Source organism: Manacus vitellinus, unplaced genomic scaffold (assembly GCF_001715985.3).
Source record: "Manacus vitellinus isolate BGI_N305 unplaced genomic scaffold, ASM171598v3 scaffold_63_pilon, whole genome shotgun sequence".
Lineage (NCBI taxonomy): Eukaryota > Metazoa > Chordata > Aves > Passeriformes > Pipridae > Manacus > Manacus vitellinus.
In genome coordinates this window covers 2553714-2614695 of record NW_021940711.1, presented here as the reverse complement: position 1 = coordinate 2614695, position 60982 = coordinate 2553714, and the positions used below count along the sequence as shown (strand labels likewise).

The 60982-nt window shown below is 38.2% G+C and overlaps 1 protein-coding gene across 2 annotated transcripts; it reads left to right on the top strand.

Annotated features, from left to right (window-relative positions):
• Positions 1-342: 342 nt before the first annotated feature.
• On the top strand, positions 343-57407 carry PRMT3 (protein arginine methyltransferase 3). Of its 2 annotated transcripts, XM_029963812.1 has the most exons (14): positions 343-423; positions 1735-1784; positions 2920-3022; positions 4647-4800; positions 6688-6829; positions 9857-9922; positions 15085-15206; positions 18545-18644; positions 27120-27198; positions 32255-32442; positions 36171-36257; positions 47797-47847; positions 48045-48132; positions 57008-57407. In XM_029963812.1, exons 4-14 carry the CDS (start codon positions 4796-4798, stop codon positions 57115-57117), a joined length of 1038 nt encoding a protein of 345 aa, XP_029819672.1. In that variant the 5' UTR covers positions 343-423; positions 1735-1784; positions 2920-3022; positions 4647-4795; the 3' UTR covers positions 57118-57407. The 2 variants fall into 2 exon arrangements, with proteins under 2 accessions (XP_029819672.1, XP_029819673.1); XM_029963813.1 differs by lacking the exons at positions 343-423; positions 1735-1784; positions 4647-4800 and having other exon boundaries at positions 2918-3022.
• The last annotated feature ends 3575 nt before the right edge of the window (positions 57408-60982 follow it).

The following is a 60982-nucleotide window of genomic DNA, read 5'->3' as shown; positions in this document are numbered from 1 at the left end:
TGGATGCAGCAGATCCAGCCGGCCCACCCACCTCCTGTATGTGGTTCTTAGATTTCAGCTTTAACAGAGTCTCTGCTTTCTAGGAATTTTTGAAAGTTCACAGGGTTTGTGGCTTTGTCAAACAAAATTTTTATATTTGTTGTCTTTTGTTTCAAAATGTTTGGCAAACAAGGTAAAAGTTTCTTTGTGAGGCATATGAATAAGGAGTTACCTGTGCATCCCTTCTCAAAGGCAGATAATGTGTTCTGAATGTATTGCCTAGTAGGTCAGAACAGAGCATATGGAACTCAGAACTTCTAAATGTGTTGTTATTACATACTTAATAATTTGTTATTTACAGGTGGTTCAGTTCTGCTGAAGCTGTGTTCTCTCACTGCAAAACAGAGCATGAGTTTAATGTTAGTGATGTGATCCAGAAACATGGTAAGTTTTTTTCATGACTTGTCATTTCCTTTTGTGTATGAGTGCCTCATTTAAAATAAATTGCAAGCATTGGTTTATTTCTAATGGATTTCATGGTTGCAGCTGAAACTTCCAAGATTGAACAAGATAAGCTATGTGGAAAAATGCTTATACTTTATGCTGGCTGCTTCCTGTGTGCTTTATCTACTCATAATGCTCCTGACTAGTGACAAAAGTAAGATTGATCTCTGCTGGCCTGTGCTGGTGTGCTGAATCCTCCCTGCCTACGTGAGCCAGCCCACTATGTGGTTTACCTGATCTTGGGAACTCCTGCCTGTCTAGTGATGCTGTTGTTGGGCTCAGTAGCTAAGCAGACACCAAGGATGTACCCACCCATAGGGCAGGTGCTGGATTGTGCTGCTCATGTCTTTTGAGCAGCTGTTTGCAGTCTTGGCTTATGTTCCCTCAAAGGATCACAGGAGGGCAAACCCTCCAATGTCTATTTAACTCTTTCTAGGAGAAGTTTGACTTTCACTTGAAGCTGTGTTTAGGCCAAGGTGATGACTGAAGGAAAGTACGTGTAGGAGGATGTATGTGAAGTAGGGAGGGCTTTGAAAGAGGTAAGTGCTGAGCTACTGAGCCTAAAATATGTATTTTAGTGCATATAGAGGAAGAGTGGAAAGCAGGAGAAGGGAAACAGTGTTGGAGAAATGCTGTTTTAAGAGTGTTCACTGAAAAGGAGTGTGTGAGATAAGAGGATGGGAACTACATGAAGCATTTAGAAATCTGCCTGTGAAGTTGTAAGATCTGGTCTGTTTTCTGTCTAAAATCCAAGGTAAAGTATTCTGTCTTTGGTCTTGTTGGTGAGAGTACATATTTATACTTAAGCCACTGTTGTTTCTGCCTAGGTGGCAATTTTAAATCAATGTTGGTAAGTATTCTTAATGACTATAATCAATGTGATTTCTGTTAAGCAGAAAGCTAAAAATGAACAACAGCATAAAATATCAGCAGGGTAGCTAGTGGCTGTCCTGAAGTGCTTGCTTGCCAGATGAATGAAATCCCTGTTCATAATCCCCAATTGGATGTGTTCCATTCTTAATTTGTGGCAAATGTATTTGTCCTGAGGGTGAGAATTTCCTGGTTTAATCCTAAGGAGAAGAAAAACATAGATGGCAGGCTTAAGATAGGAAGACTGCACTAGATAGTGATGTACACCCCAAGGGGAAACTGGCCACTTGAACAAGCAATTAGTATTCATTTAATTGTAAAGTATGTGTGCTTTTCTGTAATGCAAACTCTCTCCCTTTTTTCTTTTTTTTCCCCTCTCAGGACTCAATTTTTATGGATACATTAAACTAATAAACTTCATCAGATTAAAGGTAGGTGTGCCACATACTACTTCTGTAATCTGTGTCTGGAGAATACAGTATCAAGGCACTGTGCTTTCAGTTTGCCCTTTTTTAATAACTGCATGAGATTTTGTATTGTAATTCTAGAAATAAGAAATCACAGGAATTATAATAGCTGTTGATTGGTTTATTTAGATATGAAGTTGTTTTAATTTAAATTGTATTTAACTTATGTGATTTTTATTGTTTTCAGAAGAGGGTGTTAGACTTGCAAAAAGCCTCCATGCTGTGTAGTATCATCTTGTTTTGTTAATTTGTCTTGGCCTTTGCTGTCTTGCTTCAGAAATGGCTTCACTTGTCAATAACTGAAGTTTCTCAGTCCTTGCCTGTGTGTTGGTGTAAAAGAGTGTTTCCTGAGGGTGTGAGCTGGCCAGACCCCTACTTAGTAAGGACAACGCCTGATCCCTCAGGCTACAGAGCTTTAATCTCTGCTAAATGATGCCAGAATCAGGAAAGCTAATGGGAGCCTACAATTTTAAGATAGGCCTGGGTGTATTTTGTGTGTTTTGTGACTTTGAAGCATGTTCCTTGGTTGTTCCCTAGAAGTTTAGGTTTAAGCTTAATACCATCTTACCTCATTAAGCACTTTTTAACTTAAATCCTCAAATCTTAAATCCTCAAATAGTTACTTAATGCATAACTGTCTATGCAGAGTAAACACAGAAAGGCAAAAATTGAAGTCCAGAATCTGACCTTTCCTTTCCTGACAAAGTATTAACTGGCTGGATGCAAGTAGGAGAGAATGCAGCGTTTCTGACATTAGTCCCTGCAGCAGTGTTCATGTAAAAACACCTGACAGGATTAGCATCTGGGATTTATTGATTAGCCCTCTTGGAAGCTAAGAGGCTGACACAGCCAAACACCTGAGTAAACTTGGCTCCCGATAGCAGTGTAATCCTGCAAGTATCCTTCAGTCAGTGCTTTACTTGAATTCCTTGGTGCTGTAGCTGCCTGGGCTTTCTCAGCCTTTGCTACAAAGTTCCTTCAGTAATACCCTGTATATTTGAATGTGTGAAAGAACAGGTCTTGGCCTTTTTTTCTTGAATCAGGCTGAAGGGCTGGTGTTTTCAAAGAAACTTAGCTTACACGCTCTTCCCCTGTCTAGAAACCAACAGGAGCATATTTGAGTTCTCTCAGCAGCCCACTGCCTTGGAAAGGAGAGGAATATCTGAAACCAGAACTAGAAGATGATCTCCTCCTTCAGTTTGGTAAATACTGTTTCAATATGACTGCACTGCATTGTAGGGTAAATGTGGTATTGTCAGAGTTCATGCCACTGTTATTCAGTTGATTTACATACATGAGAAAGTCCACATAGTAGCTGAAGTCATGACAGTAAGTTACACTCTGATATTTTTACTGCATGTTGTGCATTTGTTTTTACTGACTGAGATTTCCATAGCCCTTTTTTATTACCTGTATTTGCTTATTGTAGCAAATTCTCATAGCAGAGATGCTCTGTATAGTATTTATGCTGGTCAAAGAGACACTCCACCTGACATTCATTGGGAGATTTGTGAAGCTTTTAAAGCTTCACAATATTTAGATATTTAAATAGATGATATTTAAAATCTGATGCATTCATTCAAAAATGTGTGCTACAAGTAATTTGCCTTGTTGAAAACATCTTTTATACAGGTTCTACTTTGGAGCAACCTACAAAAGTTCTAATTCTTTAGTAGTTCTGGGGATCAGAGCAAGCAGCCTTAGTTTCTCTCTCATGACAGTTCGTCAGATGTTCTTGAGAGAATTCGGTTTGACTTTTGAAATTATTTTTGCTACCCGTGATCCTCTCACTCTCTTATACCTGCACATCTTTCAGCTAAACCATAAGGTGCTTAGGGCTTGTGGATTTTTTTGTTCTCTCTACACTCTGGAATGCAGTTTTGCCCCTTTCTAAGTGAACCCTGTTGCATGGCAGCAGGGATAGTGCCTGCTAGAGGACATGAGTTGGTTGCTTCAGAGTTCACATTTCCCTGGATCAGCCCCTGCCTAATGTGTGCTCTTTGCCCAAGTTATAGACTTTTGAGGTGCTTTGATGTGCCAGTTGCAGTTGCTTAAGGGTTATGGGCGTGAGCTGAACTTCTGAAATATTAAATGCTTTCTTTCAGTCCCATGGCTCAAACAGTCTTCCATGATTAAAAAGAACAGATACATGGTTTTTTTAGTCTTTTGCTCAGTCAGCTGGCAGTAACTTCCTACTATATCCAAAACCACAGTAGCATCATTTTTTTTTCTCCACTGACACCTGTTGAAATCAGCTGAATTTAGCAAGAGGTGAATGGGACCTAGTGCTGAGTCTGCGTTGTAGTTGAAAAGCAGTGTTTCATCTAGATTCACTCTGTTTATGCTCTTCTGTTTTGTGTGTTTGTAAGCTTTATAAAAGCCCAAGGAATTGGTTTGAAAATTAAGAGTTACTCTCTAATTACTAAGACATTTTAAATTTATATAATTTCTTACCTTTTCCCATTACCGTTAACAGCACTTTCAGCCTCAGAATAACATAACTGGAAAAAAGCAGGATAGAACTGTAATTAACTTAATTATACTCTAAACCAAATGTCTCTTCTATGGTTAATCAAACACTGGTATTTAAAGAAGCCTGAATTTTGGATTTATTTGCTTTATTAACTTAGAGCATGCTTCTAGCATATTTGCTTTTTCTGAGTAGTGTTGTGTTCTGCAGTTAGTCCTGTTAAATTCAATCATGTCTTGTAAAACAGCCCACTTTTACAAATCATCCAAAGACAGAAATAGCATTTTATGTTAATGATTTGCTGTGAAGTGACACATGACTGGTAGGTGAGTTTTTGTCCCTCTTCATTTCGTCAGATATAGAAGATCTTTGTGAACCTGCAAACGTTGTGCCCTGTAATGGTTTAAATGATACCACAGTGCTCCTTGAACAGTTAAAACACACAGAACACAGAGCAAGAGCCGCAGAAGCAGCCTTGGCTAGAGCACAGGAGGATCTTCAGAAAATGAAGTAAGTGTTTGAACTGAAGTTTTGGGGTGTTCTTATTTGGTGTGTTTTAGGTGAGAAGACAGTAGAAATTCAAAGATGTTGTAGAGTGTAACCTCCTGACTTGTGTTGGGACTGCAGGTTTGACTTGTGCGTTGTAGAGGGTCAGTAAATGTCTTTTAGGTGGTTAGTAAAAAATGCACAAAACTTGCGCAGCTTGAAAAACCAGAGTATGCTTGGGAAAGCTAAGCAAGCACATGGCTCAGAAACATGTACTTTGCTTCAGACCACTTAGTTTTTGAGACACTTTTCTGTTAGTCCTTTAGATAAGAATGTAAACACTGAGGGTGTACACAGTGGAGCAGAGACTGACAAATTAAATACAGGACTCCAAACGTTGTCAGAGTTGGCTCCAAACAATGATTGTTAGTGGTAGAGTCCACTTGCAGTTTGGAGAAACTCTCAGTGAAATTAAGAAATCAACTTTTTTCAGCTACTTTTCAGTCTTGGATGTGGGTTCTGTTAGTGAAAATATTCAGTTCATCACAGTCAGGAATCAGGACATCCCTGTAGCTGTACACTTGACTTCTAAATCTTGAGGTCTGCAAAATACGGATTGATGATGCTTATGGATAAAATGGGACATGCAGGATCAAATCCTGTACAAACATGTCATTTCAAGATTACACTGGTTGGGCACCGAAGAACTGAAGTTGTATTTAGGAGACCTTGGAAAAATAATTCATGTTCATTTGCAAGGAAGTTAATCAGCAAAAGACTTGTTTTGTAAAATACATTTGAGGGCTTGTACATTTTGATATTACACACTTGGTGTTATAAGTAACTAAGTAGACCAAAATAAATTCATGTATTTAGATCTTCTCAGCTGTGAACAATTCTTTATTTCAAAAATAAGGAGGTTTGTCTTCAGTTGGGTTTACCTTTTGCAAATTGTACTTCTTAGCACACAGGTCTTCTCTGGTGTCTCTGGGTATATTATGCGCTAATTGATCATAAACAGTAAGAATGAAACAAATTTGGCACTGTGCTTTGAAAACTTAGCCTTTTTTTTCTTTATGTCTTCTTGTCTTCCTCCTGTTCCATTCGTTTTCATTTAAAACAAAAACCCTACTTCAGGTCATCAGTAGCAATTTCTTTTGAGCTCTAAGCTCACCACCCTCTTGGTCAAAAATTTCTTCCTAATATCTGATTTATGTCTACTGTCTTTCAGCTTAAAGCCATTCCCCCTTGTTCTGTCACTCCATGTCCTTGTCCAAAGTCCCTCTCCAGATTTCTTGTAGCCCCTTCAGGTGCTGAAGGGTCACCCTGGAACCTTCTGTTCTCCAGGCTGCACAATCCCAATTCTCTCAGCTTTTCCTCATGTGTTTTAGGAATGCAAGACCACGGAGGAGGAAAAATAAGCAGCATGAAATTAAAGTAACAAATTCAATGTTAAGCTCTGTTTTGTTTTCACCCAAATGCTCAGTTTTAAAATACTTCCTTCTGCCTCCCAGCAGTCACACAGTGTTGTGTGGGCTGTAGTTCTTGTGCTCTTTCAGTTGAGTCCATATCTGCACTGCACAGCCTGAAACACCCCAAGCACCGTGGTGCTGGCTTTGGTGCCAGCGAGCAAAATATAGATAATCCTTCCTTAAAAATAGAAACTAAATCTCAGGATTTCACTGTGAACAATTGCTCGCTGTAAGCAGAAAGCAGGGATTGCAGTGGTGCAGCAGCCCTGAGGAGCCTGCAGAGGGAGGATGTGCACACCTAAAGCCAGGCCCATTGTTGGCAAAGCCCTGAGCAGCCTGGATTCCTTCTCTCTTCCAAGCCCTTTCTGCCCCACCCTCCCCCCCTCGCTTTCATGGTCCCATAAACATGTCTCAAGGGTATATTTCAAATTGATTACAGACGATTTGCCCAGGATTTTGTGATGAACACAGATGTCAGGAGCAGCTCATCATCCAGCGCCATTGCAGACCTTCAGGAGGATGAGGATGGTGTTTACTTCAGCTCCTATGGGCATTATGGGATACACGAAGAGATGCTAAAGGTTAGAAAATCACCTCACCTGCATCTTAGTAGGACTAAAGAGAAGAGAGAAAGAAGTGGGCTCTGTGCCCATAAATATACTGCAGAGCAGCTGCATTTTTAACCCTTCCTATCCAGGATAGTTTTTTCCCCAAGAATTGGGCTGAGAGATCTTTTTCCAGTTTTACTTCCTTTGTATAGATTCTGTTTACAGGAGGCATTAGGAATATGAAATCATGTACCAGTATGCTTGATATTACAGTAACACAGCCTGACATTGCCAAAAGCAGCTTTTTTCTGCATGCTTAAAAGACAGAGGATAAAACATAGAACAGACAGTGAATATTTTTCTTTAGTTTTAAATTTTCCTAACAATTGAAATTTGTTAGGCAAGACCATTTCTCAAATATTGTGGTTTCCTATTGCACTAGGTAAACAGAAATTGGTACTTGTGCTTGGTTCAATGTATTATAGCATGACATTGAACAGCTGAAAAAACAAGTGTGCTCCTTTTATATGATAAAGATAAAATTAATGCATAAAACTTTTCAAAGGCAAGCCTATTTTAACTTCAAAATAAAAAACACAAAGCCCAATAGCTTCTAATTGACATGTAAATGAGAATCTCTCAATGCTTCCTTTCAGAGAAGATATCATTATTATGAAAGTTATAAACAGTTTTATAATTTTAAGCCAGAATTAAAGAAAATTCCTTTTGTAAAGGTAGAATAGAGAGTTGCGAAGTCACTTTGTCCCTGCAGCTAGCACAGGAAGTTTTCAGCTTTCTAAATCATTTAGTGGGCCCAATGTAGAAATGCATGTGAATCTGTGGTAAGAATAGTATAAGCATGAGATTAATATTAAGGGGAGGGGATTTTACAGAAGCACAGACATGGCTGCAGAAGTAGAAGGATGTTTTCCAAAATGCATAGTCTATAGAAATATAACTGAAGTCTTGAAAGAAAGATAGAAATGATGGGTTTTTGGTTTTGCAGTGGTGTAAAGCTGACATTTGAGATGTTATAGGCTATAGGACGAGTAAAGTTTATAATAAATCTACATCTCTGCACAAGGAGATTGGTACAAAATTGTATTTTATTGATTTCAGGGTACATTTCTCAGAAAGCTTTTAGGAAGACTTTTGAGTTTCCAAAGCATACAACACCAGTTATTTTTCATTGTGTGTACATTGAAATTTTTCCTGTATGGTAGGCATTCACTTGGATTTTTTCTTTTCTTTTCATGTTTACCTTATTTACATAAATGTAGTGACTTGGTACATGACAATTTTTAGGAAAGGAGTTTTGCTGTCTGAATTGTAAATCTGTTTCTGACATTGTTCAGTCTTAAACTTTTTTTTTCTTTATGCCTGGTAGTGGTAGGATGAAGTTTCAGTTTGGGTTGGGTTTTTTTTTTCCTGCAAACACTTCAGAGGTGGGAGGAAGAATGTTGTTACTTCACACTGGCCAAGTGGCAAGTGTTTTCCTTGCTCTGCCGTTTTGCTCAAGAATTCCTCGACTGTCATCTTAATAAATGTTCTTACCATTTTACTTATAAACAAAACCAAAAAGCATCACGTGCAAATGTGGAGTGAGAGAGCAGGACTGATGGACAGAGACACCTGAAGTGACTGACTGGAGGCAGCAACTCGAATTGTATTGATTCAGTTGGGGCCGTGCTGAGGCAGTGTGAGTGGGCAGGATGTGAGGCTGAAAGATTTCCAGCTGACTGCTTTCTCAATTCATGCTGAACATTCCAGTTTTGGTTATTTATTTTTAAACTTTTTTGGTCGTTTCAGCAAAATCCTGTGATATGCTGCAGTAGAGGTGAAGCTCTAAAAATAGGTGCTCTGAATATAACATCACAGTAAACTAATATGGTTTTCAAGGATCACAGTTTCTTTTATTCATTACTTATGTATAATTTTAAAGTGGAATTTTCTAAAATCAACCCTGTTTCTTTGGGTTGTGTGTGATAATACCTCTACATTTAAAACTGGATTTTAGAATTTTCGAGCCTCAGAATAATTCCGTCTCCAGATTTTTTATTGACAAAGCCTTTGTTCTCAGTCACTGGTTTTGGTCTTAATTTTCTATCAAAATAGACTTAGTTCCTTCTCACTGTAGAAAATTTCTTTTGTTTCTCTGCTGTTTCTAAAAAATTCTTACCTTACCATAGTATAAAAATATTAGATTTAATAAAAGCACTTGGATTTTATCCTTCAACATTATTTGCACTAGATAAAAAATAGCTGAAAATTTTTTTCTACTTTACTGTAACACTTGAACTGCAACAGCAATTCCAAAACCTATACTTGGCTGTCGGTTTGTGTACCTGCTGATACATCAATGTAAGACAATCAGTGTTTTAATAGATTATCTTGCTGGTAAACTGAGCCATATTGCTACCTTTGATATACTAGGATACTATAAATGTTTCATTCTATGCCTGAAAACATTCCAGCTTCTCCAGCCCTGTTGTATTACAGTCAAATATATTTACTATATTGACTTTTATGGAATGGACTGTACAGCTTTATTTGCTAGCTAGGTTTGCAAATTTGCAGTTTGTTCAGAAATAGAACAGGTTAATTTGATGCATAACGTTTGGGTTTTTTTTAAAGAAATCTCTTGTGTCACAGGAGAGTCAGAGAATAAAGTGATACAAAATGTTTTATGAACTTGTGATTTGAATGTTTCAAATTGTAGAGGAAGTTATGTAAAGTTGGTGCAGTATTGCCATTCTGCTGTTCCTGGGAAGTGATGAAGAGGTATTAAGAACTTTGAAACACTCAAAATGAAATGCAGCAGGTCAGGAAACCATGAGCTAATTTCTTATTTTTCATCCAGCTGAGGCAACTGACTTCATTTGCAAAGACAGTAAATTTTGAAGTAATATTACATGGCCAGTGTCATGATTGCAGAGCCCTTGTAAGTACAGTATACACAGAACATCTTTAGGTCAGGTTAAAAAGAAGTTTTTCAGTATTTTTGAATGACACGCTGTACCTAAGTGAAAAAAATGAACACTTTTTGCTTTTAAATAACAGGATAAAGTACGTACAGAAAGCTATCGTGACTTCATCTATCAAAACCCACATATCTTCAAGGACAAGGTAGGTAAAACAGCTCAGAAAATACAGTCATTTCTGTGGTTAATTTTTTCTCAAATGGTAGAAAACCTTCAGGTTGGCTACTTTGTAGCTCTGAGAATGGAGAATGGCACTGTGACAGGATTTGATTTAATGTACTGTGGCTTTATTAGGTGGTGGAAAGCTATTCAGCTGCTGGAGGGTGCACAGTGCTGATAAGAGCAGTGGTGATGGCTGTTGTCACTGTGCTGTGTGCCACGTTGGGATGCTCATTAATTATGTCGGCGGGGTGAAGCTGAGCCTTTCTTGTCCGGTGTATTAGGTGCAATCTCTCTGAGGGCCTCTTTACCAGAATTAAGTGAATTTCTATGTATGCCTGATACAATAAAAACGTCCTGGAAGCCCTGTGTTATTAGAGCTGGAAAAGAATTCATGTGTAACTGATTTTTGAATTAGTGTTGTTCAGTGTCTCCAGAGCAGATTGTTATTAAAGGGCTTAGAACGAGGCACTGATGTTTCACTTGCAGTGAGGAGGATTGTGCTGATATGACCTTACAGTGGTTGTGACCCCTGTACAGTTATGATACTCTTCTTGTCCCTTGTCTTTCTGCTGGCTGATTACTTTGCTGTGTTTTGAGTTCATAGAGCCATGGAATGATTTGGGTTGGAAGGGACCTTAAAGGTCGTCGAGTTCCAACCCCCCTGCCATGGGCAGGGACACCTTTCACTAGAGCAGCTTGCTCAGAGCTCCATCCAGCCTGGCCTCGGACACTTCCCAGCTTCTCTGGGAAACCTGTCCCAGGGCGTCACCACCCTCACAGTGAGGGATTTTTTCCTAATATCTAGTCTAAACCTACTGTCTTCCTGTTTAAATCTATTCCCCCTTGTCCTGTCGCTACATGCTCTTGTAACTAGTCTCCATCTTTCTTGTAGGCTCCCTTCAGGTACTAGAAGGCTGCAATTAGGGCATCCCTAAGCCTTCTCTTTTCCAGGCTGAACAGTCCCAATTCTCTCAGCCTTTCTTTGTAGGAGAGGTGAGAGAGAGAGTTTTGCCCTGGCAGGAGGTGTTTCAAGGTTGATAGTGGCTATTTTTTGTATCTTACTTCAGTTTTCAGTTGGAAACTACAGCAGAAAAAATTAGGAAATAGTTTTCTTCCTTTTCTAGTCTCAGTTCATGTCACAAGCCTGTTTCTGTTAAACATTTCTAAACTCTTTAGTTACAATGAAAGAATAAGGGAAAGTGTTGTAGAATTATACTGCCAGCTACTTAAATGATGCAGGTGACTGCATAGGTGGGCAGCTCATACAGCAAAGCAGAAAAATCAATAAAGGAAAGAAAACTTTCCTGGGAGAAATTTAGTTTCACAGGTGCCCCTGAAATTGATAACTGCAGGTTTTCACAGGGCAAGACTGATATGAAGTTACATGAAATGTGTGTCCTTGTGGAACAGTAATTTTTCTGAATTGGTTTTATTTCTCCTCTACTGTATGAACACACTGGAAACATTCAAAACAAACCATGGATTAACTGTTAGAGTCAATGGTGCTTCAGCCCCCAAAGTACACACATTTGCTCAAGAAACAACTGAGAGAATGTGTGTGCTTACTCTGTAGCTGTGAAACCATTCAACTTCTCTGAAGAAAACCTTCTCAGTTATCACAACATCTAGAACTGATTTCTGAACATGTTTTTTACAACATTTTTTTGATCAAGATTACCTCAAATTCATAGTGAATCCAAACCCATCATTGTGTGTTGAGATTGAATTGAAAGGCAGATTCTCAAATGCTTTGAGTTCCCAATAACCCCCATCCATGTGACCAGTGCCCTGTTTGACTTCTGTGTCTGACCAAACATTGATGTAGCTTTCACATGCTACACAGTTATGGAGAACATAGGGGATTTTTTTCAGAGTTCTAGACTTCTGCTGAAGAAAATACGAAGATATTTTGCTTAAATTAATATATCATATAATGCTCTCAGAACCATATTAATGAATGAAACTTCCAACTTAAAGAAAAAGGCTGTTTTCCCTTAAAGTTTCTTTACAGTTTTTTTTTTTTTAAAGTGGGTAAAATTCTGGTACTCTATTTCCTAGAATTCCCATATTTTATTTCTCCCTGCAAAATACATGGCAGTGCTTTTTATTGTTTCTAAAAGGACACTTGTGAGGTAGTTTGGGAGGAGCTTGTTCAAAGAGCTGAATTTCTTGTACTCACTTTTGATGCAAATCTGCTGTATCCTAAAGAGGTGTGGTTGCATGGTGACAGATTGGAACAGAATATCTAGGTTTGTTTATTAGGCATACTTTATTCAGAACTCAGCTTTCAAAATAAATTATTAAAACTTGTATGAATCCTGCTTGCTGCCTTTATTTTCAACCTGTCAAATGTCTTTGAGATGAGAATAGGACAATTTAGATTACCTAGCAGGAGTAGTTAAGGTACTCAGTAAAAGGAAATGTGGTCCATTTTACAGTGAGAGTATTTTTGGGTAGAGAAAATAGCTTAGTAAAGCACTGTTGCCATGCTTAGTTTTTGTGGTAGAATAGAAGTCTGAGGCAAGATCGATGCCATATTCAGGGAATAAAATGAGATTTTTAAAACATTGTTCCTACTAAGAGTTCATCGATGGAATTGATTTAATTGGCCAAATCACCTGGCCTCCTGTTTTTCTGAATTAGAAGTAATTTTTTCTGTTATTTAAAGTAGAATATCACTTTTGATTACACTGCAGAGAAGGAGGTGGTGCTGCAGTGTATTATTGTATAGTCAAAGCGCCAGTCCAGATGCTCCAGGTCCTTGGTGAGAGGCCATATGTGATCACCACAAGAATATGTGAGCTGTAGACCCTTGTCCTTGGGCTAATTGGTGATCATTCTGCTTGTCTTTCTGTTCCTCAGATGTATTCCAGCTTGTATACTTTCTCTCTGGTGCCTTTTTCTCCACCCCCATCCCCTGCCTAAGGCTAGATGAGTTCCATCTGCGTTCTTTAAGTGACCAGGGCAGATGTCCAAAGTGGTGTCTGTTTTGATTTTTTTCCAATTTGTGGTGATTGCTCTCTTTCATGCAACTGTACATCAAGATCATTCTTTCACAGGGGTTTAATTTTGGCTGTGACTTCCAGCTTTCATGGCTCAGTGATTTTGTTAACTACCATGGGTAGAGTGTTAAAATAGGTGATGTTGGGGGGTGTGAGGTTTCAGCAGCTGCAAGAATATTGATTTTTATTTTCTATTCCTGTCTCCAGCAGATTCAGCCTAGGGAGTTCTGTAGCCATAACATATTCATATGTAACTTGAGGGCTGTAGAGTTGACTCCTTTGAAATGTAGCTGCAAAGAGCTGAGAGTGGAACAAATAACTCTATCCACAACTTCCCTGGCCAACCTCTACAGAAGGGGCTGTAAAAAATTCATCACACTAACATTTTTTAGTGTGATTCCAGGTAGTAGGTCACTCTACCAAGACAGGTGGCAGTCAATTCTTCAGTCATTGCTTCCCAGAACACCACAGCAGAAGCTCACTTACTCTGTACTGCTATGGATAAACAGCTGGTTTTATTCATGCTGGCATCAGGATTGTTGTTCTGTATCCATGTATAGGATTGTAGACAAGAGAAGGCAGGCAGACCTAAGGTGCAGTGCATTCCAGGGTTTACTTGGATGCTATTTGCAGGTGAGATGTAAAAGTGCACATGCAAAGCTTTGTTGTGCTGAAGCAAGAAGGCTCAGTAGCTCATGAGCTGAAAAATGTTTCAGTAGGATGCATTATTACCTTGAAATATTTTGTAAAATGGGGTTATAATTCTCAAAGGAGGGATTGATTCTTGAGGAAATTGATGCCTTCTCTGGAAAAAAAATTAATGTCACAAAAGCTGTGAAGACGAGTTTCACAGCACTGGATGCTCTGAAGAGGAGAGATGGTGAAAGAAGTTTTCCTTTCTAATAAATTGTTGCTATGACTAATAATTCTAACTCAGTGTTCTGGTTGACTTAGAAGTGTTGAGGAAGTTGTACTTACTCTCATGTTAGGGTCTCATATGGGAAAGGAAGTCTCTCTTCTGGTTCTGTTAATGCTTAAATGCTTTACATGGTAGGAGTGGCTATACCTAGTGTTTAGGAAACTTGTTTTGATTTTCAGACTTCAGAAAGTTTTGGGGTTTAGTGCTGAGAGTTTTTTAACACCATTAGTAAAGCTTAGCTATATTAAGTAGAATTCTAACAATAAGACCTCTGATGATATGACCAATGCAATAAAATGCACCTTCATCACCTCCAGAGGTGCCTTTCAGCTTCAGCGATTCTGTGAAAACATCAAACCTGAAACTCAGCTTAAAAATCTACTACAACACATTCATCAGTTTTTAAGTGTTGAAAAGTTTGCAGCAGGTAGGAGAAATACACTATTCTGATAGCAAGGCCTGAACAAGGCTGCTTGGTAAAATCTCTCTTTATGAGGTTTAACATTGCAGGCAGCTCATCTCTACTTAGTAATAAGTTTGGTACTCTTTTGTTAGTTGCTTTGCATTTTTTCAGTCTTTTCAGTCTTCTACAGTAGCTAATATGTGATATACCAAACCCCAGGCATTTTCATGAATCTTGTTGCTGAGCTGAGTGTACTTTTTCAGGTGTGGTGATGAAGTTTACTCTTCTTTCATGAAACCTTACTGGATTTTTTTGGTCTTATTTTGATTATAAACAGTGCTAGACAGAAAATATTTCCAGGTGTTAAAACTGTGCCAGTGACCATTTTGAAATTAGTCATCTTGAGCCATAGCTGTTTTGGGGCACTGTGACCATTTCTGGCAGAGAATTCCTAAATAAAGCTTCTGAATAGACTCTTAATGAAAACCACAGTTAGAATATGTTTTTTTAGTACCAGTGCTAAGTTCAATTATTAGTGATTCCTTTTTCTCCTCTTCATGTAACATTTTAGTTGCCCAAATAATTGCTTGTGGTTGTTAATCTGCAGCTCATCTGCTTCAATTCTCAATCTGGAAAAGGTGGTAGAGGGTGTGGATTTAGAACTGCAGTTTGACTTAAGTATCTCTACATGTGACAGTAAAACTTGATGCTACCATTTGTTCCTTCTGTTGGAATATGTTTTCTCACTGACATGGAAATAAGTGTGGAAAAGTCATAGCAAGGAAAATAAGATGATTTTACTTCTGTTTTATGACTTTCAGGTGGTTTTGGATGTTGGCTGTGGAACTGGAATACTCTCCATGTTTGCTGCCAAAGCAGGTGCGAAGAAAGTGATTGGAGTTGACCAATCTGAAATCATCTATCAGGCCATGGACATCATTAGGTGGGAAAAGTTCCAAGAAAAGTAGGGTAAATGTTATTGTAAAAAGTTATTAAAATGCTTTTGCTAGTTAATGATCACCTATCACAGTGTGTGTTTTATTGAAGCCCTTCTTTGCCCAAAGAAATAGCACAGATTTTGGCGTTTTATAAAGTTGTTTGCCCCCTTGGTAGGGGTAATTAAAACAGACCTTCTTCCTAATGGTACCATGGGGCCAGTGCTGCCTAGCTGCACAGGCTCCAACTGAATACTGCCTGTCCATTTGCCATTCTTACATTTTTAATGTTGCTACTGATAAAACTGTAAGTTTTTAGACAACACTGGAGACCAAGAAGGTGTGAGAAACTTTACCTGGCTGCACTACTTGGAGTTAAAGAAAGTTCATATTTAGATAAACTCAGTGAAAGTTATTCAAGAGTGTGTGTATGTATAGTTGTTTAATTTTCTGTTTCTGTATAGGAATTTTAAATAATTTCTAGAATTTCTACAATTTGTCTGTGTTATAGAAAATAAGAGCCCTACCCTATCAGCTGCTCATCCCTAATTCAGCATTATCCACAGACTTGGTAGGGGTGCATTCTGCCCCATTATGTCACTACATTAATTAGTGTTAATTAGTATCAGAACTAACACTGAACCCTGAGGGACACCTCTGGTACCTGGCTATCAGTTAGGATTTGTACTCTTCCTCTCACCTCTTGAACTTCATAGTACAGACAGCTTTCTGCCCATCTCGGGGTTCATTTATCTGCTCCACATGTCACTAATTTACCTGTGGAGGATATTAAGGAAGATTGTGAGCATATATAGAAATGAAACAGTGACATCTGAAGACTTAAAAAGGGTTTCCTAGCATGAGGTGGGAGAAATGTAGGTGTAGATGTGTGCTGTAGATAGCCAAGGCATGTAGGTTTTTCATTTAGGTTGATTTTGTATGAACAACTGTGAAAAAGAAAGTCCAGGTAGATGCTGAAGAATTTGGGAGTGACAGGTTTTTTTTTAATACAAGCTTGAGTTGTACAGAAGTAACATTGTCTAGGCTGAATTTGTTAGGTACCACTTCACACATTGGTGGTGCAGCACTGCACACTTGGATCCTATAAAGTGATTCTATTAATTAAATATCTGTTTGGGGAAAGTACCATGTTAAGCATGTAAGTGGGTCTTCGACTAAAATGCTTTTCTAGCATGAAAAGAGAATTCCTTAAAGAGAATTTTTCCCAGGAGTCTCTGACATCTTCAAAATGGTTACAAATGTGAAATAGGGTTTTATTTCTGGTGTACTAGATTACAAATTTAGGATTGTTCGTATCTTTCAACGGGTGCTCCGAGTCCTTTGAATGTTGTTTATACTTGAGGGAGAATAGAAGTACCAGTCAAAATGTATTACCTGTGGTGAGGAAAAGGGCAGACCTTTAAGAAAAACAATGAATCAAAACTCTTAAACTCTTAAGTGATGCATTGCCGCTTGAAGTACACAGCAAGTCATCAGTGAGGCTGCACATTTGTAGGTACCTTCTGCTATAGAGTTCTGTTCACGTAAAAGTCTCCAGTTTGCTTCAAAACAATTTATGTTTGTCTGGTTAAACCTACTTTTCCTAAGGGAATAAAGCTGACAAACTTGCACTGGAGTAACAAATATTTATTGGAATACTAAACAACTTTGTGTAGCTTAAAAATTACTATTGCAGTGTGCTTCCACTTGTGATTCAAGTGTGTGCCTGAGAGCTTTTGTCTCTCCCAAAACTTAAGTTAATTTGTAGCATGCTAATTACTGGAAAAAGTGCAACCCATGTGTGTAAGTAAACTGGAATAAGTAGCCTGACAAGCCTTAAACTGCCTTTTAACTAAATGATTGCCTTTTCTTGCTATGAATAGTGTCTGTAAAATTTCTAGTGCAGTGGATGACTTGATTTTTGTCATCCATCACTGCTATGATAGAATAGAAAGTTGAAGTATACTGCCTAAATAGCATTTCAGCAGTTTTTCCTACAATATGTAAACTACATTGGTTGGTTTGAGTTTTTTTTAAACATTATAATTGAAAGTAAGTATGTAATGAATTACTCTTTTTCTTCTCTTTTGTTTAAATTGTGTCCTTGTTTGTGGTCATTTAGGAAGTTGTCCTTAGATCTCTTTTTATCCTTCTTAAATTATTGTTGTGGGTGGTAGCTCTTTAACATCTTATTTTTCACTTTGAACTTCTGATTTTACTTTTGTTTATGGCATTAAATATGGTATCAGTGATGCACTGCTACTCTTCTAACAGAAGACTGTCTTGTGTAGAGTATTTAATTGATCTTTGCAACAGCCCACATGTTCAAGTAGCCCTTTGACCCTCTCCTTTCCCTCCCTTCATTCTGATCGTTCTCCCATTGTCTTTGAGATTGAATTTTTAGTGTGATTACTGGTCTGCATTGAAAGCCAGACAGAATGTAAGAGTAAGATATCAGGATAGGGAGGGAAGGGGCAGAGATAAGAACTGCAGGTGGGAGATAAATTTCTGTGGTGAGAAGACTTTTCTGCCCTAAGAGCAGAAATAAACTTTGTAATAAAGGTGTGTGCAAGAAAGGCTGTAATATGGTTTGCCAAGAAGAAAAATAGTAGATTTCAAGCATTTACATACTCAGTAGTTCCAGTGCCATGAGTTATTGTTTCAAAACCCATAGTCCCGTCCCAGAACCTTCTTCCCTGTGCAGGATGGTCATACCATTACATGCATGTGAGGTAACACCTGATTCCTGCAGGTACTGAACATTGCAGATGCTTTTGCCCAAAATCAGAGTGGAGAGGATGCCTTTATTGTGGAATAGGTGTAATACTGATCTAGAGGGAATGTTTGTTCTCAGTGACTTTGCAGCTGGTTTGGTTAAATAAAAAACCAAGTCGTGCAAAACAGCTTTGTGAGGAAGCTAATTTCCATTGCTGTCCTAGTGTGGGGAGTAGGCTCTGATTGCTGTAGATGACAATTTGTAGAGGTCAAAGGAAGAGAAAGGGGAACAAGCAGCTCTTAAATAGAGAGGACCATCATTTTTAAATTGTCCCCTTCTCTATTTTCCTGGTTTCTGAAGCTTACACATTTGCATGCATGGCACGTTGGAGGTATATACAGATCTACAGTCTGCCATCTTTGCCTGGCACTTAATCTGCTGCCATTTTTAACTGCTTGGAAATATTCCCTCTGAAATAAAACTGAGAAATATTATGTTCTACTGCTTTCTAGATTAGTTAAAAGAAGAAGCTCGAGGTGGGAGAGGGGAATGTGAAATATAGATGTCAGTATATCTCTCTTGACAGCATAAATCAAATAGAAACTAATTTGTTTATGTTTTGACTTGCAGATTAAATAAACTTGAAAGTATTATTACATTAGTCAAAGGAAGAATCGAAGAAGTAGATCTGCCTTTGGAAAAAGTGGATGTAATTATATCTGAATGGATGGTAAGGTGCATGAATATTCTTTTTAAGGTGTAGTTATTTTCAAGAAAAATGTTTTATTTAATTTGAAAAGTTATTCTTTAAGTGATGTTATTTTTTTTAACCGAAACATCTATCATGCTTCCAGTAGTCTTTGACAATGTGAGAGATGGGATGGCAGTCCTAATTATGTGGTATTTGGATACAATTCCTGATCTCTCTTGTTCAAGCTCTTTAAAGGTCCAGGTTCTCTCAAGTACAGTTGAGCTGCTTTGGGTGCAGCAGTAAGTTTCTGTTATGTAGTTGGTTTGCATATCTCTAAAGCATTCCATTCCTGAATCACTGCTCAGGTGAAAGTAATGGAGAAATATTGTATTAGTTGTCTAGCTGGGTCATTCTGAATAGTAAAATATCTTTAGTCTGCAAATGCAGCTGAGGACTGTCCTGACTGTGAGGGAAAGGCAATAAGGAGGTGAGGTGCTTACTCTGGAAATCTGCAAATACAGGCAGAGCTTGAAAACAGTGTTACTATTCACTGCCATTTTTTTTAGTGTAACAATAAAGTTACTGATTTTAAAAGTACAAAATAAATATGGTGGACAGCAGGAAAGGCAGTGTCTAAATGAGCCATCTCCTGGAATCCATTGGATTTCAGCTGTTGGCCTGTTCCCTTTTTTTCATGGGCTGGCTGGTAGTTGTTACACACCTTGTGCTTGCTACCTGCCATTAATCCTAACAATGAAATCTGTGTTACAAGACCCAGTGCCAGGCTAACTTCATAGTGACTGAATGCCTGTTCCCTATCAAAAACATGGTAGGAAACATCTCTTGTAGCTGGGTTTTTGTGACCTTCTGCTATTCAGTCTCCTCATATTGTGGATCTTCAAAAAGCACTTCAAAAGACAGGTTTTCTTCATGCTAGTTCCAGCTGTTGGGACTTAAAGGTTCTTTTCTGGTTCAAATTTAAGATCAATAACAAAAACTTACATTCAAAGTTGCTTGTTTCTTTGGTGAGTTTTGTTTTTTTACAAACTGTGGCCATTCTACTAGATACAAGGGCCTTTGGGAGAGAGGTCAAGTATTCGCTATGGATCCATATGTATCTATCTGTATGTTTCCAGAAAAGGTAAAAATAAATTGTTTTGCCTTTTCTGTCTGTTTTTTTTTCTTTTTTTTGTTATTTCAGTGAGCTGGAAATCTGCAGTTTTTCCTCCACTGCTATAATGTATATTTGAAACATGAGCTTAGTTTAGTGTTGAGGTCACTAGTTTCAAGGAAGGCTTAAGCCACTGGCTTAAACTAGTGGTTTAAAAATAGCACATTATGGTTGGTGATTTCTGACAGTATAGTGCCTTCACTAGAAATGTAATTACAGTTCTTTCAGAGAAACCTTTGATCAGTTGCCTAATGTGTGCACAAAGATTAATGTTCCAAAAATCACATCTCTCATTCTAGAGCCCAAGATTTGGTTTTAAAAGGAACTGGAGCAGTTGAGCTGAAGTCATGTTGTAAATCAGTGCCTCTAAGGTGAAGTAAAGGATTTCAAAAACCACCTCTTGTAGGGAATGAAGTATTGAATGTTTCATGTTTTTCATTTGTGTGCTGATTTATCTTTTAATGTCATAATTACATAGCCATGTGCATTTCACTAAATTAGGCATTCTAAATATTTAGGAATGTTAGGATTTTTATAGGTTGCTGCAATACAGAGATAAAGAGGACAATGCTGTGGAAGTAAGATTGATAGCTGGACAGTGTACACACTGTTTCAACACTGTTCAGAAAGGAACATTATGTTGCTGAGATGCAGATGAAGATTTCTCTTTGTCTGGCTTCCTTGTGTGAATTTGCTTTTTCATTTCCTTCCCCCTTGTGAAATCTGTTGTTAATATGTGAATATAAGTGCTTGAAAATGTGGAGAATGTTAAAGCATGAGAGGAAAAAGGAGTTCAGTATATGTCAGTTTTTGGCTCTTTACGTAGAGAGAGTCTGTATGGACTGGCAGGAAAATTCTCATGGGAACAGTTGTTTTTCTTTGTAACAGAAATATGAAAAGTTGCTGTTCTGTTTAGGAAACAAACTGCTTTTAGATTAGTAAACATCAAACCCTTTTGTGGAGCCATAGCTTTGTTTTGCTTGGTGCAGAACAGTACACTCTTTTTTAGAGCTGTGTCTGGAGCATCAGAAAATGTGAAATCAGAAAAAAAAAAGCGTGAGGCAACAGAGAAGAAAAATGCTACGTTCTCCCGGGTTGGTTTTTAGATTAGGCTTTCTGAGAAAGATGTCACATAGAACAGTGTCTTGTAAAAGATGCAGCATTGCATTATGAGCATCTCCAGTGTAATAGTTTCTGACGATTATTCTCTTAATTGCAGAAGTGACCTATGACTCACAAATGCTTGCTATTCTTCTCTTTCATTTTTAAATTTGTTCCCTTAAACTATGGAAGAGTGAGAGAAGCATCTTAAATATTATACAATGGACAGGGAGGTGTGAGTGCATGTGTGTATATGTAGAAATTTATATTTCAAATGTATACTTGCCATCTTCCAAGAAATATTTTCCCATTTTAAATTCACCTGGATATGGTTTTGTCATGTGCCAAGTTTAGAGGCTGAGTGATGAGCAACTGTCTCTTTAGTGGTTTTATTTAAGGCTGTGAAAGAAATTAGAAGTGATCCTGGTTTTAATGTACTAAATGCAGTTTGTGACATCCGAAGTACATGTGTTTGACAATGTTAAAATCAGACCATGAACAGGACATCTCTGTGGTTGTGTCCAACTAAAACTGGTGTGTAAAGCACAGAAAAGCACAGTGGGAGGTGTGATGAGCTGTGAGCTGTTCTCTTGGTGTCCAAAAAGGCAAATTGCTGAACATTGAGGGCCTGTCGGACTTCTAAAGACCTCTGGATCATCCATTTAGACTTTTTCATTCCAAAGACAGCTGTATGTTGTTTTCAGCAAAACCTTGGTGCAGTGTGCAAGGGATTCTTGTGTGCTGTGGACCAGGAGCACAGGGGGAGAGCAGGTGGACTGGAGGACCACTTCACCCAATAAGCCACGTTGCCTTAAGGAAGAGTGGCCGAGTCACAGCATGTTCCACAACCAAACTGGGTCTGTGAGGAGAAAGGCCTTCAACTCGTACAGAAAGGTTATTTGAATGTAAGAATGGGTGAATTTTATGGAAGATCTCCCTGCTGGCCTTGTTTTTGTAGCAGTTTCCCTGACCAAAATTCTTCGATACTCTGTGTCAGGACTTCAAGCTTCTGATGCACCATCCTGCCTGGCTCAGTGTGAAACCTTTAAAAGCCTTAATTTGTGAAACTACGAATTTTATTGTTAGTGACTACAGGTCTTTAACATTGTGTTGCTTGTCTGCTTATACCATAGGTCACCTACAAAAAAATCTCTTAGTTGTTGTTCAAACTGTAAACTTACATGAATTACCTGGGCAGGAAAATATTTGCACTAAAGATACAAAAAAAGGTGACTGTGTTATTGCTCATGTATTTTGGTAGGGAAATTGTGAACTTCACAGGCTGCTTATTGAAAGGACGAGTGCAGAAAGAAACAAAATGTATGTAATGCTTTTCTGGAATGTTCCTACACAGCTGCATCTGTGTGCAGATTTTTCTTTTTCCTGTCAGTATGCTTTTGCTTCCTTTCTCTAGCTAATACTACAGAACTAAAGGTTGCAAGAGTTATTCACCTGAAAAATATCTGCATTTCTTGTTTGTAAAGAGGTTTTATTGTGAGAGACAATTGCCTGAGATGGTTGTCTCAAATACGATGTTAGTGTACAGCATGTTCTCATAAATTGGTTTTTTTATGCACTGCTTTATGGTACTGAATATGCAGCAGAGTTTTGTACAAGGAAAAACTCAGAAAGAGGTGGACTGTCAGATTAAAATAAACTGAGGATACAATCCAGTACTCTTGTCTTCTAATCATATCTCTGGTCAGATAGCTAATATTTTTTCCTTGTTTTTCTTTTCTTCTTTTTGTATTTTTTCAGATAATTTTGAAATTATATGATGGGTTGAGGATATCAGGATCTAGGGAAAAGGACTAGGAACTGAGCATGTCTGAAACGTTGGAAACCATCTTTTCTCTCCTTCCTCCTTTCCCCTATTTCTATGAGATACACAGTGATGGCACTTTTTTAACACTTACTAGTCATTCTGTAATCTTAATATTTTCTATTGTTTTAATATTTGGAGGTGCATTAATACAAGTGCTCTATTTATGTAACAGTTATAATTTATAACTATATGTGAGAATTGAGCTTTTCTTTTTTTGTGTTCTTAATACTCTGGTGTGAAGAGCATACTAAGTAGCTGAATGCTTTATTTTCTTTATAGCAAAATGGTTTTTGTAAAGGAATTTAATTTCCTTGCTTGATTTTTTTTTTTCTTTTTTTTTGCCAACACCAGTAATGGATATCACTTTTCTACTCTTCACATCTTCCCATTTGGTGTTCTCACTCCTATTTGTTTAAGGGCACAACAGGGTGTGCATAATGGCAAAGTCAAGCTGTGGTTCTGAAATTTGTCAGCTTGCTCTGTCAGTAATGAATTTGATTTTTTTTTTTTAAATTAAATCATACATGAGAGATCAGCATGAAGGCTGACTTAGCATGTGGGAAATGGTGCTGCAGCAGAGCACGCAGAAGAGTTTGTGTAGCTGCTGCTTGTCATTTAAATGCACCACAGCTTTTGGGGAGATTTTGTCAAGTAAAAAGTAATTTTTCACATCGTTGAGTGGACCACATCAGTTTTGTGTATCTGTTAATGCCAGATTACATTTTCTGTCTGAAATCATAATTTCTTGTCCAATCTGTGTTGCATGTTGTAACGTGTTTTACTCTGTAGGCCAGTGGGAATCTTGTAGTTAGAAACTTCAGCTTAAGAAAATAATGCACTTTTTTCTACCACTAGGGATTAAAAAATATAAAATCCACTCTCTGGGCCAGTGTTTTGGCCTTTCATCTCATTAAATATTTAGTATTAAACCTTACTGAATCTGGAGAACCAGACCAGGTTCAGTAATGTTACAGAAAATAATAAAATGCATCTCTGATAGAAGGCAGAGGGGAAACACAACCCTTATTTCATGTAGCTAAATATTTCTTCGCAATTCTACCTTTACATGTTTTGTTCTGCTGTACCAAAAATTCTGCTAATTCTTGCTGTTGTAAACATGGTAATGATACTTTTAAAGAGCTTAATTTCTTTTTCTCCACAAAGCTTATCATGATGAATACCGAAGCACTAAAGTTACAAAAACTTGCCATACTTATGTTTTGATCCATTGGCAAAATATTTTTATGGAGCTTTGAATTAAATTGCAAATAAATACAAGAATGCTGTGGTGTAGTTGAATCATAGAGAAAAATTTAACAATGAGGGATATTGAGGCATCAAAGTTTTGTGAACCTTTTATCACTCTGTTATGAACACACAATACAGATACAAAGGACATATAAAAGAAATGTAGCAATACATTCTTCTGGATTCAGATATGCTAGTGGGCTCAAGCATTTTTGATGAGTGTCTTGGGCAGACATGAGGTAGGGCAGGGGTTACTCCGGAGTGCTGTATGTTTCTGTTCCTGTCCAGATCTGTTTAAATGGGGGTTTGTTGTTATCCGGAGAACATTTCCTTTCAGCTTTGCAAATTATAAAAAATAAGGAACTTTATGTTCACTTTGAGAAGGAAATGGTCAGCTTTTCAGTAGAGATGCACATTACGACAGCATAACATTTAAGATGTTCTGTGTATTCACCTTATCTTAACAGAGAAAGTGCCTTGGTTTAGCCACTATCAAAATCGTACTAATAATTTGCAGCTCACAGATTTGTATCCTGGAGATCTCTTTGGAGTAATTAATTTTGAGAATGTTAATACGTGCTTAAGAAAAAGCAAACCCCTGAGCATTATTGGGGTGGCAGCAGTAGTGCCCCCACAGCATCATGGGGAAAGGATGTCAGGTATAATTCGTTTTCCAGGAGCACCCCTACAGGTGGGGCAGCAGCCTGTGAAATTACATTCCAGATTACACCACGGAGGAGCACAGCACACTGAGCACAGTGCTTTGGGATAAGTAATAAATGACTTGATTCAGTACTGTTGATGGTTTATGTAACTTGCAGGAAGGCTGTAATGAGTTCAGGGGACAATAGAACTGGGAGCTGGGGGAGAACCAACAGTGGAAAGGTCAGGGAAAGGATGGTGAGAATTTCTCTGTGTTTCTCATGAGGAAGGGTGTCTTCCAGCTGTGCTTCTTGCACTTGGTTGGCAGACATAGGTGATGGGCAGAAAGGAGGAAGTGAAGAGCTGATCCATAAAAGTGTGACTGACTCTTGCTGTTACTGACTCTTGCTGTTAACTAGTCTTAATGTATGTCCTAGAGGTTACACTTAAAATACGGTGAGAACAAATCATTTTCAGTTGAAGGCATCTAAAAATAATTCTTCCTAGCTAAACATATTCTATTTTTAAAGCTGTAAGAATAATACCATAAAAACTGTGGTTCCAATTCTGTGCTTTTGGCTTGCTGTAGGTATCAAATAATCTCTGCCTGGTGCAGGGTGAGCTCCTGGCCTTTTCAGCTGTTTAGCAAAGCTTACTAACAATCCTCTTACTCACAATGCAATAGTCTTTGTTCTGAGACTTATTCTAAAGACTTACAGAAGTTGGGCAGAACAGGCAACATTTGGAAGAAAAGCTTCCAGTGGAGCTCTGCCCTGTTACCACAAAGAAACGACTTGAGAAGAGGACATGGCCATTATTTTCACACTATATTCTTGTTGAATACAAATATGTCAAGTTTCTGGGGTTTCCAGTTTTGTTTTTGATCCTGAAGGCTGCAGGTAGTGACGTTTATGTGCAATTCTAAACTTGCAGCATTTTTTGTTCGAAGAGTCTTAGGCAAAATTAACATCCAAGGTGGCACAAACTTGAAGTAAATTTGGTGGTCTTAGCAGTGCAGTTTCATGAAGTTCTGTCTGTCTTCAGTAGAGTGTGATGATGACTTCAAAAATAAAAAATAAATTCAAAAAAATGACTACACAAATATGGGAGGGTAGGAAAAATGAAGGAAAATATCTTAGAATTGTTTAGGTTGGAATGGATCTCTGAGATCATTGAGTCTCCAGCCATTAACCTGGCACTGCCAAGCCCATCACTAACCATGTCCCCAAGTGCCACATCTACACGTCTTTTAAATACCTCCAGGGATGGTGACTCCACCACTGCTCTGGGCAGCCTGTTCCAGTGCTTAACAACCCTTTCAGTGAAGAAATTTTCCCTAATATCCAATCCGAAATTCCCTGATGCAATTTCTTAACTTTCCTTTGTTAGGTTACTGCTGACTGGGCTTGTAGGACTGCAGGTCTGGACTTCAGTTGTCCATTTTGTTCTTTCCTGATCAAGCCATATGGCTAATCTGTGTTTTAAGCAAAATGAGAATTAGGATGTTAAGTGAAAATTCAAAACCTGTGTTGGTATTTGTCTTAATTGATTTGATGTTGTAAGGATGTAGGTGAAATATGTTTACAGTATTGAGTTAAGAATAAGGATCATAGTCAAACTTGGAAGACAGGAAGGGTATAAAATCAGTAAATCTGTTGGGAAACAAAGGGCTGTATATCTCATAAATCTGCAGTTTATTTAAAAGTACTTGAGAAACTGGATATTTTCTATAAAATGCTAATTTTACTTAATACTGCTATGTGGGTTTTTTAATGTCTCAAATGTTTAAGGAACGTTTTTCTGTTTCAGAAAATGACTCACTCAAGCTTACAATGAGTTATTCTAAACACCAGTAGCAGTATGATTAACCTGCCAGAAAATTAATCCCAACACAAAAAAACCCCTGTGCAGATCTAATTCTAACCATTTTTATCCTGGAAATTTTTGTAAGTCCAGATGCTGCTAAATGATGTCAAACACCCAGAGAACCAATGTCTTTGGTACACAATTTATTTCCACCTGCCTTAGTGAGCATTGCCCAGGGTGATACAGGGCACCACGAGGTTGCAAATATGAAGTAGCAAAGATGCATTTGGTGTTTGTCTGACAATAAGTTTTAGTGTTACTAAAAGGGATTTTTTTTTTTTTAACCTCCCATTTATTACTAAAAAATCAATACATGCAGCTTTTCACTTGGTTGGAGTTGAATTTAATTTCTTTTGATGTTGTAGGACTCCTCTCCGGTAAATATTGGTGTAAATTGGATATGTATTGTCTATAGTTTATTAATTTAGTGTGTGCTACATCTCTAATTAATCCCAAACTACAGGTATGATACTTTATATAACTGAAGTTTGAAGTGACAATGCTGCTGTTGACAAACTCACCAGGTGCTGGCTCTTCTTGAGGCAAATGGGCATATAAAAAGTTCTTAAAATGTGTTGATAAAATCTACCTGTAGAGTCATTAAATAGGCTGCATAGGAAGTGTAATGATTTCTAAATTCTTTCCCTTCTTCTATAAACAGGGTTATTTCCTTCTCTTTGAGTCAATGCTGGATTCTGTCATCTATGCAAAGGACAAGTACCTGGCAGAGGGAGGCTCAGGTTGGTGCTCAATTCTTTTAATAAATTTAGCTCTGGGGAGAAGCTAAATGAACTCAGAGACTTAGAGTAAGCTATGCATGGATGAGAAAGTTGCCAGTCTCAATGAAAAATGTTTTCATTAATATGAGCTTCAAGGCATTAATTTACTGTATGGGTAATAGAAGAACATTAGATGGGGTATCAAGGTCTCAAATTAATGGTGTTTTTAAGAATAGACAGGCTTATTTATTCTTAAGTACAGTCTGAATTTTTCCTCCCATATTCTTCCCACACATGTGGGCATTTGTTTTCCACTCCCGAAATCCCAGTTTCTGCATAACTGTGAACGGAGGAAAATAAATACTGTCCTGTAGGATGTGATACTGTTTGAGTAAGCTACTATGGATTAGAGAAAAAATCAATAGGGTGTTTCTCTGGAGAGGAACGTTGTGGGGGAGGACACAGTTTCAAACACAAGAGACCACATGAAATAAGTAGTGGAATTAGACTGTTTCAGTTCAGCATGTTTATCCTGGTGGTAATATGCTCTTTTTCTTTATAGTTGGAGGGTAAGGCTGTGACAAAAGGGTTTATTTTGAAGTAGTGTTCTTTTACCCATTTAAGTAGCTTAGACAGTGGCATCTGAAGCACTGTTTAAGTGTCAGTAAATATTAATTCTTCGTTTGATGCAGTTTTCTGCACAAGTTCTGCACGTGCTTTATTCCTTGTGCTTAATTCCTTTGTCAGTATTGTATTTCATATTGACCTTTTCAATCGTAGTCATCAGTCTGGGGTTTTTTTCCCCCTTTGTGCTAACCATGCACATAGTTTCACTACACTGACTTAATGATTGGATTAATGACTGTGTCACAGGGCTTGCTGCAGTGCTTCCCTTTGATTGCAGTGAGCTTTTGTACACTATAGAGTGGAGCCAAAAAAAGGGAGTTTGTGCAGTTGTTCAACATTTGGTCACAAAGCTGAATATACAGACAAGATATGTGTTAGAATATTTAGTAGCCACTTGAACAACATGACAGAGTAAGAGCTTTTTTTGTTTTCAGTAATGTAGAATAGTCCAGCCAGATCAGGAGCACACTGAGTGGTCTGTATGGATACATGCTGATAATTTTACATTGTGACGCAATTAAATTCAAGGACATTCCCTAAAATCATAAGGAATCATTTTGTATTTAGCTACTATTTCCAAAGCCTTCTGAAAAGGGCCAGAATTTTTTGACCTGTGTTGGAACTGTATTGATGGTAAGTTTGCTGTTGGTCTGTGACTCCCAAAGATTCCTTTGAGCAGACAGGATGTGCTGGCTCTGCAATACACTTACCCTTTGTGGTCTGAGAATGGTCTTGGGCCCTTCTTTGACTCTTCACAAAGCACACAGTGTTGTACAGGCACTCATTGGTAAGGCCAGATTTTAATTTTCGTTAACACTGTTTCATTAAGGTGCTTGCAGTTATTGCTCTGCTGCTAGCAGGTCTGGCAGGTCAATGACTGTGTCCAGGATTTGTGAGAAAGCTGCTCAGCAATCAACTTAGCAACACAGACTCTCCTGCAGTGGAGATGAACAGCAGCAGAACTGTGGGCACATGCAAATTCAGATGAACCAAAACTAAGAGCTCACTCTGAGGTAAAGTCTCACCAGAAGAACTTCTAAATCTACTTAATTTTGTTTTAAGCCACTTGGTACTATTAGCCCAAGATCGTTATTACAGAGGTTTGAAAGCTGAAAAAAGCAACAGAAGCAGCTGTGACTTGGCCAGATCTCTCAGTGATTGAGCTGGCAGTAGAGTCCAAATTTCTAGATTTGTGTTCAGTCAGTCATATCATCGTTACTTCAATTTAGCCTACTGGCATGTTGAAGTAGATTATGCCAAACTGTCTAGGGTAATGTGTACAGTATTTAATAGCTTTATTTGGGAACATAAAATTTTTGCTGCCCAGGACCCATCTGTTTGTTCTTTAGAGCTGTTGCTGGAGTATAGGGGTTTTCACACGCTTGATTTCAGCTCCCATTGGTGAGGGGTGACATGGGCAAGGAAGGTGCCATTCAGAACATAATATCGTTTGCTTGTTCACATCAAAACGATGGTGGTATTCACCCAGAGTTATTTCTGTGTATCTGGAGGATTGCTGCCTTACCCTTCAGCGTCCTGAAGTTTGTGAGGCAGTGCTGAGGGATAAAGGATTTCCCGTCATCTCCTGCTCACCACGTGAGCTGTTCCTGGTGACGGATGAGTTGTGGGCACCGAGTCGAGAAGGACACAGATGGTCAAAGCGATGAATCTGGGAGAGCTCTGAGGAGTGTGCGCTTCTGTCCAATCAGCATTTTGCTCATTTCACCTGCAAGGAGGAATAATTATTAAATTAAAGGCTGAATGAGGAAAAAAAAAATGGCAAGTCTGTCAGGATTGCACAGGGAAGTGTTACAGGGCTGCAGAAGGAGCAGAGGATTTCCAAGGGAATTGAGGATAGTGGTGAAATGGCAAATGCGATTTATGCAGATGCTTTTAAACATTTACAAAACTCTACAATATTTTGATGATTAGGCTGATTTTAGATAACATTGCTTACATTTCCAGTCAAACCTCAGTATAGCATATGCTTCTGGATGTGAGTGGGGTTGTAAATTGAGAAGTTAATGTATCACTGCAGTCTTTACCTGAGCCCTGTTGGTGGAACACAGGTTTCTTTTTGTGAAGTCTGAACAGACACTGTCTACTTTTGTTGCTATTAATAGACTAAAGTAAAAATGCAGATTAGATTGGAGCATTTAGTGTTTACATTTGTCCTTGTTCTTGTGCACTTTGTACAATCGATCATGAGCTCCACTGCTGATTTAAGGATTTGCTGTATGAACAAAGAGATTTAATATAAACTGATTATGATCCAGTTCAAATATTTCATGCTTGATAGAGGTTGATTAACTTCTTTTCTGTTTACAGAATGTCCCAGAAATTAGAGCTAGTCTGAGAAAGGAAGATCATAAAGTATTTGATCACTTATTACTGTGGTTTTCATTTTTGTTGCACTGTTTCTAGTACATAAGTGTCTTCTGTAAATAGGGACTGCCTATTTACAGACTGCCAGTCTTTTCATCTCTCTTCTCACCGTACCACTGCATCCTACTAAGTCTATTTCCCTGAAAAATAGTCCCTCAAAGGCTGTTCTCATTTGCTTTTGTTGTCCATGTCACACTGTCTTTTAATTTTTGGAGCATCAGTGGTGGTTCTTGAAGGTTTGAAATGCTGTGAGGTAAAGCCAAGTGTGATGCAGTTGTTACACCAGGTAACAGCAGCATGAAAGCTTTGAGAATTAGACATCCCTTATTGATGGCTCCAGAATCTCCCTGCAAATACTCCTACCACCAGATGTTGATGTTTTGTGCTTGTGTGACAGCTGTCAGGTGTGCTGGAACCAAGGGATTTGTTTCAGACAAGGCAGTTGGAATGTCTTCCTGTTTGAATTCTCATCAAACTGCCTTTTTACTGCTGAGTTAATTGTAGGCTGTTCCTGGAGAAACCTCCTCAGGGTTCCTCAGTTGCAAAGTAGGGGTGATAATAGCCTACCAATAGGATTCCAATTGAAGCTTGCTGATATTTATTCATTCTGTTTTAAACAGTCAGAAAGTGAGAAAGATGACAGTGTGCTTACTTTCAAGTCTTTATATAACAAAAAAAAAGCTTCTTTAAAAAAACTATTCTCTATCATCAATATTTATAAGATTTATTTTGTTTAGGCTACAACTACTCTGGCTATATGAAAGGTCTTATTTCAATTTGTTGTTTCTATCTTCAGCATTGTACAGGGCAGGAGGTACTGCTTTTCTGACTTAACATGCCATACCAATGTTGTCTCCATATCCATTTTGCTGAACTATAATTTTAAACAGAGCAGAAGACAAAATTAATTTTACAGTTCACCAGATTTTGGGGAGGAAAAGAGAAACTTAGCTTCAGTTTTATTAACACTGCCACATTCATGTATTAATTAAAAATAAAATAAAATAAGGTGTTTGTTAGCAGGCGTTTTGCTCTGAAGCCAGATCAAGAATTCAATGTATGTGGCTTTAGAGTCTTTAATACTCTTAAGAAAAAAACCATGGGAATGTCTTTGTGAAAAGAAGCCTTGCTAAATATAAATTGAGTTTCTTTTACTATTTGATAGTGCTACAGACAGCCATGTTCATAGCAGCTCTTCTTTGTGGGTTTTCCAATCATTTGAGATTGCCAAGAGGTTGACTGACTTTGTTGGCAGCTGTTGAAAAGGCAAATGTCAGTCTTCCACTACTGTTTGGAAAAGCTGTAAATAGTTACCTGCTCTGAAGATATTCTTGGGAGAAAAGAAGGCACAAATGTGAAGAATGATAGTGTAAGAATGATAGTTGTTATCCTAAAAGTGGGAGGGAGGGAGTTGATGAGGTTCTCTGCTGTCTGTTGGTTCACTTCCTACACTTCAGGTGCAGACAGAAAAGTGGTTATTCTTTTCCAGTACCCAGAAATAATTTTTTAGGCTATAAGGCAAGTGTCAGCTAGAGCTGATAACAAAAAGGAATAAAACTCTTGAGTAAGAATATTTACTCTTTTCTGCAAGTAAGGTCTTTTCAAAGAGGTTTCTTGTTATTGCAAAGCCCTCACCTGAATTTTCCTTTTGAGTGTCTGCCTACAGTTATTAAATATATTTTAGATCAGTCTTTGTATAGAAGCCAGAATAGGATGTTCCGAATTATTTTCTTCAGACATCAAGTTTCTGATCATTTCCTTGCAGTAGGATTTCAACTACAAAGGTGTTTTGTCATGAATAGGAAATATTATTAAATTTTTGAGTCTAGTCTCCTCTGAGGACTAATGGAACTCTACAAAGTAAAGTAGCAGAAAAAGTGTCTTGTCCTAGTCTCCTCTGAGGACTAATGGAACTCTACAAAGTAAAGTAGCAGAAAAAGTGTCTTGTCCAAGAGCTAAAAAAAATTATTCTGTTTGTTCTTTTAAGATGTTAATCACTTAGAAAAGAAAAAGTCCTCTTTATGTGTGTCTAAAATAAAATTTCACTACTCTCTTTCTTTTACAGTTTATCCTGACATTTGCACCATTAGTCTGGTAGCTGTTGGGGATATGAATAAACATATGGACAAGCTACTTTTCTGGGAAGATGTATATGGCTTCGACATGTCTTGTATGAAGAAAGCTGTAATTCCAGAAGCTGTTGTTGAGGTGCTGGATCCAAACACACTGATATCTTCAACCAGTGTCATTAAGGTACCATACTACTTAATGAATAGTAGTCAGATTAGAAGTTTCCTTGGTTTATGGGGGAGGGGGGAAAAATGCAGGTGGCACACACAAACTTCAGCATCTTCAAAATGATACAAATGCAATAAGGTTCTTGCTGTTAAGACTGGAAGATTTGTATCAGTTGCTTTTTTTTTTACCAACTTTGAGCTTTTAGTAGTCTTCCCTTGTTTAAGTTGTTCTGTCCAATGTTTTCTTCTGTCAAACCCCAAATTAACTTGCATTTTAGTAGGTTACAAGTTGTGGAACTGGAATGTAAACTGTAATATCGTCTCTTCTTTTACTTTGCTTCCCTCTTCACTCAGTGTACTGAGCAAAGGGGCTTCTTATCTATTTCTGTGTTAAGATAGCTGGTGTTACAGGTCCTTTGGACCATCACCCAAAGCTTCATCCAGCCAAATAACCAGGGCTGAAAGTTCCTACAGTACTTCCTGAATTATTTATGCCTGATTTTCTGTCCTGTCTCTTGTAAGGCAGTGTTATGATGAGGAATAGCAGCAAAGTTGGTAGTGATTCATATGAGAGAACATCTACATGTTCCAGAGCACTGACTAGTTTGAACTTGTGGTGAACTTTGTGATTAGTAATAGTTTGAACAGCTCAGATCAATTGAGAGAAGGGCTATTCTAGACCAAGAACATTTTGCCTCAATGGTATTCTAATTATTGTTCATATAGTTACTTTTCTACTATAAAGCACTCAAAGCAGTAATATTACTGCCCTCAGTGGGAATTACCTGTTTAGTAAGGAGGTAATTTCTGTTTAAATGTATTGAAACAGGGGAGGTGCAGCTTAGTTGTAAGTATATCCAAGTGCAAGTTACTTAAGCTTTTCTTGTCTGTGTTTTTATTACAGAGAAGATTTAAAGGTATTAGGTTTTTTAAACTGGGTATTCAAATAAAGGAAGTGCTGAGACTCAGTTGTTGAAATACACTTTATAGTCCTGTCATAGTAGGGAAGGTAAATTCCAGCCTTAGTGAATGAGCGTGCACGAAACAAAGGTACTGAGGTCGAGAATCTAAGTAGTAACTGTTTGCCATTTGACAGTTTTGGTGGTGCAATGAGTGAGTGATCAGTTTGTTAGGCAAGCAAATAAATTAAAACAACATATCAACCTGAAGAGTGTTGATAACAATAACTGAAGTTAAATATGTCCAATGCAGTTTATAAACCATGGTCATTTCAGAAGCAAAATGCTTTACTAGTAATAGTGCACACATGTCTCTTTGTAATACATATGCTGTTCATGAGAAGTCACTGTCCAGCTCAGAGGTATGGGCTTAGCAAATTTTATCATCATGCAGCCTGTAGCATAACTGTTAATGGCTTTATGCTCATTTGTTCTCATTAGCCATCATGGTTTTTAAAATAGCTCAAAATCAATGCGTGTGTTTGTTTGCTGGAGTTTCAATGCAAAGTAGTAAAATTGATGAGTTGAGCAACAATGGCATTATAGGTAAATTGTTTGAATCAATAGCCATTCCGCAGAACAAATGGACTATATTTTGTAGGGTAAGTTTAAAAATGTTCCAATTTATCATTATGATTATTGCAGAAGATACTTTGGTGTGTTTGTTCAGATCAGGTGCTGCTTGTTTTATATAGTTCATAAGGTAACTTTTCTGGAAGCAAAACATTCCCTAAGAAAGATGAGGCAGTGTGAAGAATCATAGAAAGCTTTGGATTAAAGCTCATCCAGTCCCACCCCCTGCCATGGGCAGGGACACCTTCCACTAGCCTAGGTTGCTCACAGCCCCATCCAACCTGGCCTTGGACACTTCTGGGGATGGGGCAGCCACAGCTTCTCTGGGCAACCTGTGCCAGGGCCTCCCCACCCTCAGGTGCAGCACTTTGCACTTGGTCTTGTTAAACCTCATGAGAGGCCCAATTCTGTAGCTTGTCCAGGCCCCTCTGGGCACACCTGTCCTCCAGGTGTGTCACCTGCACCGCTCAGCTTACTGAGGGGGAACTCAGTTTCTTGCTCTTGGGGATTACCAGCTCTTGTGCACTATGGGAGACTTCCTTAAATACATGCCAGCTCTGAACACTCCCTTTCCTAAAGTTCAGGGGCTTAGCTTTACCCCTTACCTGACCCATATCCCTTGGGACTGTGTATTCCACCAGTGCATGATCACTGCAGCCCAGGCTGCCTCCAGTCTTGATGTCCCCAGTTAGTTTGCCTACGTTGGTGACCATCAGTATCCCATTCCCTCTGATAGGGCTGTCTGTTTTTTGGCTCAGAAAGTTATCCCCCATGCATTCCAGGAGTCTCCTGGATTGCCTACATATATGCTTTTAACTTTAGTAGTATATGATATTTTTGGATAAAGCATTTTTAACTGAGTATGTAAACTAATGAACAGAGAAAAGATCTGGTGGAATTGTTATGAACAGCTGAAAACTGAAGCTTATTCTTCTATGAAAGCTCTGATTTCAGATAGATATAAAAGTAAAAAATTAGACTATCGAAATGAAAGTTACAATTTGTGCAGTGCAAAATCCTGCAGAGGGGAAGGAAGAATAACCCCAGCAGAGGCTGGGGGCCTACTGGCTGGAAAGCAGCTTTGCAGAGAGGAATTTGGGTTAACATCAAGTGGACCATGAGCCAGCAAAACACACCTTTGTGGCAAAGTCAACAACCAGCAGCCTCCTAGACTGCGTTAGGAAGAAGACTTAGGACCAGCAGCTCAAGAGAGATGCATCTTCTCTTGCACCCCAGGGAGCTGGCTGTACCCCAGGGAGGTGAATTCTGTAGTACTGTGTCCAACCCTGAGTTCCCCAATGCAAGAGTGAGGTGACTGTCCTGGAGTGAGTCTGAAGACTGCAAAGGTGGTGAAGGGGCTGGAGCATCTCTGATGTGGGCAGAGGTGGAAAGAGCTGGAATTGTTTTGTGTGGAGAAGACTCAGGGGAAATTTTGCCAATGTGTGTAAATTCCTGGTGGTGGTGGTGGTGAATACAGGAGGTGGGGCCAGACTCAGACTCATTGCAGCAGTGCTCAGGGGCAGGACAAGAAGCAGTGGGCACAGATTGATCTCCAGGCAGTTACCTTTAAAGATTAGGAAACACTTTTACTGTGAGGACATTTGAGCAGTGGTACAGCATGCCCAGAGATGTTGCTGAGTCTCTATCCTTGGAGATTTTCAGAAGCTGTTTGGACATGGTCCTGAGCAACCTGCTGTAGCTGACCCTGTTTTGAGCAGGGCAGTGGACTTAGTGATCTCCTAAGGTCCCTTTCAACCTCAGTTATTCTATGATCAATACAAAACCAGTCTGGGAAATTGAAAAAGGCCAGCTTTAACCCATATCAGTGTCATACTGTAGTTCACTATGCGACTGCAGGAACAAGGGGTAAAACAGGTAAAGGTGCCTGTGGAAGCTACTTACACTCAACAACGGGTAGCTGTCACCAAGGAGCAACTTCCCTTTCCTCATTCCCTGAACAGAATGTGTCTAGTTTCATACCACTGCTAGTCAGTGTCTGGTTATTTGGGCACGTGAGGAAAAGGAGTTAGAGGTATTTTGTCACATGGAATTAGATGGTTTGTAAGTCTCTCCCATTTTTGGAGAGCTGAATTAGTATTGCCCTATAAAAGTTGTCCTATTGCAGGACCGACTGAACAACCTTCATCCAAAGGGAGATCTTAATTGACATTAATCACTGTTACTGACAGAATTTTATTCTTCTTTTTGACAGCATATCGACTGTAATACTGCATCCTCTCCAGACTTGGAATTCTCTTCAGATTTCACCCTGAGCATTACAATGAGCACAAAGTGCACGGTAAGACAGTTTTAGTTTCTTCATATATGGTCAGTATTGCACTGGACTGAGAGACAATGCACTAATTATGCTTCATTTATCATCAGTCCTTGCCTTGAAACATTCATTTCTGCAGTATAGAGGTGTCAAATAAGCCCTTTCTGTAAAGAGAGATGGATATAAAACTCCAGTGATAGTGTTACAGGATAATAGAGGTGGATGAGGAGAGGGAAAGGTAAGGAGCTGTAGCATTAGAATCATTCTGTTTTGTTCTCTAGCCCATTTTCTGAAGTACAAGTTTTCTGTTCAGACATGTTGTTTCCCCTGTGCTCAAGAGTGATGCAGTCACTGCTCTCAGAAGAGCTTTTCTGAGTTTAGTAAAAATGTGAAAAACAAAGTAGAAATGGGAAAGGTGTAGATTGTAGCTAGTGTGTTGAACACCCAGCAGTTCATATGGCAAAGAGAGCTTCTCCAACAGGGAGGTTCATGAACTTTGGATGTGAAAGCTGGGGGGAACAAATACAGCATTAGGTTCAGAATCTGATAACCAGGGTTTTTACTATATATGTTTTATTTATTGTATGCAAGTTAGTATTTGCATTTTATGTAAATTATTGTGACTTAGTTCAACAGAACACTAATTCTAGAAAGGGTGTGGAATTCGGTTGGAGGGGAGTTGTAATTACAGTGAGCACAAACTATTCATCTTAGTTTTACAGATTATGCTGCATTAAATAGAGTGAAGAATCTCAGCAAACCTAAATGTGATATCACTCAATTGAGTTTTTGTCTATCAGACACTAGTCAGTGTGAAAAGAAAGAAAAGAAGAAAGAAAGTTTTCAATCTGAGCTTTAGAATTAAATGAAAACTCTGTACTAGGGCATATTTCAAACACTTCTTTGAAGTTGTGCCGACATTGTTCAGTATGAATTCCCATAAATACACATTCATTCTATGACATTTCTTCATTCAGTATCTGGTAGTTATGAGAAAATGGAGAAACACTGATTTTTTTTTTTTTATTGATGAAACATGTCCCTCTTTTTCTTCAAGGGCTCATGCAATTTGTGTTGTGTATTTTGTGTTACATTTTTGAAGTATGAGTCAGGGAAGATACCTAAATATTTTTATTTAACATACTTCATTGGGAGGGTGTGAGTGACTTCTGAAATAAAGATGTTAGGAATGTGTTTAAAGCTAAAATAAATTAGGTATTCCAACATGAACATTTAGAAGTGTTTAGATTGATGCCTCTGTGAGGATACCTTTATGACTTGACTTAGTTTTGGTGCACAACTTGCTTCTTTTGGTGGAATAAGTGATAAAAGTATCAATTAGAAGGATTTTTGTCCTGCCATTAGGCAGGACAGTTGGGATAAAGATGAGGTACAGATGACAAAGTCTGGTGTTAGCTTGGCTAAGTAATGCATTGAGTTTTTAAACACTACATTATAAGCAAAGGCAGGATGGCCTAGTTTTTATAGATTTTTATTGTCTCAGTAATTTGCTTTTATATTCAATGCAGATTATAAATGCTTTCTGTAATTTATTAAAATATCCTCCTCAAATTTGACAAAAGTTTGCATTAGGCTCTGAGATCTGTAGTAAAAACTAAACTTTTTGCAGTCTAGTGTATTGTGAAACTCTTGCTGGAGTTTCATGCTTAGCTTTAAGTCACATCTCAGTTACCACCCTAAAATGGTGATTGTTGGCTAATATTTATTATACTGTGATTAAGTCTGCCTGAACTGGTTTATTTGGATTTGCACGTGTATAAGAAGAAGAGATGCAGACTTCCTCTGATACACACACAAAAAATATGTTTCTGTATGATGTAAACCACTTAAGCTGATAAGAAAGTCTTGGATACCTACATCAAACAAAGGAATTCCTATTTTTGGATGAGTCTAGGTGTTAGTCCATGCTGCTGCATTTGCCAGTGTTTTTGCTAAGAGCCTGCATAAGAGTTTGTTGGTGTCCTAAAGTGAAATTTTCCCCTGTATATAGTTTAAATCATTGTTATAATTTTGAATTAGCAGATGCGTACAAATACTTCATATTTATTTGTCAATTGTCACCAAATTAAGTAAAGACACAGTAACATCTTGGGTTTTATTAAATGGAAATCTGCGTGTTTTATTGTGCATACACAAAAAAAACCCCTCCTGTTTTTAGTTGTCATCAACCCATAGGATAATTCTAGTTGCCTCAAGGCAGGGTCAGATTTGACTTGAGATCAAGCTCCACTGCAGCCCTGGTTTGATTTTCTTAATATGACCACATTTAAATAACTGATTCAACAGAAATCTTCGCAAAATCTTGGCCATCTTTGATGTTCGGGTAAAGTAAAATAGCTTATTTTATAAATACTGTTTTTCCCAGCACCACACTCTTACGGAAACTTCATTTCTCTTCTGTGATTCTGTGGTATCATTGACTTATAAATCAAGATGTATACCTGCATTTTATGACTTCCAGGGAGAAGGGGAGGGAAGTGGGGGAAGAGCAGTGTTTCTGAAATTTTGCAGCAAATGCAGGTTCTAAAAAATGATCATAATGCTGTAAAGTATTTTGCACTTCATCATTTAGGTTTATTGACACTTTGAGTGAAATTTCCAGTCTTTCTGTGATGGATTGTAGAAGTTTAGTTGAGAGTTGACAGTTCATCCATCATATCAGGCTGCCTAACCTTGCAGTAAATGAACAATAAAAGTCCATTATTTATGTTGAGAATTTTTGAGGAGATGCTTTAAGATTGCAATTTTTCCTTTGAAAAATAATATTTAATGTTTTTCTTGTTTGCTTAAGTGTTTTGTTTTTCTATTGGCTTTTCATTTTCTGCACAAAAAGAGAAAGTTGCTTATATTTCCCCACAATCCTATGGTTTTGTACTTGTCTCTTATGATTTCTGCAGGTTTGTGTTAAAATGTTTGAAATACAAACATTTTAAAATATTTTTGTTTTATTTACAATAAAATATTCCACAAAAATGGCAATTTGGAAATCCATCCTTGTATGCTTGTGTATATCTGGGTTTTTTAAACTCACAACCTAAAGTTCATTTCAAAGCAGCTTTTTCTCAGCCATGGAAGTGTGGAAACGGATTTGGTTGTCTTATTCATTGTTGCCATCAACAGCAAAACTAATATCAGACCAGTGTTACCATGAGAAACAGAACCAAACAAGTGGAAAACTTGGGTGCACATTGATCTGTTAATTGTTCTGGGGATCCTATTGCAGATCAGCATAAGGTAGACATTCTTACATTGAAATGTGTCAGCAGCACAGCATGAATGCAGGGTTGCTGTTGCTGAACTTGTTTTTGCAGCAGCTTTGCACTGATGGGAAGTAATTTAGCAAGTATTCAGAGAAAAGAGTTATGGACTCTTTTTTATGAGTTGGAGTATGTAACATAATGGTTTCAGAGCTGAACGTTGAGCTGACAGCCCTGGAGGCAATGGCCACAGAAGTGTCTGTGGCTTCCTCCCATCAACCTGTGTGCAGGGCTATGGTAGCAGGACAGTAAGTTGTAAAAGCTGGCAGGAATCAGAACCATAATGCAGTTTTTTTACCAGCTCATTGTCACGTTTGCTCTGACTACGACTTGGAACACCTCCAGGATCCCTCAGGCAGGAGAGGCTGCACTTCACATTTCTGTGGCAAAATCACAGAATGGTTTGGGTTGGAAGGGACTCAAAAGGTCATCTTGTTCCAACCCCCCTGCCATGGGCAGGGATGCCACCCACTGGATCAGGTTGCCCAGAGCCCCGTCCAACCTGGCCTTGGACACTTCCAGGGATGGGGCATCCACAGCTTCTCTGGGCAACCTGTGCCAGGGCCCACCGCCCTCGCAGTAAGAATTTTTTCCTAGTACCTAATCTAAATCTCTCCTCTTTTAGTTTAAAACCCCCTTGTCCTATCATTACCTGCACATGTAGAAAGATGTTAAATTCCTCTAAAATCTGTCCTTGGTTTTTCCTCAGTAGACAATAGGCTGACTGTTTTCTGGTTGTGAAGACATGAAGCCCAGACGGCTTGAGCTTGTGTGAAACAGGAAAACTAGGCAGTTCACAAAACCCAAGGGCATAGCACTGGCACATTGATCTATCTGTCCTCCCACCTATAAATTATTTGAAATTACTCTCATACTTTGTATGACGAAAAAAAGGACCTATCAGAGTATTAAGCTGTGCTTGTAAGAGATCAGCCTCATGTCTTGCTGTAGGTGCATCTTGAGTGTATTGCAGATGATCCTGCAATGTATCGAGTCATATCCTTAAAAATGCTTAAGGCTCTAAATAGCTTTTTCTTCCAGATGTTCAAGAAATTATCAAGTCTTCAAGAAAAAAAATCCTAATGAACTTGAAAATATGAAATGATTGAGCAAAAAAAGAGTATTTTAAATGTGACCTTCTGTGTGATGCTCAGTCTTTCAAAAGTTATGGGGGGGTTTAGTTATGGCTTTTTTCAGAGCACATATTGTTTCTGTTAATTTTTCCTTTATTCCTGGCATGGTTTGCCACAAAGCAGTCTCTTCCAGCATTAATTTTATTTATCAGTATTAGCTTTCAAAGATTGAAGATTTTCAAAGCATGGAACGATTGCATGGAATCATTATATGAAAACATTCCAAAGCACTTTTTTGCAAACTGACTTGATTTCAGTCTTACAAACATAATGGCCAAAAAAAAATTTAATTAGGCTGCAAAAGTGCATTTTGCTGGTAAAGAGCTAAGGTTTGTCACTGCTGATTTTAATGAGACATCTGGCTAATATCAGTCAGTAGATGCTGCTAGAAAAATACTCCATTAATTGTATTCCAAGTTGATCACTGTGTGAGCTTTTGAGATAAAATATAATGGTGATTACCCTCAGTATAGAAATCAATTGACAAACTTTCTCTTTTGTTTGCGAGCATTTCCCCTGTGAGTCCATCGAGGTTGATCTTTCCTAGCTGAATAACAATATCCCCTAAGAGGAAAATGGCAGTATCTCTTCATTGCTCCCAGGAGATGTTGTCAAAGAGCAGGGGATGTGTATAAAAAGTGGGAGGGAGGAAGGGGGTGAAAGAAGGATAATGAACCAGAGGACGTGACTGATGTATTAAAACCTTCAGGAAGGAAATGGAAGTTAAGGTGACTAGAGAAAATTATTCTGACTAAATTCTTCTTAAATGTTAAGATAGTTTCATTTCTTAACATCCAGTCATCCACTTTGGAGCCAACAATAAGTATTAACATAGGAGTCTTTGGTTCTCACACTTGGTGAGAAACTGAATTTTTTAAGCTAGAAGTTGGAAATCTGGATTTGAGTACCACAGTTAAACAGACCTTGAATGCCTGATTTCTGAGTAAAGGAAATACTACTCCACCATGTTACAAAGCAGGATTTCTCCTTCTCGTTTATTATCTGTAGCCTCCTCTGCAGTGAGCTCCAGATTCTTAATCTTTAAAACACAAAATTATTGGGTTTTAATAGCCAGGGATTTCTTTTCCCTGTGATAAAAACGCAGCAACTCTGCTGCATGGACGACAAACATTCCATCTCCATGCTTGGATAAACTCCATCAAAAGCACATTATCTCCCACTTCTGTGGCCAGCTGTCTAATTGTATTTGTTGTAGCCACTCACTGTTGGAACATGATACTACTGAAGAGCAAGAATGATAAATTACTCACTGTAGGTGATAGTGATGATGATAATTTTTAATTTCCTTGCTCCTAAGTGAATTGGTAAGGTTGCCTTTGAGTTCTCACAAGGAAACAAGCAGTCTCATTTGTTTTGTCCTGTTAAAATGCTGCGTGCACAGCCAGCCATTTTCTTTAGGAAAAAAAGCCTTTGTGTCAGATATATTTGAATTAAAATTTAGACTCTTTTTCCCATTTCAGCTAAGGGCTCTAAGTGGAAGACTATAAATTATATGTACTAATACTAATTTATTACATATGTTAAGGCTTTTTGTGACTTTAATATATTTGGTGCATGTTATGTGAATAAATGGGGAGAAAAATAGTCTCGAAATTATTTATCCATGGGGGAAGAAATAGGTTGAAGAGAAGTGAATCTTACTTGGGAGGATGTGCTTAATTTACAGGATTTTCCTGTTTGCATGAACACCTTAGGAACCCTCAGTGATGGATGAAGACCTTAAGCTGCATGAGCTCTCCATCAAAATGTGGGTTTGACAAAATCAGGTAGAAGTTAGTGGCTGCTATTTTAATTTCAGGAATCTTTTATTCTTAGTTGAGTGAGCTTTTTGTTGACCTTTCTGGGATGTTGCTTTGCAGTGTCAGTAATGTATTTCTATTTCTAAATGTTTCCTTTGTTCTTTATTACACGTTCTTAGTCGCCTGGGTAAATATATTGACTTTCTTTTGGAGTTGGAGTTTTTGTCCTCATAGCTCAGCTTTTCTCCTGGCAAGTTATTGGAGAAGAGGAAGAATAATATTTTGGTAGTGTTTCCTAATATTTAACATCCTTTGAGATTAGAGCATATGTCAGGCTGGAGCTGTAGTTATTTATTACCAGTTTAGAAGTCATTATTTTTGTTTTCCTCTTTCATGGTATTCAAGAGACTGCCACTTGAAAGATTTTTCCAGAGCAGGTTTAAGTTCTCACTGATTAGTTTTTGGTGAAGTTGTAAATGAACTGTCAAAGGTGGAGCAAAAAGATGAGGGAAGTTACAGTAGGAGAAATAACTGTTGTCATTATGCTTAAAAAAAAAACAAACAACCAAGAAGAAAAAGAAACAAAGTCAGTAGTTGTAAAACATCATCTAGAATTTATGGGGGAGTTATTTGCATGTTCTTTTTCTTTAGTTTGACTTCCTGTAAAAAAAGATGTCACCTTTAATGAAAATCTGGCCAGCCCTATATTTCATTTTAATACACTTGTGTCTGTGATTGCTTCTAGTGTGCCAGTTAAGTGATTTTTGTTTTCATCATATTTTGCTGCATATGATAAATTATACAACAAGAGGGGAGGACTTAATCTTCCTTCAAGCTGTAAACATTGGAGATCTTAGTTTGTAGTATTGCATATTTAATAGATGTACGTGATTATTATGGCTACTGCAGTTTGTGGTAGCGTTCAAAAGTGAAATGAAAAGAAAATATTTCGAACTTCACTTTTACAGAATTATTTCTCTGAAATGCACTTGAAAATAAAACATGTATTGTGCATTTTGGCATAAAGCCACCAACAAGTAATGAATGAAAAAAGAGAAGAAGCTAAGATGTGAGGGAAGATATAAACTCCTTAAAAGAAGATAGTAAGTAACCAAACCCACAATTTTATAGTAGTTTATTATTATCAAGTATTTCAACTTTGATTTGTGTTGGTTTTTAGATTTGTAAGATTTTGTTTTTATTAAATATACAAGACTACTGACTGTAGATAAAATTGTGGAAAACATCATCTGCATGTACTTTACTTCAGACCCTTTTTTCCCTTTTCCCAGCACATTTATGTGGGGTACCAGATCATTTCTGGAGGGGTGCAGTGCTTACACTAGTACACCTTAAAAGTGATAGTGATTGTTTTGTTTTAGGGGTTTTTTGAGTGTGTTGAAACAGACTTCTTAGTGCTGCCAGACATTTTAGTTTTGCACAGCTCTTTCAAGGAGAGCACCAGACATGAGCTCAGCTGGCTGGAGCGTGGTGCTGATAATGCCAAGGTTGCAGGTTCCATCCTTGTATGGGCTGTTCACATAAGAGTTGGACTCGATGATCCTCATGGGCCCCTTCCAACTCAGGGTATTCTGTGATTCCTGCTGCTTCATGTAGAAGCAGAAATTCTAATGCTTTATAGAAAGCTTTTTGCGAAACACTGAGAGGACAAATAATAAAGCATTGCACCTTTGTATCCTTCAATACTTTTCCAGAGGCATTAAATGGTGGAATCGTGTAGGTTGGAAAAGATCTTTGAGTCCAGCCATTCCCCCAGCACTGCCAAGTCCAGCACTAAACCATGTTCCCAGGTGCCACATTCACATGACTTTTAAATCCCTCCAGGAATGGTGACTCCACTCCTTCCCTGGGCAGTCTGTTCCACATGTAATCTAACACATGAAATCTTCCATGTGAAATCAAAAAGAGGAAAAGAAGAAGGTAGTTAATGTAGACTGGAGTTACTGGGAGGCTTTAGCATAGACTTGAGCTTACTCTTATTCCCTCAGTATCTGCAAAGAACTGTGTTTCTGTTGAACTGCAGGTTTAAACTTTTTTAGTTTCTTATATTACAGGGTCAGCCATAGGCTGGGTGCATCAAAGTGGGATATATTTATTCTGTGCTTTTTCACTCTCTGTGTTTTCTCAACTGCAGTTGGGTTGTAGACAAATTTTGCAAGTAGTCAGTAACTACTGGGTTTGGTGTTGGATTTCTTTAATATGAGGGAAGAGATTGCTATGTGGAGATTAAACATAGTGTTGGTAAGTGATGGCAGGTTGCCTAAAAACATTTGTTAAAAGCAAATTGCGTAGTTGTAACCAATTTCACGAAGAAAATCATCAAACCAAGTGTTTGGTTCTTTTAGCTGGCTCAAAACCATTTTGAAAATGTATTAATGAAAGATACTCATTAGACTTCTCAATTGCAATATGTGTTCTTACAGTTAGTTTTCAAAACATCATTCAAACTCTCTCCTCTATGTATTTAACTTAAAATATATGACTTCTGTTTTGCTATGTAGGACTGTGTAGGTTACCTGTTGACACAACTCACTGGAGTACATGTTTTGATTTTGGGATGCCTCCACTGCCCAGTTTTAACTGACAGAATTTTGGGAAATGCCTGAAGCTGTTCACAGGAGCTTATCCTTAGGAACTTGAGTAATAATATTTTTCTATGTTTTCTTTCTTTTGGCTCAACAATTATTTCACTATTCTATACTGAAGGACATTATCCATTTTAGAACATAACAAAAAGAAATGAATGTATCAGTGTAGAACTCTTGCTCTCTGTAATCCCTGGACCTCTGATTAAGGTGGTCTTTATGATGTAATAATTACTGTTACTACCTCTTGATTAGAGACTCAAAGTCAGTGGTTCGGGTTATTTCAGATAGAGAAACTTGTTACTATGAAGTGGTTATTTATCCTAGTCATTTACAGAAGATACAAAGCCTGTTTCCCTGAACACCGGAGGCAGCAGGGGACAGTTTTGCTTGTAACTGAGTTTCTTTGCAACCCGAGCTTGTCCCCAAAAAATAGTAGTGTGGGGAAGTTTTCTCAGGGTAGCATATAGGGTGTTTCTGTTACCTCTTGTTACCAAGTGTATAGATCCTTGACTGTGGTCTGTCTGCTTGGAGCTTTTAGCTTTTTGATCCAAGATGTGGCTTGATAGTCTTGTTTTCTCTGGAAACCAGATTTTTTCTCCTCGATGTATTTTTGTTGTCACAACCTTGTTTTCCTGATCTTATCTTAGTGATCTTATCTTAGGTCTTATTTGTAAGCATACCAGCAGTATTGACCTGATGATGGAAAAATATTTTTATGGCTTAGTAGATCTCTGACTAATGTCCAGAAAACATTGTGCATCAATAAAAGTAGTCTGATGGGTCAATAAAACTTTGTCAAAACCTTCTCAATCTTTACTCAAAAAGGCATATTAGAGGCAAGGCTGTAATTCTCTTGGGAATGAGATTCTCAGCATTGAGTGATAGGACTTTACTGAAGGACTGGAAGAGTCACTGTTTATACTGTCTGATGCTCATTTGTCTTGAAGATCTGTTGCTGTCTCCATAGTTATTTTTTTTTTTTAACTCTTTGGCCAGATTAGAATTTGGAACTTACCAGGCTTCTCTGGAGTGCTCTTGGTCTCAAAGCTAACATAGGTGCTTTAGCATTGTTTTACTGCTTTAACACATTGTATTCTCCACTGTGTTGGTGAAATCTGTTCTGGGTTTAGACTAGAGAGGAAAAAACCAGAATGGCCTAGCTGTTATTCAGATTATATATTTCATAATGATAAAACCCTATACCCCTTAATTTTGTAAGCACATTTGACTTTCTTTTTCCTTCACAATCTATGTGTGAATCTATATGAAGAGCATGCTACAGGACTCATCCTTTTAGCTATTCAGAACAACCAGTTTCCTAATCTTGGAGTAGGAGAGAAATACTGGTGCGGTGAGAGGGAGGTTATAATAGGTGGTTTTCAGTGGGTTTTCATGCCACAGGCTTTCCATCATTGAATTGGTACATATTTTGTTTGAGTGCACCACAGCTGACCTGGGGAGAATCCCTCCCTCCCTTCCATGACAGGGATGCAGGGAGTCCCCAGTTGAGTAACTTTAACACAGCTGTGGTTGCAGTTACTCAGAAGCTCTATTCTGGGTCATTTCTCCAGGCTGTCATGTAATAGAAAAGCACAGCTGCCTTGGGCCCAGGGTCTGAGGTGCTTTAACCTTTCTCATTTGACAGCAGAAAGCAAATAAAGGTGAGCGTGGACAGGATTTCAGGGGTGAAACTGGAGTGGATGCTCTTTTATTAGCATCTTCCAGTTGTTTATTTGAATACTTTGGATTTCTGGGACTCCCACAAGGCTTTTTTTGTCAAAAAAACAGTCCAGCATTAAAAGACTGTGTAACTAAAATTGTGGGTGCACTGCTTTGTATGTGAATATTTTGTATCTCTTGGATATTGGAAGAAATTCTTCCCTCTGAGGGTGGTGAGGCTGTGGTGCAGAGAAGCTGTGGCTGCTCCATCCCTGGGAGTGTTCAAAGCCATGTTCGGTGGGACTTGGAGCAACCTCGCCTAGTGGAAGGTGTCCCTGCCCATGGCAGGGGATTGGAACTGGGTGATTTTTAAGGTCCCTTCCAACCCAGACCATTCTGTGATTTCTTTTCCTCTTCAAACTGGAAATCCCAGTGCTGAATTAGGCACTGAAGAGAAAGGCTCTTCTTGAGGTTAGGAGTGGGATGGCAGGAGGGACAGAGGAGGAATCCTGTGGAGAGTTACAGTTAGAACCTATTAGCTATTGGAAAGGCCAGCGGGAAGCATTTATGAATCTTTTTCCTTATCTATGTGTGTAGTAGAGGAAGAAAAATATTCCCTGCCTGGTTGTGCTCTGCCTCTGTTCACAGGGAGCTTCTGTGGAAAAAACTGTTCAGCTACAGAAGGAGTGAAATTTGTCATGCAATTCCCTCATAATGTGTGTGTGTTTACTGAGGGTCCTGGGAGCCCTACAGGGCAAGGACTGAGTTTTATGCTTGTGGGTTTGCACATCGGAAAGGCTGTTTTCTGATGTATGGTTCTAGTTGCAGTTAGATGTGTGGGTTATTTTGGAAGCTTATGCTAAAATTTGATATGTAGTAAAATGCAGTTACAGTGGGCTGAATATTCTCAAGTAGAGCAAAGGTGTGATGGCAGCTTATTTTTTTTGCCTTGTGCTTTCAAGCATGCTAGAAATCCTAAATATAAGCTTGTTCCTCTTGGTAAATGCTTGGAAAGGAGTAGAAATTCCCATAGATATATATATATATAATCATAGATTTTTTTTCCTGAGTGTCATTATTATTCCTTTACCGTATTTATGTTTTCCTTTTTTTTTTTTTTATAGGCAGTTGCTGGTTACTTTGATATATTTTTTGAGAAGAACTGTCACAACAAGGTATTTGGGGTTATGCATTTTGAAAATGTCTCTGAGAGATGATGATGGTGTATTTTTTTTCTGCTTCGAGGTGTTTGGCAGAGAATCTGTTTTGCTGTAGCAAAGACTTCATATTCGTGTGTGTTTGGTGAATGATTGATGTGGTGTGATATCAAAAAGGTTGTTCTTAATCAAACTCTTGAACTCTTCCATTGCAGGTCTCATTTTCCACTGGTCCCCAGTGTACCAAAACACACTGGAAACAGACAGTTTTTCTCCTGGAGAAACCAATTCCTGTAGAAGCAGGTATATTTAAATTCAGTTCTGGTGCAACAACGGTTGTGTTACACTGCTGTTACCATTAAATTTACACCTGAAATACTTTAAAAACTATAGAAGTGTTAAAAAGAACTAGTAAATAAATATTTCAGCTACTGTTGAAGAAATTTTTTTGTCTCAGCAAAGCACTGAAGGTATCTATGTGTACAAAATTAATGTTAAAACCACTCATAAATGTATGCATAAGTATGTAAGTGGGCATATATCTTCTGCTTGTATAGCTCCATACTGTAACTTTGGTGAAAGAACTTCTATATCAAAGCATTTATGAGGCAGAAAAATGTAAGACAAGTACACTGCTATTAATAGTCTCCTAATTTTAACATTGCTAATATTCCAAAGTATCAGATTGGTCAAGTGATTGCACAGTATTTTCCTTAGCAGTCCTGAACTATGCTGTATTTGTCAAATGCATCATGAATATACACATGGCTTGTACCTGCCACTGTGGGATTCCTCTGTAAATTGAAAACAATTTTAAAGAACTCACAGCCATGCACTTGATCCATTTGAAGTATCGAATATGTTAGTTTGGTACACTGTAAATTTTTATGAAGTGGTTAGTACTGTAATAAGTTTCACCTGGAATTTGATGCAAGTAAAAAGTTTTTTGTTGTCATTAGGGATAAGTAACATTTAGATAACAAATTGCTGAAGTAAGGTTTTGAAGACTAAAGCAATGCTTGTTAGTGGTTTTAATTAATTCTATTTGGAAAGTCTCAAATGTACATTTTTATACAAGTAGTCAAATATTTCTTGCTTTATAGGCACAAGTATATTCATGACCATCATAGAATAGCAGGTCAAGAATTAAAAGTCTTGGCTTGTATTTCTATAGAACGTTTTTGTAGACTCTCCATAATCTTTCTGTGATCAAAGGAAGTGGTTACATTTTTATGCTGTTATTTTATTTTTGTCCACTTAGCAACTAGATATTTACTCACCACTGTTGAACTCTTATGCAGTGGTGAATTAGTCATCTTTGAGGGCCATTTTTCTTTACAGACTAGCAGGACCAAGGGAGGAACTCAGAATGGGGCTCATTTCTGCTGGTGGGTTAATGAACTCATGGTAATACATGGCCCTGACCTGAACAGTTTATAAATAGATCGGACATACTGGGGGGAAAGCATGCAAAAAGTTATGTGGATGCTGCATAAACACTTGAGGTCAAAAGGCTTAGAGGTGCTATAGAGAAGTATTGACATAGATGGAATATTATCTCTTTTAACATACCTAATGATCAATATACAGTGGTGAGAGCAGCATTTGCACTCAATTAAACTGCTTTTACAGTTGCTTCTTCCAGCTGTCAGCCATGGCAACCAGGAGCTTCCTTCCTAAAGGCACTGTGGTCAGTGTTATCTGACAAATCATTTCTGTCTTTCATGCTTCAGCTTTATATTCCTAAATAATTTTTATCTGCAATTTCTTTGGCCCTGTCACTTCTAGGGGTGCAACTGTGCCTTGGTGCATTTGTACTTGGCTTGTGTTCTCTTCAGATTCTCTTTCTAGACAAGGCTGACTGAGGTCTCCTTTGCTGCTGCTCATTAAATTTCAATGTCATAGAGTGCAAAGTGAATTTTTTTTAAGTGCAATGACATTTGTTAAAATATGCATATTACATAGATCCTTTGACATTTACCAAATGTGTGAAATTACTGGGAAGTGGTGCCTCAAACTCAGATCTCTAGTCTAGGTGCGGTGACTTTCTGAAGACAACTGCAGAAACAGTGTGCTTTGAAGCAGTGAACACGACCCAGCTGACCTTCAAAATCACTTGTGCTATAACTCTTTTCCTTTATTTTTATTAGTTCATATTTCTTGAAATTATTCCCATAACAAATCTTGTTACAGCTATGTTTCTCTTTCTTTCTACCTGTCCCCTTCTCTTTGTAATTGAGTTCCCCTTTCTCATCCTTTTACCCATTGTCTGGTTTTATATCTTATGTAAAGGATCTACCTATTGCTTCTAGTGTTAGAGAACACTAGGCACTTCCTGATACAGGAACGTCTTAATTAAGGTGATTTTCTTGGAAAACCATTCCCTCTGACATTGATCCTTCTCCTTCTTGTTCCAAAAATCTCTTTCCCTTAAGACATATTTGAAGTGCAGATTTCCCTATTTTTCTTTTTTATCTTTTTTTTCCTTGTCAGAATAGTGACTTGAATATTCATCTTGATAATTTGTGGTTGACCATATTTTTTGTTTCTTCAGTCTTTCCATTTTATCAGCTGAACAAACTGTTCAAACTTATTTTGCAGTATACTTAATTTATATTTATATTTGCACTTCCAGCTGTTTCTTATCTGCCACTTGTTAATGAACCAGCAATGCTTGTTACTATTTTTGCTGTACATTGCATCAGCCTCCACGTTGAACTGAGCTCCATTCCAGTTTTGGGGAAACTTTGTCTTCAAATGGACTTTTCTGAATGCAAGTTAATGGAAGACAGAAGTAACTGTATTAAATTAAAAACATTTGCATCATTTGAACGTTTCAGCTTTACATCCATCCCTCTGCTTACCCAGCTTTACATCCATCCCTCTGCTTACCAGTATTCATCAACCCTCCATATAAATTCTTATAATCAGAAAAATATGTATGGCAATGGGAGAAACAACAAAGAAAATGCACTTGTGACTAAATGTGTTCATAGAATCATTTAGTTTGGAAAAAGTCCTTTAGGATTGAGTTCAGCCATTAACCCAGCACTTCCAGGACCACCACTGAACATATCATTATCTGCCACATGCGGGTGGCTTGTTCCAATGCCCTTTCCATGAAGGAATTATTCCTAATGTCCGATCTAAACCTCCCTTGGTACAACTTGAGGCTATTTCTTCTTGTCCTGTGGCTTGCTACCTCTGAGGAGGGACCAACTCCCACCTGGCTATAACCTCCTGTCAGGGAGTTGTAGAGAGTGAGAAGGTCCCCCCTGAGCCTCCTTTTCTCCAGGCTGAGCCCCCCCAGCTCCCTCAGCCACCCCTCATCACACTCGTGCTCCAGACCCTTCCCCAGCTCCATCCCCTTCTCTGGACACACTCCAACTCCTCAGTGTCTTTCCTGTACTGAGGGACCCAGAACTGAACACAGGATCTGTGGTGTGATTTCATCAGTGAACAAGGAGGTAGTCACTTCCCTAGTCCTCTGGCCACACTATTGCTAATCCAAGCCAGAATGCCAAGCTCTTTTTTTTTTTCAATAAATAAATAGAAATAATATGATTTGAATCTTGCAATAATCTGACCAATGTAGCCATGGTGGCATTTGCTTTTAGCATTTTAATAGGTTGTGAAAGAGGAATTTGCTGATATAAAATGTGTTTTAAATGTTTTCTTGTTTTGAAAGCATCTTTCAGACAGGGCAGTGGCTGTTTTTCCCCAGTAAAGAAAAATGGTTCCCTCAGATTTTTAATTCCGAGTAAAACAGTAAGGCTGACTAAAAGTCTCTATCAGATGCTTTATAGCTTTTGGGGCTATGCCTGGAGTGGTTATAAAGCCCTGATTGTATTTGGATTTGCTCTGTAAAAGAAGTCGAGCTTACAGATATCTGAACCTGTTGGGTATTTAACTGGAAAATGCTCCTTTATGCCCTGGCAAAATTGTTTTGTTCTGCAGTGTGAACCAGCTAATTTTCTCAGCTGTTTGAGGCCAGGTTATTTGTTGTAAAAATAGATCTATTTTCTCAGCCATAAAAAAGAGTGAATGTTTTGAGCCATTCTAATGATTAACAGAATCAAGCAACTGCAAGCCAAAGGATGGGTCTTGCAGCTTTGTGTGAGTGGGGGGTTTCCATGTTCTGGAAAGCTGGTTTTCCTCCTCACAGACTGTGATAAGAGACTTGAAACTGAGGTACAATCAAGTAGAACAAAATAGCATCAGCGTGTAGGGTATGCTTTAACTGCTTAGCAACCAGTAAAATTAAAGAAACTGGAGAAAGAAGCCATATATTTTATTGCCAGACAAACTGGGTTTTCTCAGACAAACAGTACTGTGTTGTAGATTCCATACAGACTACAAGGCTTCTCTTAGCAGCCATTTTAATAGCTTGAACTAAAGAATAGTCTTTATTTGGAAGATTTGAAATTGAGATGCCAAAGCAGTATCTTTTTCTTATTAATGGTCCAAAAATGGTCTTATTAATGGTCTCTTCCTTTTGTTGTTTCTTGAAATATTCCTGCTAAGTAAACAAAAAATTACGTCATTTACATTTGGTTGTCTCAAGAATTTACTAAATAAATAAAATGCTTACAAAAATTATTTTAGAGGGCCCACAGAATCTTTTAAGTGCATTAAGTTAAAACCCAGATCTGTATGCAAGCGAATTCTATTAGCAGTAAAACAGCATATTGTCAGCATTTCATGTTCTTGATATTGCCTTGCAGTGAAAATAAAACCTTGATTTGTTTTTCTGTGGTGCTAAAAGGGGCTAGCACAGCGAAGCTAAGCAGAACTCACATGACTAAGCCCCTCTAAAATCCTTGATTATCTTTAACTCCCCAGTCTCCATAATTGGAAAGCTGTTTGTAAATTTACAAACTCAAAGAATGTTTATTTGTCTACCTAGACAGGATTATTAAAAGTAGGAATACAACGCTGGCACAATTAATCTGTCTGAATGTTTTGATCCTATACTGAAATACTTCAATATTGTGCATCCCAGTTGGATAATTTGGTTCCTAATTAAGATTTTAGTGTCTGGTTTGCATGTCTACAGCTGCAACATGATGTCTGTGGAATGCTGTCACTTGTTTATTTACAAGTGACACCTCCAAAAATGATGCTGGCTTTTAAAATCTAGTAATAGTTAAAACTTGAATTTTGAGGTCACACTAAATCTGGCATGTCATATGCTGTATTTTTTAAAATGATCCTACTGACTTTTCAAAAACATTTCTAAATGTGTGTTTCAGGCACTAAATTGAGAGAATCTCTTCCCATGACTGTTCTGTCTCACTGAAAGATAATAGAAATTCTGTATCTAGACAGGAAAACTTGGATAGACTTCTTGTGCTGTTTCATGTGCCTCCCTTTACAAGGTCTGCAGCTGCAAGGGGATATGGCTCAAGCAGTGACAACAGTCTAGTTTTCTCTGATTTTGTCACTACTGATAAGAGAGGAAGCTTGCAATGAGGCTATACAGTTTAGGATCTCTACTACAAAAAGCAGTGAATTAAGACTAGTTCTAGGTGAGCGAGTTTGGCCACTGCAGCTGTACATTTTGGAGGACCTGGCCCTCATCTTTCCCTGTGGCAACTGTTTCTAGTACCTGAGCTATCTGGGAATCTCAGTCACAGTGCATACACATTATCCTAGGCAACCATATAAGCCTGTCTTGCCTTACTCAGGCAGTGCAGACTTCTTTGCAGCCTGGTTCAGAGTTTGTCTTGGGGAGTTGGAACATGACAATTTGTTACAAAAACTCTTCTGAGAATATACTCAAAGCATGAACTGAAAAAGCAAAACCTCAGCATAGTTTCAGAAGAGGGTGAACAGTGATATGGAACAGAAAGGAGATGGCAGACAGCTACCTATTTTATGAAAGTAGCCAGCCAGGAAGAAGGATATCACAGATCAGATGGGTAATACCAAAATACTGCTCAGAACAGAAAATGCTCATTGGATCACATTGGGCTGGGGGTTCAGAAGTGGCCAAATGGGAAGGTGACAGTCTGTGCACAGCTGAAGGTGCCTGCAGTTTAAGAAAGCAAATGGGGGGATTAAGGATAAGTTACTGAGTTTAAGAGAAGTGCTCTTGTTCCCCCCACAAACTATTTTAGTTGTTCTTTTTCATAAGATAGATGGGATATGGAAACCACTTTCTACCCATCTCTTTGAGAGCAATGCTTTTGAGACTTGCTGTTTTTTCTGTTGCCTGCTAGACCTCAGTGTTGCATTAGATAGTGGGTCCAGTTAATCTAAAGTGGAAAACTTGATCATGTTTAAATTGTCAGCCTCCAACAAGGACAACCTTATTGTGAAGAGTGGTGTCATATCTTACTGTTTGGTGACTGTGAAGGAATGTGTGACTACCACTAAATGGTTCTTTAAGGTGTAGGGGATTTGTAAAGATGCTTTTCACCAGCAGTTCAGTAGTTAAGGTGTTTTTAGCCCAGATCCACTGCACTTTTCTAGCAGCTCTCTTTGAAACAGTTCCAGTGAGCTCTTTCATAAGGTTCTTAAATATTAATGGGGTTCAGGATAAAGAATTATTTGAGAGCTGTGTTCCTACTTGTCCCTCTGTTGGCTTCATAAAGCTCTTCCCCAGGAAGAAAAGAAGGAAACCTGAAAGAACTTCATTGCTGGCTGCCTTTGGAAACTGTTTCAGTCCTTTCTGTGGTCAAAGAGGGAAGAGACACCAAGTTGTATTGAAAGGCAGAGCAGTTCTTCACATTACAAACTCATTGCCATGGGTCATTTCAAACTTTAAGTAGATGTGATGGATATTTATTCAGGGGAGACTGGGTAGAATCTTCGGGTTTGATCAAATCCTTTCTACACTGAAAAAACATGATTTGTTGGGCCTGAGCACTCTTAGTGATGGGGCTTTTGCACTAAGAAGTACCTTGGCTCACAGGCTGCAGGCCTGCCCTGTGTGTGATTGTATTGCACAAACAGAAGTGACAGATGCCATTGCTTACAGTTCTGCTGATGTTAATAAACTGATTTGAGTTTGAGCACATGGCCAGGGTGTTCTCTAGAGCCTGTAACCAAATGTGGGTTTTTTGATGGTGAGACAGTATGGACCCAGGGATGTGTTTTCTCCTGTAGTAGCAAGCTGATGCAGCATTTCTGCTGAATTCTTCGGCTTTTTCTATTTGGGGACAAATTTCAGGCCTCCCCGAGGGGTAATAAAAATGCAGGAGGAGGGTTATAATGGATTCAGTTTTGTCCTAATCAAACTGCAATGGCACTGTGTGGTTTACTTGCATTCAACTGAGCGTGATAAGAGCAAGGTGATGCAGCTGAGTCCCAGTCCCAGCTTCCTCCAGGCAGATCCTAGGACAGCAGAATGGGGGGAAAACATCCGTCATTTTCTATCTCATGACATTGATTAATTGGTCAGAACTGCCTCTCTGTTACTCGGTTGCACTGCTGTTGTTTGCTTCAGCCCTCGGAAAAGTCTTATTCAGAAAGGCAGATTTAGTGTGGTTACCACATAAGGAAAACGGAATAGAATGCTTTGTTTTATTAACTGCCTCTACAAACAGAAGCTGGATGTTCTGTTCTATGAAGTCAGCTATAATTTATGGAATTATATTAAAATTTTTGCTTCATTTGTAGTGTTGTATTAATGTTTTAAATTGGAAGATTGAATTATGGATTAATTTAAATCATTGAATTTTGGTTCTCAGAGGCTCTTTAGTCTTACTGAATTGTTATCACAGGATATTAAAATAAATAAATCATTTTGTATCAGTTTTGAAAATCTGTATGTTCAAACTGGGTTAAAATTCCTACCTGAGATGAAGCTATAATGACTTTTTTTAAACCTTGTCCTTCTGTTTGTCAAATTTCTATTTAAATAATCTGTGAAACCATTTTCAAAATTCTTTGCAAATTGCATTGTGTTATGTCAGTAATTTGACTCCTAATAACAAAGCTGCACAGGAATTATAGTGGAATCTCCAACTAACTGTTAAATAATTTAAAAAAATTATCAAAGAATATGGTTTTTTTCTGATCCTTGGTACCACAGTCATTCTTGTTGATAAGCTTTCTTTGATATTTATGCTGCAGCCTTTGACAAAATATCCTGAACTTATAATGTGGACCGTCTGTCAGTTTACTGTTTGTGGATGTGACTGAGAATTGTGCCAAATGGAGAACTCTCAAATCCTTCCTACATTTTTGAAATCAGTTTAGTTATGAAATTGCTGTTTGTTTTCATTTTTGCAATAAGCTTTTTAGCAGAACATTAACATTGGCTTTTAAAATCACAGTGGGTAATGAACAACGGGAAATACTTTGGATTGAGTGAGGTAGAAAAGTAGTAACAGTAGGTATGGCTGGTGTGAGGGATGAAAACGAATGGGGCAAAGGAAACCTGATGGAAGAATAACACAGAACTACTGCTGTAGGTTGGGATCATGCCCTCCTGTAATATGTTTGGTAGATTCATCTGTTTAGATGTAGTTCTTGTGGGTATAAAATGATCGTTTGAAGAAGCTCAGTAGGGGGCTTCCTGAATGTACAAATTTACATATTTGTGTATTTGTGTTTTGTTATATTGTATATTCCTAAATTTGCAAATATACCTTAAATTGAAGGTCTTAATAAGGACTGAAAATAAATTGAGATTATTTTCTTCCCCTTCTGTGTGAAAGCATTTGCTCTGGATGTAACTGAAGGACATACCTATCAGGTGTTATGGTCAAGAGAACCTGACACTTTGTAAAACAAAACTTGCAATTAATAATGTCTATACTTGAAATGCCATGAAGATTTCTCTTAATATTTTCTGCCAGATAAAAACATTATCCAATTAGAGCTTAAATGAAATGCAGCACAAATGCAAACCACAAGGCACATACAGCAGAAATAGGTTTTGTGGTTACGTGGTTTTCCTCCAAGGTGGTTAATATCGTTTTCCCCTGTCACAAGTGAAATATTTGGCATAGCAGCTCTTTGGGTGGACCATCTGAGAAGTGAAGCATCCAACAGAACTCAGCACCTCACCAGGTTTAACTTGCTTAGGGCTTTGAAAACTTAAAGGAAACCTTTGCAGCCTTTTTAATTCTGGTTAATTTGGAACAGCTTCTCATGCAACATGTGTGTCTTTGCTGTTACTGTGTGTGATTCAGTGCAGTAACCATAATAATTTCCTTTTAACTTGCAGGAGAGGCCCTGAGAGGGAAGATCGCAGTCCGCAAAAACAGAAAGGATCCACGGTCCCTCCTCATAACCCTGTCAGTGAAGGACGTGCAGCAGACCTACAGCCTCCAGTGAAAATCCTGGGCACATAACTTTGGGAGGTGTTAAAGTCAAAGAACTGTTTTTAAATATCCCAGAATGGCAAACTCTTGGATTTGTGTGCGTGTATGCACACACGGGAATATGGAAAATTTGCCTGGAATTGAGAGAGCACTGTTGGGATGCTTTTGCTCTGGGACATGGAGGCTGACAACAAAATTGGATTCTGCTGCTTCCCTTATGTGAGGAAGGCAAGAAAGATGGCTTTGGGTTACATGAGACTACTGGGTGAGAAAAATGAGTGTGAAGTCTTGCTGTGAGGAACAGTAAATATGATCTCTCAATATTGTTTTATTCTTCCACTGGCAAAATCCTTGCATAATATTTTTTTATGAAAGAAGAAGCTAAATCATGTGCCAGTGCACCTCAACAGTATCTGGAAAATCCTAATGGGACTAATTTTGGGATTCCAAAGACCATATTTTTAATACACTTCTGTAATTAAAAAGTTGTACACAGTTACATTTATCTAAATAAATGAACCCAGTATGATATAGAATGCAGTTGCCAGTTTTCTGTGTAATTGGAAATTCTCCTGTTTATCCAGTGACGGCTTATTTAGTTGTGCCTACAGTTTTTTCTGTACTAGCCTGTTGAGGCATAGGTGGATGGAAGTATGTATTTTAGCAGCTTTAGGAAAAATACTGCAAACAAAGAGCAAATGCTGAAAGGGTGGATTTGGTTTGGCTTCTTACAGAAACTCTAAACAGTCATGGGTTGACTGTTCAAGGGAGGAGGGGTTTCATGAAGATACTCGTTCCTGTGTGAAAACTGCTTTCATTTTGGGTGGTCTTGTTCAGGGCCCTTCAACTTGAATTTCTTTATACTTCTGCAAATTTTATATTTGTATAAATGTTGCCATAGTAGGCAAGAAAGGAAGAAAATGCAAAGGGAGAGTCATGCAAAGCCCTGTAGAGAGTTTGTGTGGCTCAGTAGCAGGGCTGAAAATGAAAAAAAGAAAGTTGAAAATATGTAAAAGAAAGAAGTAAATGCTATTGTAAAATAAATAAATAAGAATTAAGCCCACAAACTGTGTAAAGAACAAAGGATTTGCTGTCACTAACCAGAAGGAAAATGTCCTGAAAAGACTAATTAACGTAAAGCCTGAGGGAGGGTCATTTGATGAAGGGTTTGGAGTTTCAAAGAACTTTAAATACATGAGTGGACATTGATCTAATAGAAAGGGTCTCACAGCATCCTGGAAGTAACCCATCAATTTTAGGTGGCTTTTTTCAACCTAGCAGTTGAATAATATGGGATTCATCTGACAGCACAATCAGTTATTTACATTTCCTAATTGTAACTCTAAGAATTAAGTGTTGTAGGAAATGTGATCAATAAATACTCCTTTAAAGGGATTTTAACAATTGAGGCAGAAAAGTGGAAAGTAATTACTTAAGAGTAGAAATGCCCTTGAATTTGTCCAGTGAGAGAGAGCAATACTTCATTCAAAATGTGATCCTTTATTCTAAGGCACATGGTCAATGTGACCAAAGATGCAAATGATCTGTAACTGAATTAAGAATAAATAAATGAACCACTGTGACAGTGGCTGGACAGATCAGTTCTGCATAGTTCATGGAAACATTTCTTCCTCCAGGTGATGGTAACAGCTTGTCTTCCAGCTGCCTCTGCTGCAGGCAGATTCCGGGTCATGGCATCAAGTACTTCTGCAGGCCTGTTTAAGGCCTGTGCAGAACTGTTTAAGAAGTGGCTGCAACTTATTGCTGTGGAAAAGCAAACAGTATCATCCTTATCTTATGTGTTTTCTTTCTAGGGAGGGTGAAGACACTAATGCAGATTTACCCACGTTGGTTGTTTGTGGTCTCCGTGTGTCAGTTCTGGTTATGTTGAGATGCACGGGCAGAGTTGTGCTTCAGCACGCACATTTCCAGCTCTTCTGCTCATCTTTGCAACTTCTGTTTTTCTCTGTCCTGGAGTTACAAACCCCTAACCCATCTGCCAAAGAGGAGGTGCACACCTTCTTTAAATTCCCTTTGTGCTATGATGATAAAGTCCATTGTAGTTGTAGAAAATCTGTTTGCCAGTCATTGGTGTATAGATTTTTTTAAAATACTTTTTAACAACTGGGATAGTTGCAATTTCAGACCTGAATTGATTACTTCAGTGTGTGCTCCTGTATTCAAAAAAGAAAGAAAAAAGTAAATTGTAGAGAGACTGAATTTCACTTATCATCTGACAGCATTTGTCTGTTAGACCAGCTCATATAAATTGAGCTGCTCATCTCACAGTATTTATTTTTTAGCAGCAACATCTTATGTGACAAAGTCTTCATTTTTCCTTTTTCCTGACTAAGAAATATCAAAATGATATATTCTGTGGGAAAGTGTCTTCATTTGCAAAACCAAGGAACCTGTGTGGTAAATAATAGCAGTGTCAGGTTAAGTGTGTACATGTGTATGTCTCCAGTATTCATACTCATACATGATCATGTACACATCCATACTGCAGGATATGGAAATTTTCCAGTTGGCACCATGCATTTTCAAAGGACCACATACTAATGCTAATATTTCTAAATTCATATTGGGTTCACTGAGTGTTTTGTAGTTAAACTATGTTTTTCTGTAAAAATACACTTGTAGATTAATTACTATGATTGCGATCCTATTGCATTATCTTTGATATCCCATAATTATTTTGACACTGTTGAATGGGAAATCATTTAGAAAAAATGCTGGTTTGGCTAAGAATGGTTTGGTGGTTGTTTCTTTTTATTGGGAAAGTCTGTTTTGCCATGCTTAGTAATGAAGTCCAGTGGTTCTGAAGAACATTGAATGGACAGAAGTTTTTTATGTTTAATCCAATAGTTAACCTTTTCTCAAGGAGTATTCTTAACTAGCAGTTATCAATCTCTGTTCAAGCTTAAGTAATTTACATTATACTTAGCCCAAGGTCAGATGTGTTAAAATTGACTAGTGATTCATATAAGTTCTGTTAATATTCAGATAAAAATTGAAGGTTGGTGTGCTTTCTTGCAAATCTGTGCCCAAAGACTGAGTATTTGAAGATAAATAATCCACCTGAAAATAGTATTGGATTTTCCCACAGCTCCAGTTCTTATTTAGATGTTAATGGCATTTGGTGTTGGGTTTTTTTTAAATCTTGTCTTCTACAGTGCTTTTAAATGTTTAACTAAGCTGTAAAACTATCTTCCTGCTTCTACCCATCAGAGAGCAGCTAAACAAGACTGACAAACTTGGAAGCTGCTGGTCCTTTGCTACTGAATGTCCCTTCAGTGAGTGAGCATCATGCTGGGGTCTCTTAATAGGATTTTTGTGTGCACACCTCAGTTTGACCTTCTAAATTCTGTCCTATGGGATGTGCTGTAATGAGACAGATCCAGATAAAAGCAAAACCTCAATTTCAAATAAAGCTCTACAGAGGATTCAGAAAGCTGGTTTGGGAGATACAGTTGCTAACTTAAAAAGGTAAGCTGCTAGTGAGGTTTTAAGGCTTTTCTTTCAAGGATGTTCCTCTGCTCTCTGTTTAATAGTGCCTGAAGTTCCCTGTAGTAATGACTCTTAGCATTTTCTGTGCCTGGTTTAAATTATTTGAAGGAAAAAATTGCAGCAGTGTGTCTTCACCGAGGTTAGTGGAATGACACAGCCTGGCTATGACTGGCTGTCTGGAAAAAGGAGGAGGGGGAGTTGGAAGAGCAAGAGTTGCAAGTAAAGGCTTACTTCACTTCACTTACATCACTAAAGTGGTGATGATCTTGTTTTTAGAGAACAGGTTTAGAGGTACGATTTGCTACTGCTTTTACAGCGCTGATTGACTGCATAGTAACGGAATTTAAGGGTTTTCAAAGGCAACCAAA

Excerpts from the sequence above, each read along its gene's own strand:
- PRMT3 (XM_029963812.1), top strand. Across the intron at positions 18,645-27,119 it reads TAATTATATCTGAATGGATG|GGTTATTTCCTTCTCTTTGA; the intron begins GTAAGGTGCATG and ends TTCTATAAACAG. Across the intron at positions 36,258-47,796 it reads CAATGAGCACAAAGTGCACG|GCAGTTGCTGGTTACTTTGA; the intron begins GTAAGACAGTTT and ends TTTTTTTTATAG.